This window comes from Crocodylus siamensis, chromosome 7 (assembly GCF_052110815.1).
Source record: "Crocodylus siamensis isolate JL-2025a chromosome 7, ASM5211081v1, whole genome shotgun sequence".
Taxonomy (NCBI): Eukaryota; Metazoa; Chordata; order Crocodylia; family Crocodylidae; genus Crocodylus; species Crocodylus siamensis.
Genome location: NC_143401.1, coordinates 29337060 through 29409148, shown reverse-complemented (window position 1 = coordinate 29409148; position 72089 = coordinate 29337060). Strand labels below are relative to the sequence as shown.

The 72089-nt window shown below is 44.7% G+C and overlaps 1 long non-coding RNA gene across 1 annotated transcript; it reads right to left on the bottom strand.

The window, feature by feature from the left end:
• Positions 1 to 36437: 36437 nt before the first annotated feature.
• LOC149859647 (uncharacterized) lies at positions 36438 to 53449 on the bottom strand. The gene is made up of 3 exons (XR_016443426.1): positions 53350 to 53449; positions 39228 to 39274; positions 36438 to 36835 (listed from the first exon to the last, which is right to left on the bottom strand). It is a non-coding gene; the product is annotated as an uncharacterized LOC149859647 (long non-coding RNA).
• Positions 53450 to 72089: the final 18640 nt, after the last annotated feature.

The window sequence follows — 72089 nt, the reverse complement described above, 5'->3', positions numbered from 1 at the left end:
ATCCTGGGGGCAGGGAGACAGTCTGGTTTTAAGGGGAACTGCCCAGCCAGTCCCCGGGCTCCCTAACTGCCTTTTGAATCTTACACCCCCTTGCTGGGGATCATACTACTACAAATATAGTATCCCTGCTGAGACAATCTTGCATCCTCTTTCTGGGGATAATACTTAGGCTACAAGTATGGTGTTCTTGTTGGGACAAACTCCCTCAAGGGTTCACGCAGAGCCCAACATAGGACACGCAGAAGGTACATGCCCCTTAAACTGCCTATTACCAATAGAAAAAATAACATCAAAGATGCTTTCTAACTTATTTTGTACACCGCCACTAGATTTTAGGCATAAGGAGCTGGTGGCATTGGGAACATTTACAAAAAAAGTAAACATATCTATTTCTTCAAAAAGTGTCAGGTACACCAGAAAAATAATAGTATGCCTTGGAAAAGATCATAAGAATATGCAAAGTAAGGCTAGAAAGGACCTCAGGAGGTCATCTGTTCCAGCTCCCTGTTCAAGACAAGATCATCCATAACTAAACCACTTCATACTAGTGTCTGTTTAAGCCGTTTTTGAAAACTTCAGAGGGTGGAGATGCCATCGTTTCTCTAGGTAGCTTGTTCCACTGCTTGATCACCTCATATATACTCAGAAAATTCCTCCTAATCTCCTAAATTTCCCTTGCTGAAGCTTGAAGCCGTTACGAATAGGCATGTTCCCTGCTGTCATGGAGAAAAGCCCATCTCCGTCTTCCCTGTAATCACCATCCTTAGCCTTCTCTTCTTCAAACTAAATAACCCTAGTTCTTTCAGCCTTTCCTCTTAAATCTTGCTTTCTAGGAACAAAATCATTTCTGTTGCTCTGTGCTGGATTCTTTCCAAACCGTCCACATCCTTCTATAAATCAGAGGCCCAAAACTGGACACAGTACTTCTAGAGAGGCCTCACCAGTACTGAGTAGAGTAGCAGGATCATTTCCCTTAATTTGTCCTTTTCCTTGGCCTTCAGCCTCCAGAAGCATCTCCTGGAGGGCCAGAAGACTGTCCCTGAACTATTGGTCTGCCCAGTCCCTTGCCACCTTGTGTGCTTCCCGTGCATCTCTTGCTTGCTTGTGGATGACATTCTCAATGCAGCAAGCCTGTGAGTCTGCCAGCCACCATAATCAGCCAGCTTAGTAGCCAGGTCTGGTTCTCGGTCCTGCAATGCTAGAACCAGTGCATATGCAGGGCTCTGGCTTACACTGGCAGTGACCCTAAAGGTGCATCCTGGCTGCCAAGTGGTGCCTCTCTCTCACAAGCACCTGCAGGTCCTACAGAGCCAGGAGAAAGGCTTTTTGTGGGATTTTGCAATATTTCTGAGATAACATGCTCAATACCATAGGGCTGTGCACTACCCAGCATCAGATCAAGGTTTGTGCATGCATGGATGTCCATGGACCATGGTAAGTCAGGTGGGCAAGCCATGGCCCAGGGGGCTGCCAGCTAAGCCCCTATACTCACTCACTCTGCAAAAGCAGATGGGCCACTGGATGCATGCCACAAGCAGCCTGCCTCCCCCACCCTCTTCCCAGGCTGGGACAGGACTCACTCATGGAAGCACCTGTTCCCACAACTCCAGGTCCACTCCCCCACCTTCTTCTCCTGCAGGCCAGCCTGTCTCCTGCTTTGCCACCAAGCCCAGGCTTGGGGGGCAAGGGGCTCTCAGCTGACTGGATACGGAGTTGGTGGTGCTCCCAACTTCTCTCCAGAGGGCCTCTCCTGAGAGGCACCCCAGGGACAGACCCCTTTGCACCAACTCTGTACCCAGAGCATGTCCCTGCTGAGAGTGTCTCAGGTGCAGCACAAGGAGCTGTTCGCACAGATGAAGGGTTGCCCAACCCAGTACACCCTGCTGCTGCTCATCATGGTGCCCCAAGTGCCCTTCAAACCTGGCATGGGACCCTGAGTTTTGCCTGTGGAAGGCAAGCCCATACTGCCCCACAACCTCCACCACCAACTGGAGGGCTACCTGTGGCTATGCTACATGTCCCAGCCCCCCCACAGCTGAGGACAACATTGCTGCTGGTATCAATGTGTTCCCCCACACAAGAGGCCTGTGCCCACCTAGCTAAGGAGACATAGGCTGCTCAATAGTTTTACAGTGTCTCCTGCCTCCCTGCATGCAGTGGCGGGAAGGGGATGGTGGGAACCTGGACACAGGGAAGCATGGCTGGGCTGGGTGGGAAGGAGGGGCATAAGCATTGAAGGGGAGGCAGGGCTTGCTAGGTGGGTGTGGGAGGCATGCCTGGCAGCCTGAATCAGTCTCCACTGGCAGTTAGCATGTGTGGCTCCCAGCAGTGTCCTGGGGCTCAGGGGCAGACTGCCTGGCTGCCTGGACAGAGGCACCCTCTGGGGAGAAGTTGGAGCTTCTGAAGACTGGTGGTGCCATGAATGGCTTGTCTTCCTGGGTGGGGTTCCACCTGGAGCTGGAGGGGCAGGTACCGACCCAGGGTCCCAGAGATGCTTAATGAGACCAGGGGTGAAGAGCATGGTGGGACAGGCTCCTGATGGCCCAAGGGACCTACTCTAGTAATGCACCATCATGGGTGCCAGGCCACAGCTGAGGCTTGGGCAGGTCACCCATGCTGGAGTAGACAGCATGGCTCTGGCCAGGGTCCCAGGGCTTGAGGATGTCATCCAACTGTACCTAAAAGGCATGGACTTGTGGGCAAACTCCTGCCAACCACCAGTTGTGGTTTGTAACAGTGACTCACTATGCCAACAAGACCTTGACTTTTATGTGGCACTGGTATTCTGGCTGGTCATGCCTGTGCTCCCACAAGCAGTCTGACAGGCCCTCATAGATGTGCATGTTGGAGTTCTGGCTGAGGACCTCAGTCTCTCCCCACAGTGCCACAAGGCCCATGGTCTCCTCCTGGGATGAGGTGCAGCCCCAGGAGGTGGCATATGGCATCAGGGAAAATGCCAGTGTAGTTCCTTCATCAACTTACTAGGCATCCACGTGACCATCCTAGTGCTGCTGGGCCTGGGCAGGTACATGCAGGACCCAATGCAGAGGTACGGCATGGAACAGGCAGGTGCACAGCAATGCTGTGCTAGGCACCAGTGGTGGGGTCTGGGCAGACTTATGTGGCTTGGGGCCTCTGGTGAGGACATGCAATGGCCCTTGGCCCCAGCATCCCAGCAGACTTTAAAGGGCCAGGGGCTGGGGCAGGCAAAGAGCTGCCCCAGCCCTGGGACCGGAAAAGCTCCCAGCTCAGGGGCTAGCTTGCAGGTAGCCCTATGGTGGTGGGGCTGACCAGGAGCAGAGTTGCTCCTAGTCAGTGTCTACAAGTATGTTACTACACAGTAACTACTTGGGAATTAATTTGCTACTTATGTGTGCAGGTAGAAAATCAACTCCTCAGTAGAGCAATTTACTGTGTAGTAAGCATCTGCACATGTAGATGGTGATGTTTACTGTGCAGTAAAGCATCTTGTGTAAAAGCGCTCCTGAACTCTTTACCCTCAGATTTGCCTCCTAGGGAATCCTGCCATTCTACTTTTCAGAAGTCCAGTGTTCTTATTTTGGTGCTCTCCTTCCTTCCTCCTCTTAAGAACTAGAACCATATCATTTCATGTTGACTGTCACCAAAGTTACCTTCCACCTTCAGATTCTTAACAAATTCCTCTCTATTTGTGAGTAGTAAGTCAAGAAGAACGTTTCCCCCCAGCCAAGTCTGTATCAAAACGTATCTCAACACATTTCAAGAATTTCCTGGACTGCTTGTGCACTGCTGTGTTTCCCTCTCAGCAGATGTCCTGATCATTAAAGTCCCCTACGAGGGCCAGGTCCTGCAATCTGGAAGCTCCATCAGTTGTTTAAAGAAGGCTTCATAAACCTCTTCCTCCTGGCTCAGTGGCCTGTAGCACATACCCTCTACAACTTCTTCCCTGCTGCTCACCTCTCTGACCTTTACCCCCAAATTTTCAACAACAGGCCTACCTTCCACTTTGAACTGCACCTCAAAATGTGCATATTGCCTTTATATATAGGGCAACACCTCCTCCTTTTCCCCCTACCTATTCTTTCTGAACAACCATTCATGACCATACTCCAATGATGTAAACTATTCCACAGCACCTCCATAATCCCAATTACCTCATAATTCTGTGCTTGTACTAGGACCTCCAATTATTCCTGCTTGTTGACCATACCATTAGTATATAAACATTTCATGTATCTGACTGTCTTGTCCTCTTCCTGAGAAAATTGTTAAGGCTTCCATCCTTGCTTCCCCTAAGTTTTTATCTAGCTTTCCTCACTATCTCTGAACTTTTGTCTCCATTCACCAGTGATCCTAATTTAAAACCTTCCTTGTTAGGTAAGCAAGCCTGTATGCAAAGCCACTGTCTTCCTTCTGCTCACCAGGTAGGTCCTATTTTTTCCCCGTTAGTCCATCTTCCCAGAATGCCACTCCGTGGTAGAGAAGCCAAGGCCCTGCTGTCAACACCATCTATATAGCCATGTGTTGATCTCCAGGATGCATCTGCCCCTAGGTCTTTACCTTTGATTACAAGATGTATGGTAAAAGAATGAATAAATATCTTGGAAAAATACCTCTCTCTATAGAAAGAGCTAATTTAAGATCATATTATGAAGTTTGTTTTATGCCAAAACTCTGTATTTACAATCATAAATATTCACACCAAAAATCAATCCTACGAAAGATGAACTGGCCTGCACTCCTATAAAAGTATCATACTACATCATGAATCTCCCAATCAAAGCATCTCAAAAAACGATTTGTAATCACCAACAAATTTTTTTAAAAACCCATAATCTGTGAATCGGAAATTATTTCAGAAATAAGATAAAATTTTTGAACAGATACACAGATCCACATCCACACACACATGCCTGTTTCTGGATGGTTTGCAAACAAAGAGAAGCAAATTTAGTTGAATACATATATATTACTGTTTTTTCAATCATTAAACTAGCTCTAATTTTAGCAAATTGTTTATAGTTTACCCCTTTGACAGCTCTTGACCATGGGATATTTCTCCCTCTTTGGATTCTATCTGTTTGTTCACTTTTCTTATTTTTATTTCCCCTTAAAAATCTTCAAGCAGATTCATGCTGTCTATTGGGCCCTGTATAGATTTATCTTCCTAGCTGAAGGCTGTGCTTCTAAAATAATTTCATTAACTTTTCACTTGTTTAGTTTTGTTCCTTTTATGCTAACTCCCTAATCCCCCATGCATTTTTTTACAAATATTCTGCTGGTTATATTGGCTATCTTACAACAAACTCTTTTGACTGCAATTCATTTGGAGCTTTGCCTGGAAGGGATTAAATATATAAATCTTGAAACTGTTTTCATATTAGTTCATAGTTTGTTTTGTCTTCATAAAGAAGTATGTGCAAGTCCAAGAAAGTTCTTGGATGTTCATTAGCAGTCTACTTAATATCTATGGGTTCTCATAGCTTCTGTAACAGTTATATTCCATTTCTGAGAAAGATCTCCAATGCAACAGCAGGGTGATAGCTACTATGCAGACATGCAGTATTTCTCTCCTTAACATTTAAGATATCTAATGAAAAGAACCCTTCTCAGGCACAAAATAAACTGTAGTTTTATTCTGGAGATATATACCCACCATGTTATTAAGAAATGTGCAACCAGAATTATGCAAGGTCAATCAACGACAAAAACTAGCACCCTGAAGGGTATTTCATATGTACATACAAAATACAAAATTATAGATAACAATTTTCAAAAGTGCTTAAGTTAGCAGGAGCACCTTGTGTTCCTCAGTCACTTAAGGACTTCTGAAAATCCTATATTATTCAGAGGAAGGGAAAAATAGTCTATAAAATGACTTATTTTTCTGCATTGGGACCACTTCAGAATTCCCTTTCCCAACTGCCCAAATCAAAAGGGCAGGATGGTTGTAATGCCATGACATCTTCTGCATCCCCAAATTAAGAATCTCAGTATTTATAATCATACAAGTTGGGCGAGCTATAGATCTGAATCTGTACATTTCAAAATGTTGTTCTAGACAGTAGTGATTCTAAGCCTAAAGCTTAATTTTTATATAAACTTAGTAAATAAAGTCTTACTTTTGAAGCAAATGGGACAAAGCAAAAGTACATGTTGGTTAAGAAAAAATATGAAAGGCTATAGTTTTATCTAACTGGAATAGATGGAAGTTATAGGAAAAGGAACCAAAAACTACCCAGCAGTGCAGGTAGAAGAGCTACCTAGCTTGCTGTACTGAATGTAACATGTATGATTACCTCCACAAGCAGCATGTGACATGTATGCTTGCAGTCAAAGCAGGTCATGGCCCTGACAGAATAATACACAGTCTCTTGCAGCCACAGTGTTTAAACTGAAGCAACTAAGTAGGGTGGCGATTAGTCCTGGACGATCCCGTTTTTAAACCTTTGTCCCCGTTCATTTCTCAATAAGGACTGGACTATGAAAAGTCCCATTTTTCAGTTCATTGGTGGAAATACATGTCCATCACTTGTCCTTGAGATGCTATGGCTGTTGCAATAGCAAAGGTGGTGCACAGCCAGGAGGAGCAGGGTCACCAGCCAGAGAAGGAGGGATGTGACCTTTTTATAGTGGGTCCATCACCCCTCACCGCTGATTGGCCAAGTGGGCCCACCCCCTCACCAAAGGGATGTCCTGTATTCTGAGGATATGTCAGTGGCCACCCTACTACTAAGGCAGACAGAGAGGTTCATATAGATGAGATAACAAAATGCAGTAAGTCTGCTGGCACTTACACAGAAAAAGGTTATAGATTTTTGAAATTGGAAGCCTCGAACTATAAAACTAAAATGTAACATATTAAGCTTCCGTGATTTTAATTTTTCAAAAAGCTGCTTTAGACAGTAGTGAATCAGACCTATATATTCAGCCTAAAGTTGAAATCTTACATAAACTTAGTAAATGAAGTCTTAGCTTTAAAGTAAATGGGACAAAAGTATAGATGGGCTAAGGAAAACATATGTTTATGTATTATCACAATAACTTATAAGTAGCCTACAGAAAAAAAAAGATTGCGCTTTCTGTGAAATGAGTTCATGGCAATATCCTTGCAGGCCTGCATAGCAGATCTTGACTCTGCACTATGCTCTCTGCATCTTTGCAAAATTCCCATTGACGCTAACAGAAGGCTTGAGTATGGGTAAGTAACCAGACTGGACAGACATTTCTCAGACGTTGTAACCTCAACATTTTTTTGTTTATCATGAAGATATTTGTATTATTCCCATGTGTCTTGTACCGTCATACTTCTTTGGTATTTTGGAATTCATTGCAAGAGAGTCTTCATTAAATCATCTCCTCTGGATATTTTACAATACTTTTCTTCCTTGGCAACTTGTTCCCCCTTTATTGAGCAAGTTATTTGTGGCTGAAAAAAGTTCCTCTTTTAATAAAATACAAAACTGATAGCCCTGCAGACTGAAGTCTCTATTCACACCAGCAGTACAACACAGCTGTAGCTTTGAAAGCTCCGCAGCAGCACTTACCCGGTGGGATATTCTTTAGTGAAGAGGTTATGCTTTAGCCCAGTTCAGATTGTTGGCATTTTTGGTCAAACACTTAACAAAATTGACAGTTGTGGGGGTAGTTTTAGCAACGTAACTACCCAGTCCTTGGAAACTTGACTAGTCCCAGTGGAAACTGAGGCACAAAGAGGTTAAGTCACTGAAGAAAATATTTAATGAATAACTCCTTAGGTTTTGTTAAAAATTAACTGGGAAAGGGGTTAGTTAACAATTAATTGAGGACTAGGTACAGACTATATGTAGCTAATGATGAGCAAGTGCTTACTTAGTGAATGCTTATTAAAAGGATTACCTAATCATTAACTAGAGAAATGGTTAATTATAAGGCATAAAGCAGATAGCTTTAAGAAAAGGAATTATTAGGTGAGTTTCTTCAAGAATAGTTAATGGGTAGATTGCTTATGAATGCTTAAGTGTAATTTGCAATTAACCCAAGGTGGTTAATTAGTGAACAAATTAATGCACGATAAATGTTAAATGATAAACTGATTAATTCAGGGTGCTAAGTAATGAATGATGAACTGGTGCATGTAGTTAATAAGTAAACCTCTCAGTGACCTGCAGCTTCTTTATAGCAGAGCAGTTTCATTCAGTACCTCTGTAGCCTGAGTAATTCTTATAGACCATTTATTCTATTTTTAACTTTTTTTTATGTTTTCAAGTTCTGAGACTTCATTTATTACAGCTGTCAAGAATCCATCTGCAGGTTACCCCCAAAGCCCTGAGTTCCTCCTTGCTGTCTTGCTGCTTGTCCCAAGGAACAGACAAAGGTTTGCCCTAGGAATATACTTTATCCCTGCAAGCCTCAGCTCCACTGCCCTTATACCTCACAGCTACAGCAGAGGAATTTCTGCCAACACTAGGTGGATCCTCTTTGGGCTGTGAAAGAAATGTTATGGCCTCCTTTCTATACAGTGGGTAGCATGAAATATCACTCACCCAGAGATCACTCTTGCCACAGGCAATCAGTGAGAAGACAAAGCAACAAAAGGATTTGTTATATAGGAGAAACAAATCATACAAGAAAAAATTACCATAAATCTGCAGCTTTGGAGCAGCTCTCCTACTGATCATGCCAGCCCTAACTGCTGGGGATCTGGACTTCTCCAAACCTGAGAAAGTCTGACCACCCAGTTCATCTCCCAGATATTCTCTAAAATGCCTTCAAGCCTCTTTTATCTCCCTCCTTCCATCAGCAGAGTCCCAACCATTCATGGGTTTATCACAAAGAGATTATTTTTTAATTCCTTGTGTTTGTCTTTGTCATACTTCTTTGGTATTTTGGAATTGATTGCAAGAGAGTCTTCATTAAATCATCTCCTCTGGATACGAGTACCTCTTACTAAACTTCTGTCAGATGCCTTTGCTATTTTGTGCTTGTTTTTCCCATTACAAGCAGTCAATAACTTGGCTGCCCATCCCATGAGAGGCTTCTTCTGTCTAGACTTGTAAGTGGCAATTGTCCTTGTCATAACACAATGGTCAGAGCTATTTAGCAGTTATACCTGCTCTCTTTTTCTAAAATATGCATCCCCATGTTCCTTTGACTAAACCATGTCCAAAATTATAAAGGTATATACACAGTATAACATAATTCATATAGTGTCAGAAGCAACATGAGCTTTTCAGTATTACCCCACATACCATATCAGTACAATAACTACAAAAAAATCAGTATGACATCCTACAGACCCCCTAATATTTGGTGGGACTCATGAGCTGTGATGTATCATTGTCACTCTTCCCGCTGGGGAATGTGCATTTGCTAAACAAAAGCAAATTTAATTGGGAATTTGTGTTGCTATTTCTCTTAACCAAATTAGAAGCTTCCTCTCCTTATGTTCAGCAAACACAATGGGATGTTCAGATATAAAGATTTCTCCTTGCATATGTGCAATTTGTCAGCTAGTTTATGAATATTTACATATTCATGTGCCTGACATCTGTCATAATTGCATATTAATTATTTTGTTTTTAAACAGATAATTGATTTATTACTTTGTCCCCATATACTAGAGCAACTTTCTTGAGGAAAAAATATGCAAAATATGTATGAGAACACATGGGTTTCCTCTTCCCCTTATGCTCTTCTGTTAATGGTCTGAGAAAGTTCAGTAGTGTTTTTGACTCAAAACTGGTCTTTTAGAATTTGATCCAGTTCTTATTAGAGTCATTGACACCACCTGGACTTTCAATCACTTTTTCAGTCAGTGTAACAAACCACTTCTAAAACACCATGGAATGACAAAATCAATCGACTACTGCAAAACCTGCCTTAAAGAATCATGAAGAGATTGGGTGAGAGTGATGGGGAAACATGCTATATGAAAGATAGTGGGAACTAATTCAATACAACTTCCAAGAAGAGATGCTCAGAACCAAAATAAAACCAACATTTAAAAAAATGTTCAGACCTTTTCCTTTTATCATATATCAAAGAAAGCATTCACCAAAAATTTCAACCAGCACTGTTTCTTAGCAGAGGATATTCCACAGGTGACTCTGATGGTACAGAGTTAAATTTCAAGCCATATATAAATCCAAAACCATTGTTGTAAGGATCTGGGGAATCTGTAAGGTTATGAAATTGCTATATCACTGGAAAGCCTCAGTATACATGGAATCAGCCAAATGCTGTTATGGCGGTGTTAGATATCTCCCAGATATTTCTACACTCCATTGTATATTAAGCAATTTGTAAAGAACCACCTGCTGGAGGACTTGGATTTCCTTGATAAGGCTGATCATGAGGTTGCCTGACAAAGGGGACTGGATATTATAAAAGAAGGGCCCATTTTAAGAAGCAAATCTGGGCAGCATAGAGGAAAAAAGGGAAGGCTTTTATACCAGAAGGGTCCCATTTTACTGTAGGATAAGTCTAGGAAGATAAAAATTGTTTGCACAGGACAGAGCAAACCCATGATTTTCCCTGGACCCCTTGGAGGGCTTTGCCCAGACTGCACTATTTAGAAAGTCTTTGATTGGCAGTTCTCATTACAGAACTACTTCCTCTTGGAGGACAATACCCATAATGTCTAACAGCAAACATAAAGCTATTTTAGCATTCCTTGTTGGGATAAATGGAATGCCAGCACTTCCTGAGTAATGGAAGATCCATATTTGGAGGCATCTAGTCAATAGGAGAGCCATGCGTCTGTTAGGCCAAATAGAACTCACCTGGAACAGCATACAAGCTGTATGCTAATTGCCCTCCTAAAGTATAGGAGAGCCACACATCTACATCGGCAAAGCACGTCTCCCTGATATGCACCCAGTAAGTGCACCTTTGATGCTTAGTGACTGAAAGAAACATGGTGGGATTCATCCCACGACTAGGCAGTTAGCATTAGGGGCTATAGGCTTTACAGGCAGAATAGAGAAGGAAGGAAAGGTGGGGGTGTGGTGCTCTGTGTCAAGGAACAATGCACACCCTCTGCCAGCAGAATGGGGTCAGAGGAAGGGCAGGCTGAAGTGCTCTGGGTCAAGATTCAAGGGGGCTGTGGGGAGAGTGATTTGACAGTGGGGGTCTACTACAGACCCCCCAACCAAGGGGAGGAGCTGGACCGAGAATTTTCAGGCCAGCTTGCAGAGACATGTAAGGCAAGGGATGTAGTTGTCATGGGTGATTTTAATTACCGAGACATCTGCTGGGAGGAAGTCAGCTAAAAAGGACCATTCCAGGTGGTTCCTTGCTGAGATACAGGACCTCCACTTAATTCAGGAGGTGCACAGTCCCACGAAAGGAAATGCCCTGTTAGACCTGGTCCTGGCCACAGGCGATGACCTGGTAAGGGGCCTCCAGGTTCTTGACCACCTGGGCGACATTGCTTGCTGGAATTCACCATCCAGCACAGGGTGTCAAGGGCCTGCAGCAAGACAGTAGGAGGGCCAACTTCAACAACTTGAGGAGACTAGTGGGAGAGGCGCTGGGATCCTTGAGGGCAGGGGAACTCAGTATCCGGGATGAGTGGTCGTTCCTTAAGGAAACGATACTCAGGGTCCAAGGGGTGTCCATCCCAACAAGAATAAGGGGGGCAAGAGTGCCCAAAAGCCCCCCTGGCTCTCCAAGGGTGTCCGGGAATGCCTGATTGCCAAAAAGGCAGCATACACCTGGAAGGGGGTGCTATATCTCCTCTGCTCGGGCCTGTAGGGGGCCTGTCAGAAAGCTAAGGTGGACACAGAGCTAGGACTAGCGTCCAAGATCAAGGATAATAAAAAGTCCTTTTTCAAATACATAGGGAGGATGAAGAAGGCACCGGGTGATGTGGGGCCCCTGCAAAATACGCTGGGCAAACTGGTGGTTGCGCCAGAAGAGAAAGCGGACCTCTTTAACCAATTCTTCACCTCTGTTTTCTTGTGCAGGAACTGGGACTTCCCCCCTGTGATGCAAGACGGACTCGAGGGGAATGCCTCTAGACCTCAGGTTGGGGAGGACCGGGTTAGAGAGCTTCTGGAGGGGCTGGATGTGTTCAAATCAGTGGGTCTAGATGCTCTCCACCCCAGGGTGTAGAGGGAGCTAGCTGGGGTTATAGCAGGGCCCTTGACACGGCTTTATGAGCACTCATGGTGCTCAGGCCAGGTGCCAGATGATTGGAAGATAGCTAACGTGGTCCCCATCTTCAAAAAAGGGAAGAGAGAGGACCCGGGCAACTATAGGCCCATCAGTGTTACCTCAATCCTAGAGAAACTCTTTGAGAAGATCCTCAAGGAGCACATCTGTGATGGGCCAGCTTCAGGGATGATGCTGAAGGGCAACCAGCATGGTTTCATTAGGGGCAGGTCATGTCAGACCAACCTGATTGCCTTTTATGATTAGGTCACAAAGGCAATGGATGCAGGTGTTGCCATGGATGTAGTCTTTCTAGTTTTCAGTAAGGCCTTTGACACTGTCTCCCACCCCATCCTCATTAAAAAACTAGGCAACTGTGGCATTGATGCCTAAACAGTCAGATGGATTGCAGATTGGCTGAAGGGTCATACTCAGAGGGTGGTGGTGGACAGGTCATATTCGACCTGGGGGGAAGTGGGCAGCAGAGTCCCCCAGGGCTCTGTCCTTGGGCCTGCACTGTTCAATTTCTTCATCAGCGATTTAGATGATGGGGTGAAAAGCAACCTGTTTAAATTCACTGATGATACCAAAATTTGGGGTGAGGTGAGCATGCTAGTAGGGAGGGAAAGATTGCAGCAAGATCTGGATAGGTTACAGGGGTGGGCTAACAAAAACAAGATGCTCTTCAATACTGACAAGTGCAGGGTGCTGCACTTTGGCAGTAGAAACCAGCAGCACACTTATAAGAGGGGAAACTCCCTTCTTGAGAGCACGGAGGCAGAAAGGGATCTTGGAGTCATTATTGACTCCAGGATGAACATGGGCCAACAATGCGAGGTCAAGGTTGGCAGGGCTAACCGGACCTTGTCATGCATCCACAGGTGCATCTCAAGTAGAGCCAAGGAGGTGATCCTCCCCCTCTATGCGACACTGGTCAGGCCACAGCTGGAGTACTGCATCCAGTTCTGTGCGCCCCACTTCAGGAGGGATGTGGATAACATTGAGAGGGTCCAGAGGAGGGCCACCCGCATGATCCCAGGACAACAGGGCAGACCTTTCAGCAAAAGACTGCAGGACCTAAACCTGTTCAGCCTTCACAAGAGAAGGCTGAGGGGGGACCTGGTGACCGCCTAGAAACTCACTAGGGGGGACCAGAAGGGTTTGGGAGAGACACTGTTTCCCCTAGTGCCCTGTAGCATAACAAGGAATAATGGACACAAGTTATTGGAGAGTAGGTTTAGATTAGACATCTGCAAGAACTATTTCATAGTTAGGGCAGCTAGGAGCTGGAACCAACTTCCAAGGGAAGTGGTGCTGGCTCCTACCCTGGGGGTCTTTAAGAAGAGGCTTGATGCCTAGCTGGCTGGAGTTATTTGAGTCCAGTTTTTCTCCCACCCAGGCGGAGGGTCGGACTTGAAGATCTACAAGGTCCCTTCTGACCCTACTTCTATGATTCTATGAATTGTGTCCTGATCAGCTATCTTGTGTCCTTTTAAGAGCTAAACTGTAAACTCTGGTGTTCCCACAGGATGGGACTTCTGGGAAAGGCTGTGATTAAGTCATGAGGGTTCAGAACTTGTCAGAGAGCTGAAGGTAGTTGCACACAAGATCCAGTTGTATAAAGAAGTAATGGAAAATGGTGCTCAAAAGTGGGGGAGAGAAGGCCTGGAGCAGTGGAGACTGGTGTGGAAAAGGCTGCACCAGCTGCATATTTGAAAAGGAATTGTCTGCAAATATAGGTTAGACAATTTGAAGATCATGAACACTTAAATGTGGTACGGGTGCCCCGAGAGGAGGTGCAGTTCTTCTTTTAAATATTTTCGGGTTTTTTTTCTTTTTCTTTATTTAAGAGAGCTTTATTCTTCTACATGACATTCATTGTTAAAGCTTACTAATTTTTGAGCTCAGGGTTTCAGGTTACTGCTTGTCAGTATCCAAGACTGAGATCAACCCAGAAACAAGACAAGCCAGCAAGGATATTCTGTCAGTTATGCATGGCAGTCATGTCACTAAAATCAACTCTGGTATCTTGCTTTCCATTTTTTAGTGGGCAACTCAGACAGAACCCTTACTTGATTTTGGGCTGGCCCTACTGTGCCTTCATTTCTTGCCTAGGTGTTAGTCATATGATTCTTAATGTACACATCATTTCCCATTTCATGTCATTCACATTTTAAGGGCCTTATTACACAGCAGTTTTGGGCAGCTCCTAACCCTTGGACTGTCCACCCACTAACACCTTAAAGTGGTTTTAAGTACTCATTATGCCACTCAAAATTGTACCGCTCCAGGGTAGGATCATCTCTGCTCCACACTACTCAGCTCCCATTCCATTAAGGTGTGGCCACTCCCCACAGATGTGCCACCCAAGTTGAAATCCTCCAGTATCCCAGGATGTCTCACACCCCCCACCCATAGAGCAAGGATAGAAGCCTGTCCTGGCTCACTAGCCCTCTAGTGGTAACTCAGAGCTACAGCTTCTAGTCCTGGCCCTGCTCACCAGGCCTCTAGTGGCAAGTCATAGATGCATTTCACCAGCCCCAAGGGATGGCCCTGCTCAATACAGTACGGGATGGCCAGAGCGAGGGTGAACTTTTACCCTTCATCAGTGCTGACCATGTGAAGGAACACTTTGCGAGGCTGGGCACCTTCAAGTCAGCTAGCCCATACAGTTTACACCCCAGGGTACTTAAGCAGCTGGCAAGCATCATAGCTCTGCCATTAGCACAGATCTTCAAGAACTCATGGCATTCAGGTGAAGTGCCCAAAGACTGGAAGAAGACCAATGTGGTGCCTATCTTCAAGAAAGGGAGGCAAGTAGATCTGGGGAACTACAAGCCCATCAGCCTGACCTCTATACTGGGCAAGATCTTAGAAAAAAAAATCAAAGAGACCATTCTTGACAAACTGTCTGAAGGCAATTTCCTGAGGGATAGCTAGCATGGGTTTGTTACTAGTAGGTCTTGCCTGACCAATCTCATCTCCTTCTACGACCAGGTGACATCACCTGGACAAGGAAGAAATGACTGTCGTCATATATCTTGACTTTAAAAAAAGCTTTTGATCTGATATCCCATGATTGCCTTATAGAAAAACTGGCCAACTGCAGCCTCAGCTATATCACAGTCCATTGTCTGGGGAATTAGCTTCGAGGTCAGACCCAGAGAGCGGTAGTCAATGGAAGTCTATCATTGTGATGTGCCATGACCAGTGGGGTCCCCCAAGGCTTCGCCCCTGGGCCTATTCTTTTCAACATCTTCATTAATGATGTGGACATTATGTGGTATCAGAAGTGGACTGGCCAAGTTCACTGATGACACCAAAGTTTGGTGTAAAGCGTCCACACTCAAGGACAGGATAGTGACCCAAGCCAACTTTGGCAGGCTTGAAAAATGGCCGGATGATAACCTGATGGCCTTTAACACCAAAAAATGTAAGGTACTCCACCTTGGGTAGAAAAACCCGCAGCATGCTTATAGGCTCGGCAGCTTGCTAGCACCAAGGCTGAAAGGGACTTGGGGGTCATGAGTGACCATAGATGAATATGAGCCACCAATGTGATGTTGCAGTTGGCAAAGTGAGCAAAACTCTGGCTTGCATCCATAGCAAATCCCAGGATGTCATCCTCTCACTGTACATGGTCTTAGTGAGGCCACAGCTGGAGTACTGTATCCAATTCAGGGCTCCACAATTCAAAAAGGATGTAGAGAAGCTTGAGAAAGTCCAGAGGAGAGCCATGTGCATGATCAGAGGGCAGGAAAGCAGGCCTTATGATGAGAGGCTGAAAGCTATGGGACTCTTCAGCCTGGAAAAGCACAGCTCAGGGGAGACCTAGTGGCTGCCTATAGGTATATAAGAGGTATACATCAGGATCTGGGGAAACGTCTGTTCACCAAAGTGCCCCATGGAATGACAAGGTCAAATGGACACAAGCTTCTCCAAGACCATTTCAGGCTGGACATAAGGAAGAACTTCTTTACAGTCTGAGCCCCCAAGGCCTGGAACAGACTTCTACCAGAGGTGGTGCAAGCACCTACTTTGGATTCTTTTAGGAGTGAACTGGACATTTATCTTGCTGGGATCCTGTGACCCCAGCTGACTTCCTGCCCCTACAGCAGGGGGATGGGCTGGATGATCTTCCGATGTCCCTTCCAGCCCTAATGTCTATGAATCTATAAGTACAGGACAGCAGGCCTGTGCGAAGCAGCAAGTATTCCATTTGGATTTGGATTTGGCAAATTCAGAGGGATGAATCACTGTCCCAATTTGATTCAGCTGATTCAATTTGGCCATAGACTAAACAGGCAGCAGTTTGAGGACACTTACCAGCTGGAGGCATCTGTGTCCAATCTGTTGTGGTGAGTGGAAGGGGGAGGGAAGGAGTGTGGGGAGGGAGATCAATGTCCCCACAGTGAGGGAGGGATTGGGGCTGGGACAAAACTGCCCAACTGGGGGTGGGGGGCATATGACTCAGGGAGGGTAGCTCCCACCACTGTGTGCCACCATGTGCCATAGGTCCAGGAGGGCATGGGAGCAAGCATGTGCCCCTGGATCTGTGCAGGGCAGGCTGGGCTGGGCTGCACTCTGGGATGGTAGCCCAAGCTGCCGGCTGCCGGGATGTACTCCATGGGGTGGGTGGAGCTAGGGCTGTGCTCCAGGTGGCTAGCCCCAGCCGCAGCCCATGTACAACTCTGACTCTGCCTGCCCTACAGAGTTATGGAGTGGGCTGCAGCCACCCTAAAATTCCTCATAGCTCCTGCTGCTATCCCCACTCCAATCCAGGTGTATGTGCCTGCTCTCATGCCCTGCTGCTGTTTGCCCAGCCGGGGCAAAACCACAGATTCTCTGGGAGGTGCAGGGAGGCTAGGCGAGCGTGGAGAGGCCATAGCTTCTACTCCCAGTGTCTTACGTCACCTGTTTGGAGTGCAACCTAGACTAGCCTGCCCTGCACAGATCTGTGAGCACGCTTCCACTCCCATGCCCTCCCAGACTGGTGGCATGCGGCGGCACGCAGTGGCAGAAGCCTTCCTCCCCAAGTCATAGATTCACAGATTCTAGAGTCAGAAGGGACCTCAACAGATCAGAGTCTGACCCTCTGCCTAGTCAGGAAAGAGTCCCATCCCCATCCTAAATTCCTTCCTTTCTGTGAGAGCACTGATCTGTCCTCCACCCCTCCTATGCCCCTTCTCTCCCCACTCCGCCCATCACAACAGACTTACCAGTCAGAGGCAGCTGTGCTCAGCATCCTCGAGGACTGCTGCCTGTTTAGTCTATGGCCAAATCTCTGAACCAGCGCCGAATCTTTTTTTAAATTGATTTGGAGGCTTCTGATTTGATTCGGAGCTTTTAATAGGTCTCCCAATTTGATTCAGATTTGGAGATTCAGCTGCCAAATCAGGCTGAATCTCCTCCAAATCAAATTGGCTACCAAAGTTTTGAACAGCCCTAGGGAACAGTGAGAGGAGGTTTCTAGACTAAGGGGGTGACTGCTCCAAACTCTAAACAAACACCAACACCAATCAACATTTGCGCAACTCATAGCATAAGGTGTAACAAGGCTGTAGTTCTGTAGTGGAGAGGGGAAATGCATAGCAGTCAGCCAACAAGAGTGTTTATTGTGTATAAATTACGAGCAACTAATGTATTTCTACAGTTGGCAATTTATACTTGCAAGGTGTAAAACTTCTTTTTATACAAAAATTAAGACAACTTGTTTTGCATTGTGCTATGGTAGCTTGCATTAAATCACATACAACAAAGTGATATGAGCCACTGAAAGTACTTACATGCATCTTGTCCAAATTGAGAGGCATGTTCTGTTCTTATATTGTTGTAAATCAGAAGCAACTCTTTTGCTGTCAACTAAGCAACAGCCATAAAAGTAGCAACACAATAAAAAAGATTTTTTTTTAAACAGGTCCATATATATGCTTGGAGATTTCCTGCTTGCAATGCTTACCATGGTGGTGATACCCGATATCCTTATAATTTTCTTTAATTACCATTACATTATTTACCATAGTCTCTAGACTCTTAACAAAGGAGTTATTACAGTAACCTAGCCCTGTTAAACATTTGCAAATGTGATTTTTTTTATGGTGACTGCTGTACTTGAACTAAACAAATTATATTTATATCTCATAATAGCAACATTTTTCAGGAATCATCTAGCAGTAATGATTTCCTGGTATAATCTTTTCTTTATCTTAAACCCAACTTTATGGTATAGTGTTTCATGAGAAGACAAGCAGAATGTCTCCAGAAACAAAACCAGCAGAACCGATGGGGTAGTTCCAAACTGTTTATTTATGAACCCAAGTGGTACTTGAAATCAGCTGGGAAGAGCTGACTTGCCCAGTCTACAGGCACCTTGGAGATATTTATATTCACCTATAAAAAAGAGAAGGTAGAAAATACAAGAAAAAGAACTAAACAAATAATGGGAAACAACTGAGATGCATATTTTCCCCCCTCCTCCTTTCTGTTCAATATGCAAGGCTCTTCACCCACTTAAGTCCTAAATTGCTGAAGGCCAAATTCCACATCTAGAAAAATAGCTGGAAGGGCAAGAAGTAGGAAGACCAAGAACTTGGATCCGAGGAGTATTATTAGTTGTCTTTTGTACAGTTTACAGCATGCTGTCTACCTATAAAACAAAGTTACAGAAACAGAAGTTAGTAGCTGGGGATTGGACAGAACAAACCAGTTAGGAAAAGAACCTAAAACTCAAAGTGAAAGGAATTAAAATCGGTACTTATTTGCCTTTTACGATTGAGAAGAACTAGTGGTAGTTATGAATCCTATTTTCTTTTCTTTCCCTCTCCACTGGAGTTGAATAATTAACATTTCAGCCTGCAAACACATATCTCTACTTTGCCCGTTAGATACTCTCTTCTACTTGTGGGACATGTGGGGCAATATTCCCATTTGGAAAAGTAAATCCAAATAAAATGTATGTTCTCATTTATGTGCAAACACAAAACACTGTTAAAATGATGTCAGTTAATCTCCACTTGCCAGATGAGGGATCTGTATAGGGGCTGCTGCCCTCATCACCTTTATCTACATAGTGCACATTCCAGTGAGGGACCTAATAACACCAAGAAGACTTCAATGGGCATTTGCCATACTTCTCTGAAAGGCCCCCAAAAGCACACTACTGAGAAACAATTTCAAAATGACCTTTAATTGAAAGAAAAGAGGATGGGAATTCTCTGCAATTAAGTAAAAAAGCAGCAACCAGGATTAACAAGAGCCAACACAAATTTTTAAAAGTGTAATTAGATCCATAAAACCATGGCTATATTTGAAAGTGAAAATTCATTAACACCTTAGACCTAGAATTTCAGTCTAGATACGCACTGAATATTCACACGTAGCTTTTTCCTGCTAACACTCTATGTGCTGAAATCCAGCAATTAAAAGGCACATTATCCACAAACAGCTTATTTCTACACATTCACATCAACTAAGTTAATGGCATAAATGAGGCGCATGCAAATAATGATGCTTACCTAATTCTAAAGGTGTGGACTTTGATAAACACCTGAACAACTGAAGATAGTAATAGTCCCCTACCTAATAGTTTGATATAGCATTATCAACACACACCCCTTTTAAAGTAAATGCAACAATCTATGCAAATGCTCCTGAATATTTTAATGTTCTTATGAATGACTTGTAAGCGATAGGCATTTTAATACATGCAGCACATTTATAGTCTTTGTATCCAATTTTTCCCAAATATTTCATTTTCCAACTGAGGTAGTTTCTGCAGCATATGTACACTTTAGTTCTTCTTTGGCTCTATTTGATTCATTCAATCTCTCAGGAGCCAGTAATTATAGCTCTATATATAACCTTTAACTTTTCAGTGATATGTATAGTTACACCTCTCCTATCCTCTGTGAAATCCTTTAACAGGGTGTTCTGAATTCATTCCTCTTCTGAGGATAATGCATGTTATAGTGTTTCTATTAGGTTGCAGATCAGGGTCTCTGGTGCTAATTCAACATCAGCATTGCTACCAAGGAAACAGTTACACTCTGTATTGACTAATTTTTCTCCTGTGCCTACATTGAACCTGCTCCTCAACCTTTTCTTCACGGAATGCCATCACCATTTAAGTAATACATCATAAGTGCAGTTCACTCTGATGATGTATTACACTAACATATCATTAGTGCAACAGCAGAGCAAGGCGTTTTGATGATGTATTAACGCAATACATCATCAGAATGAGTCACTCTGATGATGTATAACTCAAAAAGATGGTACTATCCAGAGAAATGTGGACATTCAATAAATCAGGGACAACATTAAAGAATAAAATGTAGGACATCTTCTAAGGGAAAACAAAGGTTCAGAAAGCTACAAATGAAAGTTATATATTGTTGTGTATTACCTTTTTCAAAAGTAACATGCAGATTGTTATTTAAAATGTGTGATGTTATTAAAAAGAAAAAAATATCTGATGAATAGTCCAGATTACAATAACAACTTGATTATTTATAATATTTAGCTTCAATTTCCTTTCTTCTCCCATCATAAGATTATCACACGGAATATCTTTTCTAATAACTTATTTAGCCCCAACTAGTATTTTGGAATCAGGAAATAGAGTGCCACAATTTTTTTAAAAGAGTTAATTGAAACCCTTTTGCACTACAGAAGAGGTCTTATTTAGGCCTGGTATAGAGACACATATCCACTTTAAATAAATTTTCTGCCAAACAATTTTTTTCCTCGGCAAAAGCAGGAATGGTAACTTTTAAACAAATACGAGGCTGAGAGTAAAAGATTCTAAAACATGAATAATATTGGTATCGGCACCCTAATTCTAACAGTTACACTTATTCAATCTGCAAACAGAAATACTACATTCAATTTACATGTTCAGTCATGACCTACCAGCACAGCTGTGACCTCAGATACAATAGCTGCTTGAAACAAAACTGCTAGCTACCATTCTTTTTAAATAAAGGCTGGGAATAATTTTGACTGATTAATAAAATGACAATTCTAATCTTCTCACCAAACAGAACAAAACAGCATATTTTAAATAAGTATTAGAATAATTATTTGTTCTAAACTACAAGTCCATCTACATAAACCACACTTTGAAATCACAGAATCATAGAAAAGTAGGGCTGAAAAGGATCTCCAGAGGTCATCTAGTCCAACACCTTGCCTGAGGCAGGATCATTCCTATTCAACCTGTCCCAAGCAAATCCTTGTCTAACCTATTACTAAAACTACACAGGCAACCCTATCACCCTATTACAACTACACAGGCAACACAATCACAATGCACTGCACTTTAGCTTGCAACAGACAGAGTAGAGGGGCAAAGGTAGTCAATGTCCTGTTGCTGTAAGGGTTTTTAAAACACACTCAAAAGATCCAAAGAGAATCTTACCATCCTGCTACAGAGAAAGGTGAAAAAACCATAGGCCATGGCATAAAATTTTTTCCTGACTGCGAATATGGTAACTGATCTGACCGTGAGCAGAGAGGCAAGACCCTCTACTGGGAACCTCCAGGTTTTTGTCCCAGCAGGAGCTCTGGCACACCCCAGCCAAAACCCAATGCTTCTCAGAAAAAAAAAAAAACCACTCACCAGAAAACACTGATGTGTGTAGCAGCTGGAGGAAGCAAAATCCTTCCATATGCGTGCAGTAACCAGCAAAGCTGAGAAGCATGGGAAATACCTATAGTAAAGCATAGGCATAGCTACTCCTAGACTGCCTCTGACCAATACTTATCCAGTCTCTTTTTGAACACTTCCAACGATGGAGATTCCACAATTTACCCAGTTAGAACAATGAGGCACTGGATTGGACTAACAGTGGAGTTCTTACTGACATCAAGCCATTGGTCCACATCCTGCTCTCTAGAGAGAAAAGTTGTTTTCACTTATCTTTATGGTAGCAAATATGTGAAGAGCTATCGTGATCCCTCTTAAGTGCCTTTTCTATAAGCTGAACATGCCTGTTTCCTCCAACCTCTCCTTCCATGACTTGTCTATCAAGCATTTTATCATTTTTGTCTCCTGCCTCTAGACTCTCTTTAACTTCTCAATGTCCTTATTTATGTCCTAGATTCAGTGAATTTAGTTAAGGAGTTAGAGTTGGATTCACTAACCATCCCCAGGAGTCACAGGGTCCAAAAAAAGCAACAAAAATGAGAAAAGTAGAAAAGAAAATACAGCATGCACATCATGGATTTAGTCTTGGGAAACAGTCTAGGATCTCCTTTGGGTTAGCAAAATCCCAAAGGGAATTATCAAATGGATGCAGTTCAGTCCTAAAAACCTCCCTTAATTCAGGACAAGTAGTAAATTTGCATAGTTCCTAGTATCTTCTAGCTTAGGTCTCAGCCTCTGAAGCCTGAAGGAAACTAGGGAGCCTCTCTCTCTCTCTCCCTTCTTCTGAAAAAGATTTCATTCTCTGTTTCCATTCTCCAAGAAACTTCTAATTTCTTTCTCTTCCTCCCCTACTCACCATGGAGGCCTAACCACCAATTCTATCTTCCACCAGTTCAACAAGCCAGAGCTACCAGATATGCCTTGTCTGGGTTAAATAGTTTACCAATGAATAAATGGATTTAACCCCTTTTAAGGCCCACAGGGACCTGGTATTGTGACCACTGTGGTAGGGCTCTTAGGGTGCCTGCTCCTTTAAGAAGGAAAGGCAGCTTGAAAAGCAGCCTGCTAATGAGAGCCTCACTTGACTAGGAGAGCGCTGGGCTTGGGGATGATAAAGGTCTCAGCCCTGAGACAAGCAAACAGTAAGATCTTGGAGGCCACTGAGGAACAATTGACTCAGCAGGATGGCTGCAGTTTCTTAAAGCCAGCAGGGAGAACACAGCCAGCAATCTAGAGGTTTGGGAAGGAACTAAGGGGTGGAGGAGGTTCCTAAGGACCCCGAGAGGGATCCAGAGCCCAGGGAAAGGGGGCTGAGTGTGTGGAACCAGAGAGGTCTGGGAGCCAAGAGAGAGGATCTGAGTGTATTATGAAAAACAGAAATAAAGCATTGATGGAAGAGCAGAGAGTACATCTGCAATATTTTTTAGATCAAAATGGCTGCTTTCTCGCAGGAAGACAGAATCACCAATTTCAGGCAGCACTTTTGCTTTCCAATCTCCATTTTTTTCTTCTTAGTCCAGATGACCTTTAAGAAGCAGCTCACCTGCAGACTGGAAATAGAGCTCATGGTGTAACAAGCCAAGTACAAATGTCATGTGGTAAAACCAAGGCACAGCCATTTGGAAAGGAAGGTCATAAGGTGTCCTTATTATGTGATAAAAAACATTACTTTGATTACTTGGTGTGAGGGAGCAGGGCCTAGGAGTGGCCGTGAACTCCCTAGCGCCCCCCCTACCATCACTACAGGCTGTACTCAGCACCCTCGGTTTCTCGCCCACCACAACTTTGATCTTAAATGGTTAAATGGGAGGCTGCTTTTATTCCCCTAGTGAATGGTATGCATGTTCATGCCCCTACTCCAAATGGGTTGCCTCAGTGCACCCTTCCCTTAAGGGGTACACGTGCCTCCAAACCTCCCCTTTAGCACACCCCAAGCCTCGCAGCTGTTCCATGGGACATTGTGCAGTCCCTCGCCCCTCTGGTGCTCTCTCTCCTTCTCAGGCACCCTGGGCTCCTCGCCCATCTGGCGCCCCTGGGCCGGGCTCCTCTCCACCACCCCGCTCCCAGCACCCCCAGGTCTGTCTCGCCGATGTCTGGCTACTGCCAGCGCCCTTGGGTCCAGCCCAATGCTGCCGCCGCCCTGTCACCGGCACCCTTGGGTCCGGCCCGATGCTGCCGCCGCCCTGTTCTGGGCCTTGCCCCCTCTGGGGCCGATACAATGCTCCTCGCGCTCTCTCTCCACCCCGCTCTGGGAACACCCAAGCTGTTGGGGAGCCCTGCTGAGGCCTCCTCACTCCCCTACAGCCTCACCCAGTCCTCCAGTTAACTGTAACCAAAACTCAAGCCACCCAGCTGTAACCTAAACCACACAGAGTCTCCATGCTCCAAACATAAACTCCAAACCCCTCACCAGGCTCTCAAGCCTACCTCCCTTTAGGGCATTCTTGTCCCCAGCATCATCGCAGCCAGTCAGCATGGTAAGGTTGCAACTCCTAGCTTAGCTTAGCTTAGCTTAGCCCAGCCCAGCCCAGCCCAGCCCAGCCCAGCCCAGCCCAGCCACAGAGCTCCTACTCCTGCAGCAGCCAGAAGGGAACTGCTGCTCAGGCTCCGGCCTAAGCTGTTTATAAAGGCCCGAGCCTGCCCCCTTCTGGCCACCTGACTTGCCTGGTCGCCCTGGCAACCGGCACCTGAGCTGCCCTGGTGATTGGCAGCTCTGCCAATCTCACTCACAGTCACAGGGCACCTACGTGACTCCATGACACTTGGGTATTTGTAAAGTTCTTATTCAAACTAGGCAGGCCAACCCACACCCACAGCCTTTCAGGGTGGGGGAAGCTCTTAACTTTACTTTGGGATAAAATAGTTTCCCAAAACCAAACTTACGTACATAGTGGGTACATCTATACATGCACTTTACTGAGCAGTAGACTCATTAGCTGTGCAGTAAAGTATCACCATCTACATGTACACAGCAATTAGGCTGGTATAGACTAGACTAATGTAGTAGCTGTTGGATAGTCCTGTCAGACACAAGTATTGTGCTTAAATGCATGTGTAGATGGTGACATCCAGATTAGTTTACTCCAGCTCAAATTGCACCGGAGTTTATTCAGTTGCATTAATTGCATGTGTAAATATGCCACTGGTTTGTCCATTTTATAAGCAGCAAGAGAGAAGTAGCAGAATGTATGTATTTAACATTAAGATTGTAACACAAAATGGCATTCAAAACATTATAAGTGAATGTTAGTAATTCCTCTCTCATGCTGTTAGGGTAGATTTATTTTTCCTCTTCACCAGGGATGAGTTAAAGCCAGAGTCTTAGCCATTAATTATCATCTTCCTTCTGAAAAGAGCTCTGAAACTTGAGTGATTCTAGTCACTTTGCACTTGAGTCACTCTATCTGAAGCCTTTTAATTCATTTCAATCTGTACTGAAAAAGTATAGTTAAAATAGTCTTAAAGGTTAAATCGAAACTTGTAAAAAACAATCAGCTATTGAGGGGAGGCAGTGAAAATAAAATGACCACACACAGGGCTTTGCTTTTAACTGAATATCAGCCCATACTGCTTAAATCAGTACACAGCTGTCAGTTCAAGATCATAGAGCCCAAACACAGTGACCCTAAACACACACACACACACACATGCACACACACAAAATCAAAGCTGTAAGTGCTCTATGACTGGAGAATATCACAGAGCAGCCTCAGTCAGATGGGATCCATTATAGAAGCAATGTCTGCCTCCAGGGGGCATATTTTCTCCCCCCGCTGCAGTAGAAAGAAAGAGCAGTTTCTCCCTCTGTGACCCTTTCTGCCTGTTGATAATAATGTGAGTAAATGTCATAGTTTGAAGCAAACTTGAGTTTTGCTGTTTGTGTTTAAAGTCAAGCATACTGATTCAGAGCTCCAGGCCACTCTAATGTTAAACATTGAACAGTATACACTGGGGTTAGAAAACAGTCCACTCCATCAATAAAACACAATCACCCTTAGGGGGCATAAAACATACACAGGGTTCTTAACTGCCTCAGCTGTAGTTAAGATAACAAGAAGATTTTACAGTTCTTAAATATGTGTGTCTTCATATGCTGTTTTAGCCTGAGTAAAAACACATCCTGCATGTGCTTTTAGGAAGAGACTTCAGGAAGAATTATTAACCCCTCCTTCCCTCTACCAAATTTACAATAACATTTGTTTATAAGAACTTAAATATTTTAAAGACTTCTTTAAAAAGTATCAATTTTTTTATGGTGTTTTCACTGGCTAAGAGCCACAAATTCACCTTTCCTATCAACCAACTTTGCCTTTGTGTGGCCAAAGGGAGTAGAAAGATACCAATTTATTGTAACAAGAAACTAGCTGTTGAAAGGTAGCAGCTAGTTTCACCATCTTTTACCCCCTTGATAACAAGTCATCAATGTCCATGTGGAGATGCCACATCAAGTCTACTGCTACAGCAGGGGGAAAAAGAACAAGATGCAAGGTGTTATGTAGCTGTATGGCTAACTTAATTTATAGTCATCGGTTTAAGACATTAGATAAGTTTAAGGTAAGACATGCAATTGGTGACATGACTCTCTCAGAGCTTGAAAGAGGAGCTTTCTCTGTTTGCACCAGAGTTCATTTCTCCTGAGAACAGAATTTACATGCGTCCAGAACTGCAGCACACTGAGCCAGGGCAGAGCAGCCACAGACTGGTAGGGGACCAAGGGGTCAGCCTGCCAACCTGGGGCTGCTCTGCCCTGGCTCAACATGCTACAAAGGGGCTGGCTGGGCATGAGAGTGCTACAGTATGGGGATAGCTGGCAGGTAGCCCACACACTGTAGCACCTCATGCCCCAGGGCAGCTTTGGTAGTACTTGTGCTTTTTGGAGGGAACTCAGTGGCATATGGAACCCCATACAAAGCCTCATAGAGGAGGTCTGAGTGGCCTATTGGGCTCTGAGAAAGTTTTTACTAGTAGATAGTTTCTTCCCTGTGCAGTCTCTTTATAATACGCAGCTTTTCTCCAGCTGGTCTACTTGCCTGCTGCCTTTTTTGGTAGCATTTCTAAAAGCTTATCTCCAAGGCTGCTGCTACATGTTACATATATTTCACAATTAGCTGGTTAATCATGCAATAAATTTAGACTAGCCAACACACACAAAGTAATTGTCATATTATAAAAATGACTATCCATCTATAAAAAGAGCAATCAGCTCTAAAGTTAGTGCTTGAAAAGGTGTAACAACTTAGGTAGTTTCTATCCAGCTTTAATTTGAATATGTAGCAGGACCCCAATTACTGTGGCCTCAGCAAGTTTTTCTTCCTGAGTTGAATGGCTCCATCAAATTCCTGAAAGCCCACTTTATATAGCTACTCATAGATACCAACATCTCATTCCTCTAGAGTCCAGGAAGTTAACTCATTCAGTCCCAGTGTATAAGAGTATACAGAAAATGGGGAAACTAAAGAACACATTATGTTTATAGACATGCTACAAAACATTCCAACATTCTCCACATCTCACCCTCCTGTAGGCTGAAATGTACTGGTTTACTTCAGACAGTGAGAGCTCCAGGCCATAGTTTTCTACCAGTATGTAGCAGCAGGAAGGGTGAACAGTGAGGAGCAAAATAGACTGTTATTATGCTCAATTAGGAATGCAGAATCAGATCCAATGTTATAGCCTTAGAATCTTAAAGCATGTTGCCCTGTGGGGTCAGGCCAACTCTCAGGATCTCAATATTGTGCTGTTAGACAGGAGGGTGTGACACAATTGTACATATACAAACACACAAATCAACTGAATGCATACATACACACACACATATTACCAACTCAGGCACATACACATCCAAACTAGCCTAGGCACATGCATACCTATCACCAATTCAAGTACATACATTATACACCCCAAAAGTTAGACAAAAATCAATTGTCCATACCCACACACTCAGTACACATACACAGATCACTAATTCATATATCATACACACAATGACACACACACACACACACACATATATATATACACATAAACACACACTCACCAGTTCACACACATACAACCCACCTACACATAGGTAAGTTCCTAACTTGAATGGCATGGTAGGTATGTGTGTGCTTGGGGTACCTGGGATATTTGGGGGAAGGTTAAGGTGATAAACAGTTAAAGTGTAGGAAGTGAAAATTGCCAGAACTGAGATTAGAACTGGTGGATTAGAGAGAAGCTGGCTGAGGAACTGAGGCTTGGGGTTACTTAAGGTAGGCTGGGGTTGGAAACTGAGGCAGACAGCTGAGATATTGTGGGGGGGCAGGTAAGTGATGGCAAGAAGGGGACAGCCAGGAAAGAGAGAGACAGGCAGAAACCTGGGAGCTTGGGGCTGGAAACAGGCTGACAGCTTAGAAACTGGGAGTGCAGATAAGTGGTGGCAAGGAGGAAACAGTCAGGAAACAGACAAAAACCCAACTCGGGGTTTCAAAATAATAGGTTTATTAAACAGACAACATACTACACAGCTCCATGAAGTTATTGGTTCACATATACACACACACACAAAAGCACTTACAATGGCAGCAGGAGAAAGAGACTCAGTGGAAGGGTTGGAGTCCAGGTAGGGAAGAGAAGCAGAGTCCAAGTCCTTGGTTGAAGATGGGGTAAGGGGTGATAGCTCCCTATCGAGGCTGGAAAGGGATCCTTGTCCAGTAGGTGTTGTCCAGAGAGGGGTTGCCAGCAGGGCCTCTGGGTGGGTAGGTGGCATGGTCCAGATGGAGAGGGTGTCCCAAAGAGTCAATCTTCACTACCCCTTTTATGGGGCAGACTACCTCTGATTTCCTATGGAGGGCCTGTCCAGGCAATGTCAGTCCTGTTCCAGAGGGCTCCAGATGTTTTTACTGAGCATGTGCAGCCCGGCACAATGGTGGGTTGCCTCATCTTTTGTTTCTTGAATGCTGAGGGTGGTTCCAAGGGCTGGGTCGTTGGTCCAGGTAATGGTGGTGATGGTTTGGTCATTCAGAGGGAGCTATTTTTAGACCTACTGCCATTGTCTCTCAAGCACCCTCATTGATCCCTACTCATTCAGGAACCAAGTTACATAGGAGGGGTAGGTGTGAGTCATGGGTTACACAATTGAACCTGGGGACAGGGTGGAGACTTGACAAATAAAATGGAAACTTGACATGACTGATGCTAACTTACATGTACAGGCCTAAATCATATGGTATGGTACCAGTAAAACAGTAATATAGAACATTAAAAATCAATATAAAAATAATAATTACACAATCTAAAGAAGGAGAAAAAACAAAACAAATACAACTTGCTACCAAAATAAAATGCTGAAGCTTATCCTATGTCTAAGCTCACTTATACTTATCTATAGGGAATAGAGAGGGAAAACAAAAGTCAGAAATGGTTGGGAAAGGGGAGGGAATGCATTTTGAAAGAATAAAAAAGAAAAACTGGAGGTTTTGCTAATAGTGAAGTTGTTGGGGGGGGAGGGGAGGAGAGATTAATTCTCTGCAAGTGATTCCAAGCTCTTCAAACTTCCCCATTATTTCACTATAGTCAATAGGTTTCCATAGCTAGAAATTCACTGTCAAAACAGGGTAGCAGCCCTTAAGTATTGCCAACCCTATTAATTTTACTAATGTCATCTTAAGCTCAGTTGTAATAAATACAACAAAAAAAACCCCTTGCTGTATTTTTTTTTTCTAAAAAAGACTATAGTTTTACAAGATGGAAGTGCAAGAACTAATAAAATATATGGTTTAATTAACTAAACTTATGCTGTAGTGTACATTAAAAGTACGTGATTTACAGAGTGTTATCCTCTTCAGGACAGAATAATGCAAACAGAATAATTAAAAGTTGATGAGAAGTATATTTATTGAGCACACAGGAAGAACAGACATTTAGATTTATGAGACACAAAGTGTACCTTTCATTTACAATATTAACATTTTAAAGTATGAAGCATCAGCTTAATACATCCAAACTGTTCTATGCAGCATACAGATATTTTCAGCGCTGCTAAGCCTAGCACTACTGTCAACAGTAAATTATGTCCCTTGAACATATACTAATGTAACATGATCTATTATGATCTAGAGATTATGTTCATTGAGATGTCTATGGATACTCTAGATCATGCTTGCATGTCTATAAAGACACGAAATAGCTGAAGGGCCCATTATTTATTTGTGACATCAATTTCAGTGCTATTAGTCACAGACTCATTGATGCAAAACGACAATCCTCTGTTTCATTTTAATCAATCTGGTTCAGGAAAATACCAGCTAACAATAGTGTTGGTAAAATCAGAAACATAACGATCTATTTGTTCTTTAGAGGGTCCAGTGGACAACCATATAATGTCTCTCAAGAAGGAACAGTATGCTACTGTCACTGTTGATTTTCAAAACTGGAACTCACACAGTTCCCTGAGTACCCTAAGACGTTTCTGATTTCTGAAAGGGCAAGATTAGATCTCCATACCACTCTGTGTGTCCCATCACCAAACCCAATGAAAGGTTCCTTATTTGGATAATTTGATAAAACCTAGACCACCTAGCTCAGTGGTTCTCAGTTTTTTTAGACTCAGGGCCTACTTCAGGAAATACCAAATCTTAGCTTCCACTTGTTTTTTTACTACAGAATAATAGTTTCATAGTTGGTAGTGTCTGAAGGGACCTGAGCAGATCATCAAGTCCGAACCCCTGCCATGGCAGGAAAGAGTACTGGGGTCAAACGACCCTGGCAAGGTATTCATCCAGCCTCCTCTTAAAGACCTCCAGGGCAGGAGCCAGCACCACTTCTCTTGGAAGTTGGTCCCAGATCCTAGCCACCCTGACAGTGAAGAAGTATCTCCTGATATCTAGTCTGGAAAGGGAATCTACCCTCTGCCAGCTTGTGACCATTATTTCTTGTCACTCCTGGTAGTGCTCGGAGGAACAGGGACTCCCCCAATGCTTGTTGGTCCCTCCTGACTAGAAATAATTGATCATTTCTTCTGTGGCACAGAAATCAAAAAGAACACAACAGGTCAAAATGTTTTTCACACTATGGATACCTTTTTGAAATCTCTGGGTGTATCTTGTGACTCGTGTAGGTATTTGCACACCTAACGCTGGTAATATTGCATGGCACCCTACAGCACTTACAAAAGGATCTCATGGCACAGTGGATGAGAATGACTGGTCTAGCTATTCTAAGGTCAGATCAGCATTAACAGGCTCACATGCAAAACCAAATGATAGTGTAGCATTAGGGTGTTGGGCTTAAATGCACCAAATTAAGGCAATGCAAAATTTCAGGTTGAATCCATGAACAAAACTCTTCCTTCTTAGCCATAAATAAAAAATGGATGCCTTGATTTTTTTTCAGACTTTAAGGGAAAAAAGTCATCTATAGGCTGAGCTGAATGCTGTAAAGTTTTGTCCCCAAAAATGGAAACTTAAGGACAACTGAAATAATTCATTTGCTCCAGTGTAACCTGGTCTCACATGGGAAATATCACAACAATCAAAATATGTTTGGGGAATGCATTCCTTGGGACATCCAGCAGTACAGCACAGGTAAGCAATAAGGGGCCCATTGGGCATCAGAGCTGGGGGAGGGCAACAAAGGCACCAGTCATAGGGATCAAGTGCCTATACCCTAATGCTAGGAGCATGGGAAGCAAGCAAGATGAACTAGCACTCCTGCTTGAAGAAAATACTTATGACCTAGTGGGGTTAACAGAAACCTGGTGGGACTCTACCCATGACTGGGCAGTACACATTGAGGGCCATAAGCTGTACAGGAAGGATAGAGTGGGGAAGAGATGGGGAGTGGTTGTGCTCTATGTCAAGGAGCGTTATACATCAACCCTTATCAAAATGGAATCAGAGGAGGAGAAAGTAGAAGGATTGTGCATTAGGATACATGGAGGTCAAGGAGAAAGGGATTTGGTGGTAGAGGTCTGCTACAGACCCCCACACCAAGAGGAAGAACTAGATTTAGAACTCCTGAGGCAACTCTCAGAAACCATAAAGACTAAGGAGGCAATAGTCATGGGGGACCTAAACTACCCTGACATCTGCTGGGAGATGCAGACAGCAAATTCCCACCATTCACACAGGTTCCTATCCTGTGTACAGGACCTCCACCTGACATAGGAGGTACATGGTCCCACCAGGAGAATGCCGTACTGGACCTGGTCTTGGGAACGGGGGATGACATGGTAGGGGACCTACAGATCAGTGGTCACCTGGGGGACAGTGACCACTAAATAACAGAATTCATCATAAGGCATAGAGCGGGTAAGGTAACTAGTAGGGTGGAAGTGCTAGACTTTAGGAAGGCTGACTTCAGCAAACTCAGGCATTTATCAAAGACGCACTGCAGAGTAAGAGATTTGGTGAGACAGGAGCCCAGGAAGGGTGGCTGTGCCTTAAGGAAACTATCCTTCGGGCACAGAGGGAGACGATCCCGATGCAGGGGGAAAGGAGGAGAGGGGCCAAGAGGCTTCCTTGGCTGACCAGAGAAATCCAGAACAGCTTAAGGGCAAAAAGTGGGGCATATAAGCAGTGGAAACAGGGAGAGATTACTAAAGAGGAGTATACCTCCTCAGCTCGCAGTTGTAGGGAGGCAGTTAGAAAGGCCAAAGCTACCACAGAGCTGAGGATGGCATCCCAAGTTAAGGATAACAAAAAATTATTTTTCAGATACATAGGGAGTAAAAGGAAGGCCCAGGGTGGAATAGGACCACCACTGAATGGGGAAAAGCAATTGGTGACAGACGGAGGACAAGGCTGAATTCCTCAATGAGTTCTTTACCTCAGTCTTCCTAAACAAGGGGCAAGACAAGTCTCACAATGGGATTGTAGAGAGGCAGCAGCTGGGTGCCAGACTACCAAACATTGACCTTGAGATGTTGCAGTGTCACTTGGAAGGACTGGATGTGTTTAAGTCGGCAGGCCTAGATGAACTCCATCCGAGGGTACTAAAGGCACTGGCTGATATCATTGCACAGCCACTGGCAAGAATATTTGAGCACTTATGGTGCATGGGCCAGGTCCTGGAGGACTGGAAAAGGGCCAGTGTGGTCCCTATTTTCAAGAAGGGGAGGAAGGAAGATCCAGGCAACTATAGGCCAATCAGTCTCACCTCCATCCATGGCAAAGTCTTTGAAAAGATTATTAAGGCTCATATATGTGACAGCCCAGCAGGAAAAATTATGCTGAGGGGAAACCAGCATGGGTTTGTAGCAGGTAGATCGTGCCTGACTAATCTGGTCTCTTTTCATGACCAGGTTACAAAACACCTGGACGCAGGAGTAGGGGTTGATATCATTTACTTAGACTTCAGGAAGGCCTTCGATATGGTATCCCACCCCATACTGGCGAACAAGTTAAGAGGCTAAGACTTGGATGATTACATAGTCTGGTGCATTGCAAATTGGCTAGAGGGTCATACCCAGAGAGTGGTAGTGGATGGGTCGGTATTGACCTGGAAGAGAGTGGGCAGTGGGGTCCTACAGGGATCGGTCCTTGGACCGATACTCTTCAATGTCTTCATCAGTGACTTGGATGACGGAGTGAAGTGTACTCTGTCCAAGTTTGCAGCTGATACAAAACAGTGGGGAGAAGTGGACACACCGGAGGGCGGGAAACAACTACAGGCAGACCTGGACAGGTTGGACAAATGGGCAGAAAACAATAGAATGCAATTTAACAAGGAGAAATGCAAAGTGCTGCACCTAGGGAAGAAAAATGTCCAGCACACCTACTGCCTAGGAAATGACCTGCTCGGTAGCATGGAAGCAGAAAGGGATCTTGGAGTCCTAGTGGACTCCAAGATGAACATGAGTCGTCAGTGTGACAAAGTCATCAGAAAAGCTAACTGCACTTTATCATGCATCAATAGAACCAAGGAGGTGATACTTTCCCTCTATCGGATGCTGGTCAGACCACAATTGGAATATTGTATGCAGGTTTGGGCACCACACTTCAAGAAGGATGTGGATAACCTAGAGAGGGTCCAGAGAGGGGCCACTTATATGGTTAAGGGCTTGCAGGCCAAGACCTATGAGGAGAGACTAGGGCACCTGGACCTCTTCAGCTTCCATAAGAGAAGGTTGAGAGGCAACCTTGTAGTTGCCTATAAATTCATCATGGAGGTGCAGAAGGGAATTGGTGAGGCTCTACTCACCAAGGAGCCCTTGGGGGTCACAAGAAATAATGGCCATAAGCTAGCAGACAGCAGATTTAGACTAGACATTAGGAAGAACTTCTTCACAGTTAGAGTGGCCAAAATCTGGAATGGGCTCCCAAAGGAGTAGTTCTCTCCCCTACCCTGGGGGTCTTCAAGAGGAGGTTGGATGGGCATCTGGCTAGGGTCAGCTGAACCCAACACTCTTTCCTGCCTATGCAGGGGGTCAGATTTGATGATCTATAGAGGTCCCTTCCGACCTTAACCTCTATGAATCCATTAATCTATGTTCAGATTCAGCTATAGTAAATTAAATTATTTTTTGCTTTCCCCTTTTTTTTTTCCTTTCCTATGAAATAAATAAAGTTATTTATAACTGGCATGAGAATTTGCCATGAGAACAGCTATGCTAACAAGGAAGCAACAATATAGAAATTCTCTTGTAGTTACTGCCTTGTTTGAATGCAGATACTGTGCATCACAATTATCCTGAGAGATAGATTGCACTTTTGAAACAGCCACCCAGATACCATGTGAAGAACTACTGCAGTACAAAAAGAAAATCCCCATGAACCACACACCATTAGTTATGATATACCATCGTTCCCTGGAACGTTTATGGAAAATCCTCAAACAATTGTAACCCGTACTAGAAGACAACCCAGTTCTTAAAAAGATCTTTCCAGAATCACCCATCCTAGCCTTTAAACAAGACTGAACCTTGCTAACCTCATCACCAGAAGCAAACTTCCCATGGCCCAAACCACACCAAATGGATCCAGACCATGCCAAGGCAAGAACTGTAAAACCTGGCAACACATCTTTACCAGTCCCACAAAAATGACACCCCACAACAGAACCACCACCATTCCTGGATCTTATACCTGCACCTCTAGAAATGTAATATATTTCATCCAGTGCACCTAATGCCCTGATTGAAAATACATAAGAGAAAAGAAACAACTGTGGGCCAGAATAAATGCACACTGAGAATCCATCAAAGACAAAAATATCCAATTATATGTGGGTGCACATTTCTCCCAAGACAATCACTCCCTCTCTGATCTCTCATTTCTAATCCTCAAAGGGGATTTACAAAACACCTTTCATAGACAATCCTACAAACTTCACTTCATAAATCTACTGAATACAAAAAATCATAGACTTAACATAGACATTGGATTTATGACACATTATAACCTGCCTGACACCTAACACACCAGGAAACCTGCCTGTTAACTGACCACTCCTTTACACGTTTCCCTCCCCTTCCCCCCAACTCCCTTCCTATCTGTATCTTTTGTCTTCCAAACTTCCACTCATTTGCATCTTCACTGACTTCTCATTTACTTTAGCTTCTTTCTACCTTGGAGAATTCAGCAGAATCTCCCCTTTCCTGAAGAAGGGTGCTTGTGCCAGAAAACTTGCAAAGAACTTTTTTCCAACTATTTAGTTGGTCTAATAAATGATATCACACATCTACCCAGAGAACCTTGCATATAATTATCAACTGAATTTTAAAGTCTAGAGAAATGTGAACAGAAATAGTGGAAAAAATCTGACTTCTTATAAAATGACTTCATATGACCTCACTATCTTGTGCTCAAAGGAAATCTACCTGATGTCCTTAAATGGTGAACTTGGGAACACAATTTTATAAGCTGGCTGGAAGCTAAGAACCAAAAACTAAACTTTGATATTGGTTTTATGGTACATTGTATTTTACCTGACTCCTGAATTTTTTCCATACATGAAAGGTAAACATGACCCTCCTTTTTGACAGGCCTTGGTCTCCCAGTAATCAGCTTCTTTTTTTCTGCTAATGGTGTCTGCTACCCCTGGGAATTTATCTTACCCCCTGTGATAAAGGATAAATTCTAGCCTGCAGCTCTTACTGGGGACACCTTTTGGCTCAGTGTAGCCAGGCTTTACTGTAATTAATACATGAAAATAGTTCTCAGTTCACATTTCTGACATGACAAGAATCACTGTGTATAAACCATCTACCACTGTATGGCCAACCGCTGCCCTACCTCCTTTATAACACCCAAGCATCATCCTAGGTGACTTTAATAGGCAACACAGTCTATGGGGATATTGACACAATGACCAAAATGGGATTAAACTTCTAGATTGGATGAAGGGAGATAGAGCTACCTTCTACTCAGCCTGCTGGCAACAAGATTATACACCTGATTTATACTTCACAACACAGAAAGCCCAACAATACAGAACTTTTATAAACTGCGAGTTTGTAGACAACTTCCCACGCAGTCAACATGGGCCAATTTTATATACATTTGGAATTCAAATTCTAATCCTCAAATCAACCCCAGAGCCTGGATGGAATTTTAATAAAGCTAACTGGATTTATTTTGCTAAACAAACTGACTTTAATATAAGATGGACAAAACCCATAAGTGAAAATGATGTGAGATTTGTGAGTGTAATAAAAGAAACGACTAAGAGATACATCTCAGAAGGATTTAGAAAAGAATACGTACCAGGGTGGAATGAAGACAGCAAATGTTTTCTTCTTCAGCAGTCCCTCACAGTCAAGAATGATTGTCTTCCATGACCATCTCATCTGAAGATGGCTGACGAGGCCTATCCAGGATCAACAGACTCTACTACAGCTCGAACATGTGCTTCCGTGTGGGGTGGCTGGCACAGGATTCTTGATTTGATCTGTGACCTGCTGTTTCTTCAGCTCCCACTTCACCATCTCCTGTTTTTGTTGTTGTTGTGAGGTTTCAAAGTACTGAGATCTCTGAAGCAGACTCTTTCATTTGGGGCAGTCCTGGGTGATAGCCTCCCCCGAGTTGACATTGATATTGCATGTTTTTAAGTTGGCCTTGAGGATTTCCTTGAAGTGATTTTTGTGCCTTGGCTGAGCTGAGAGATACAAATCTCACCATTAAACCAACGGGCTTTGATCTCCCTAAACATCTTGGTCTTCTTTAAACTATATTAGGACAGGACATGGCATATGTGGATTTGTGTTACATCAACAGGATTAGACTAGTTCTCCAAACTGCTGTTGTAACACCCCTTTTCAAACTTTGAATCATATCACCTCTGAATATCCTCTTCATACATTTAATGAGACTCTATTGGGTTTACAAATTACTACACCAGAGGCAATCCTCTGGCTGAAAAATTTAGACATAACATTGTGAATATGCTTCTCCTTGCTTTGTGATCACTGTACCATCATACACTAAATAATTTAATTGTCTACATGCTCAGTCTATATTTTTGTAACTGTTTTAGAATCATAGAATCATAGAAAATTAGGGCTGGAAGGGACCTCAGGAGATCATCTAGTCCAACCCCCTGCTCAAAGCAAGACTATTCCCAACTAAATCATTCGATCAAAATGCATAGTATTGTTCCAAGTGTGGCTGACTGCGCCTGAGAAGAATAAGTGAAGGTCTGAGAGACCCGAGAGAAGAAAAGGTCCCAAAGTGGACAAAGCAAAGTCTGAGTGAGGACAGAGGGAACTGGAATTGCACAGTAATAACTTTTTGTTTTGAAGCACCCCCTGCTGTGCTGGTTAGGACATTGGCACTCTGATATCCCTGTTCTTTTAAAGAAGAAAACACCCTCTCTCCTTCTCATGAGTTGGCCAAAAAGAAGAAACTCCCAGAGGTTAGGATGCTTTGGATCACTGGGGAAGCCAAGCTGAGAAGAGTCAGGGTCTCAAAGCCAGAGAATTGTCCTTTGTGAAACCATGGCTGCAGGGAGAAGGAGAAGAGATGACTGAGTGGGGATGGAATAGCCTATAACTGCCTGAAGGGTGGTTCCACAGAGGATGGAGCTAGACTGTTCTCAGTGGTGGCAGATGATAGAACAAGAAGGAATGGTCTCAAGTTGCTGCAAGGGAAGTTCAGGTTGGATATTAGGAGAAATTTTCTCACTAGGAGAGTGGTGAAGCACTAGAATTGGTTACCTAGAGAGGTAGCAGATCTCCATCCTTGGAAGCTTTTAAGGCCCAACTCAACAAATCCCTGGCTGGAATGATCTAGTTGGGGATGGTCCAACTTTAAGCAAGCTGTTGAACTAGATGACTTCCTGAGGTCCTTTTCAACCTTAATTTTCTATGATTCTATAACTCTGTGACTGAATAATGCTGCTTTTTGGGGGAGTTCTAAGGTAGAGCTTTCCCCTTCCCCTCTGAAAGGGGTATATTGATCCTTCCTTTTTTCTATGGCGCTCCCTGCTGCACTTTACTGTGCTGTGCTTGGATCCTTGTTATTAGACCTGAAGAAGAATGCCTTGCATTTGAAAGTTTGTCTAATTCTATCCTAACTACATAGTTGGTCCAATAAAAAATATCATCCTAAGAAATCCTTGCCTTTCACACAATTTCTGGAGCATTGCAGCTACAATATCACTCTTACACTTTCATATGAAAACTTCAGACTTGTTTTAAACAATTGAATCTCAACAAGAAGTGGAATGTAAGACTCTACAATTATTTTCATTATTAGAGGTGACTTCTGCATGTGATCTAAAATTTGTGGGAAGATTTGTGACTGCTATATTATATTCCATTTAATCAAAACTCTTTATTATCATTACAATAATAATTATTGTTCTCTTTTTCCAGTTCTCCCTTAGTCACACATTAATATTCGTTATACAAACAAACACCAATATCTCAGAACAATTTTCAAAAGAACAAATGCTAATTGGGCACCAAACACCAAGTTAGGTGCTTAACCAACACTTTAGTTTTGAAAAATGTCCCCCTCCCCATTTACCTTTTATTTAAAGAGGGGATTTTTGCTACTTTAAGGCTACTTGCAGATGTAAAAAAACCCCTCACTTTACGAGAAGCAGCTATTCATTACTTCAACCTGGCTCTGCAGCATCTGCATAGTTCAGACACTTCAGTGGGCCTTTTTGGTGCTTTTAGCTAAAACTCATTCAACCAGCTATTAGCTCAAAGCACCAGAAAAGCCCCACTAAAGTGCCCAATCTATACAGACACTGGACAAGCCAGGTCCAAGTATTGTGTTGCCTCTTTTTGGGCAATGCACTGGGCTCAGCGCAGGAGTGCACCAACTTTAAAGTGAAGCATTGTTTGTGGGGGGGGGGCACTTAATGTCTGCAAGCCTAGTAATGTTAGGATGGTACAGGACAAGATCTAGTCCTTACAAGTTAAACTGGGCAGAAAAAGGGTGGTGGCTTTTTCCCAAGCTCTTGACAAAAAATAAGCATCACAGATGTAAATCACCAAAATGCTAACAGTAAATGGGGTAGTTGTTTAAAAGAATCATACCTGATCATTGATCTCTACAGTACTCCTTGAATTTGGCTCATCATTGGCTAGAGAAATATAAAAAAATATAAAATCCCAAATGTTACCAACTTGAAAAATTAATGAGACCTTGCTTTTAGTAAACCATATAGATCTATGAGTCTCCCTCTTCTCCATGCAGGAGGAATGAAATATTTGCATTTAAATTGTCAACACTAGGCAGCTGAACCAACCCATCCCACAAGTAAGGCAGTTCACACTTCTTATAGCTCTTGTTCTAGTCTGTCTTCACGCTTACACAGACATCTCTACCTCTTATTTTGGGGCTCACAGCCTGAACAGTTAGAATTTAAAGAAAAAATAACCTGGAGTGCTACCTGATGGAGTGCTAGCTGAATCGAAACCCCACCTTGGAGAGTTGTTTAGACAGACAGTTGACTGTGATGAGTTAATTAGGATGATCCTTCCTTGAGCAGGGGAGTTGGAATAGATGACCTCATAAGGTCTCTCCCAGCCCCCTTTTCCTATTAGCCTATGAAGAGCCTCGTGACATAATCACCTGCAATTTTCACATGTTCACATGTTAAAGGAAAAGGATTCTTTTCTATGCCTGTCTGAAATAATCCCACACAAATAGAATGAGGAAATAGAAACTTTTGCATCCATCATTTCACACAGTAGGCAGTAAAATAGGACTAGGAATCATGAGAAAGGGATTCTATTCTGTTACTGCTGTGCCATGTGACCTTGGAAAACTCACTTGAACTCTTCACTATAATTTCTCAATCTGTAAAAATGGAGATGGTATTTATTCCATCTTTAAGTCATCTTAAAATTAACTGATAAGAAAACAACACTATGTCAATTGTAAGTATTAATAAGTATCATTGTAGTCGAAATTTTAAATAATTTCTTTTTATGTCTTAGTTCGGACACAAAATTAAACTAAGAGATATTTTCTGTAAATCCTAGAAATATTCTAGCAATATAAAAGTATTAGAAAGAGGAAATATTCAAAATTAAGTACAGAGTGAATAAGTAAAGTAATATAAGCTTCTATTAATTTTTTGGTTCATTATACTTTTTACCCTTTATTAAATTTCTCTTCAATAATTTAATTTTTGTTTGGAAAAAAATGAGGGAGGATATTAACGGGGCAAAAAGCTGAGCTCCTGATTTTATACCTGGCTAAAGAGTGAATGCTAAGTCTTGGAAATTAATCTTTCCCTCTCTCATGGGGAGGAGTAGTCAACTCAGATACTACAACACACAATTTGATATGCTTGTACTTAATTGGCAGGGTTTTCTCTAGGGAAGTCTGGACTAAGCAATGGAGAGAACAGATTAGCTTTAGTGATGGTACCTTCAGTTCAAGAGTAATTTTTTCAACAGGGAAGTAATAAGATATGTGGAAGTTAATGTAGCATTTAACTGTATTTCAGCTAAACTTTGTGGGAGATGGTTGTGTCTCCTGAAAAAATTGATGGGCATTTTTTGGGGTAATGACCACATGCCCTTCAACCGCAGCTGGGGATTTTTTTTAAGTTTTGGAAGTAGTGTATGTAGATTGCAATTTTTGAGGTTATGATATTTTTCATAAGACAGAAGTTCTTTAAAAGACAATGTGATTTCAACCAATAAATAAATAAATAAATATTATTGGCTGCTATCCTGATTGTAAGTATTGTTGATGCACATTTTTCTACTACAATTATACAGATCATTTTTCAGATTTTAATCATTCTATACATATGTTTGCCCTCCCATGACAATGGAGTTTGGGTGCCTGGCAAACATTAAATGAATTATCTTCAAAACTATGGTATAAGTCATTAAGAGACTTGCCCAGGGTTACAGAGATAATCATGGGAGACTCTAGGACCTGAACTAAGAGCTCCTTAATCATAATCTCTTATATCACTTCTATTCTTCTGACTGAACTATAAGTCTAAGGGATGTGCAGGCATTACACTTAGATCAACCTACCTATGGATGAACTGATTTAAATGCTGATCTGTACAGACATCCAGAGAAGTTAGATTAGGCAAAAAATGGCCAGGCCAAAAGAAACAAATTCACTGAGGAGGTGCAGTAAATTAAACTGGGAATGAGTAGGCTCGACTCAATCTACCAAATGTGTGTACCTGTTTGGAGTACAGCTTTGGGAACACTTGCCCCAGCCCCAGGGCTATACACTTCCAAGCCTCCCAGACATGACCCACATTTTTATCCCTCTGACCTTACCAACCTAGATGGACAACCCTCACCATGGACCCACAAACTCCCCCCCACCACCACCATGGACATGCTAGCTCCCACCCCACATACCACCTGCCCTTCCCCCACATTCTGACTAACTTAAAGCAGGTTCCCATAAAGGCTTCCAGCACCAGCAAATGTGTATACAAGCCACTCCAGATATATAATCATGCAACTTAAAATAAGTCGTGATCATAGAACAGTTATGGCGAACATCTGCACATTAGGGCTGTGAGAAATAGCATTATTTTGTTTCAACTTCTGCTTCACTGTTTCAACAGGACAGGGGTTTATTTCAAGTTTTGTTTCATTTCAAACCACTGTTCTGTTTCGTTCTCCCAAAACTGTTTTGCTGTTTCGAAGTTTTGCCCATAAGCTATAATGGGGAAGCACAAAACTGCCTATAACGTTGTTATTCCATGCCTGATTCAGATTAAACTTGCAGGAATAGTATCCCCTTCTGAGGCCATGATGCCTGCCATGTTTCAAGGAGATAGGTCCAGGAGTTGCTGGGAAACTGCACCTCAAAATCTTGAAAGCAAACTCATGACACGTGTGTGCATTAAGGCACAATGGGGTGAAAACTGCAGGCACAGTAGCCCCTACTGAGGCCATGAAGTCTGCCAGCTTTCAAAGAGATAGGTGCAGGGTTTTTGTGGGAAATTGCACCTCAAGCTGCTGACAAGCAAAACTTGTGACTCTGTGTGTGTGTGTGTGTGTGTGTGTGTGTGTGTGTGTGTCTCTCAAGGCATGCCCTCACTGGCCTGGGACCCCTACATGACAGCCCCACTGAGGACTCCTCCTCCCCTACAGCCTCATCCTGGTCCACCACTTTAAATAACAACATGTAATAACTTAGTAAGCAGCACAGTAGCACCAGCAGCATCTCAGGCAGCCAAACAGTCTCAGTCAATATCAGAGCAGTCCTTCCCCACTCTTCCCTCTCTCTCTCCTTACTTTCTGTTTCCCTTCAGGTGAGCCCAGCTTCAGGTTCAAAACTTGAAACATTTTGAAACTTTCAAACAGTTTCAACTGCCCTTGTTTCGTTTTGAAGCTGTTTCAAAGCCCTTCATTTCATTTTGATTTTACTGTTTCAAGATGGAAACGAGTCAAAACAGCACTGAAACATAACAGCCAGCGAAATGTCACACAGCCCTACTGAACATATCCTAAGAGTTATTAGAATCAAATCTGATAAACAGATGACTACTCTAGATTTCCTGCTCCATTTGTAAAGGTAGATTCAAACACTGTAATTTCTGACATTACTCAGCTAATTAGAGTATGATACTAGTTACTGCCACAGTAGTCCATACCTAACCTAATATGTATGCGTGTACACATATGTTTATAATTACTCTGCGTGTGTGACTTCCTTTGTATTTATCTAACCTTTTTAGCCATCTTCTGCAAGCCAAAATTATCAAAGCTAACATGACCAGCATAACTATTTAACACCTTCTTTGCCTCCATTTTCCTGAGCAGGGACCAGATCAGTCCCCGCACTGGGCCCCCCTCAAAGATTTCATAGATTTCATAGACATTAGGGCTGGAAAGGACCTCAGGAGATCATCGAGTCCAGCCCCCTGCCCAAAGGGCAGGAAGTCAGCTGGGGTCATAGGATCCCAGCAAGGTAAGCATCCAATTTACTCTTGAAGGTGTTCAATGTAGGTGCTTGAACCACCTCCGCTGGCAGACTGTTCCAGACCTTGGGGGCGCGGACAGTAAAGAAATTCTTCCTTATGTCCAGCCTGAAACCGTCTTGCAGGAGTTTGTGACCATTCGACCTCGTCATCCCTTGGGGCGCTCTGGTGAGCAGAAGTTCCCCCAGATCCTGGTGGTCACCCCAATAAACTTATAGGTGGCCATCAGATCACCCCTGAGCCTACGCTTTTCCAGGCTAAAGAGTCCCATGGCTCTCAGCCTGTCATCATAAGATCTGTTTTCCTGACCTCTGATCATGTGCGTGGCTCTCCTCTGGACTCTCTCAAGCTTCTCCACATCCTTTTTGAATTGTGGAGCCCAAAACTGGACGCAGTACTCCAGCTGCGGCCTCACCAAGGCTGAGTACAAGGGGAGAATGACGTCCCGGGATTTGCTCGAGAAGCATCTATGGATGCACGCCAGCGTTTTGGTCGCTTTACTAGCCGCAGCATCGCATTGCAGGCTCATGTTCATCTTGTGGTCAATGATGACCCCCAAGTCTCTTTCTTCTGTAGTGCTAACCAACGTAGCACTGCCGAGCCTATAAGGGTGCTGCAGGTTTTTCCTCCCAAGGTGGAGAACCTTGCATTTATCGGTGTTAAACACCATGAGATTCTCATCTGCCCATTTGCTGAGCTTGTCCAGGTCAGCCTGGATCACCCGCCTATCTTCTGGTGTGGATGCTTTGCCCCAAAGTTTGGTGTCATCGGGGAACTTGGCCAGTCCACTCCTGACTCCAGTGTCCACATCGTTAATGAAGATGTTGAACAGTATGGGTCCAAGGACAGAGCCTTGAGGGACCCCACTGGTCACAGGGCACCATGATGAGTGACTGCCATCAATCACAACACTCTGGGTCCGACCACGAAGCCAATTTCCCAGCCAGCAGATCGTGGTGGAGCCAAGGCCACAACTGGCCAGTTTGGCCAAGAGGTGATCATGGGATACCAGATCAAAAGCTTTTTTGAAGTCAAGATATATGACATCTATCTCTTCTCCCGTGTCCAGGTGATAGGTCACCTGGTCATAGAAGGAAATGAGATTGGTCAAACAAGACCTACCCGCAACAAACCCACGCTGGTTATCCCTTAGGATGTTAGCCTGGGCCAGTCCCTCAAGGATGGCATCCTTAATAAACTTTTCCAAGATCTTCCCCAGGATAGAAGTCAGGCTAATGGGCCTGTAGTTAGCCGGATCCACTCTCCTCCCTTTCTTGAAGATCGGCACCACATTGAAGATCAGGCCCCAGGGAAGGCCAAGGGTCAGGGAGGATCTAGTCAGGGAACTTCTGGAGGGACTGGATGTATTTAAATCAGCTGGTCTGGACGATCTCCACCCCAGAGCACTGAGGGAATTAGTTGAGGTCATTGAGGGACCCCTGGCACGGCTTTATGAGCACTTGTGGTGCTCCGGTGTGGTGCCAGAGGACTGGAAGAGGGCCAATGTGGTTCCCATCTTCAAAAAAGGGAGGAAGGAAGACCCAGGGAACTATAGGCCAGTTAGTCTTATCTCGATCCTGAGTAAACTTTTTGAGAGAATTATTCTGGCACATGTCCATGAGGGGCCAGCAGGGGAGCTTATGCTTAGGGGCAACCAACACGGGTTCTGGGGAACTCCTTTCTTAGAGGCAGGTCCTGTCAGACCAATCTGGTGGCCTTCTACGACCAGGTCACCAAATCCTTAGATGTAGGGGTAGCAGTGGACATAGTCTTTCTGGACTTTCAGAAGGCTTCCAACACTGTCTCTCACCCTGTTTTCATTAAAAAACTGGGGGACTGTGGTGTCAACACCTACACCTACACAGTCAAATGGGTTGCCAACTGGCCGCACCCAGACAGTGGTGGTGGATGGGTCATTTTCAACCTAGAGGGATGTGGGCAGTGGGGTTCCTTAGGCTCAGTCCTCAGGCCCCCACTGTTCAACAGCTTCATCAGTGACTTGGACGAGGGGGTAAAAAGTACCCTATTCAAATTTGCTGATGACACTAAGATGTGGGGGGATGCGGGCACGTTAGAAGGAAGGAATAGGCTACTATCAGACCTAGACAGGTTACAGGGGTGGGCGGATGGGAATAGGATGGGATTCAACACTGACAAATGCAAGGTGATGCACCTGGGGAGGAGGAACCAGCACCATACCTACAGGCTGGGGAAGAACCAGGCACCATCCCTTCTCATGAGTGCAGTGACAGAAAAGGATCTTGGAGTCATCTTTCATGCCAAGGCAGTGTGGGGATGCAGTCAGGAAGACCAACAGCACCTTGTCATGCATCCACAGACGCATCTCAAGCAGGTCCAGAGAGGTGATACTTCCCTCTATGCAGCACAGGTCAGGCTGCAGTTGGAGTACTGCATCCAGCTCTGGGTGCTGCACTTCAAGAGGGATGTGGACAACATGGAGAGGGTCCAGAGGAGGGCCACTCGCATGATCGGGGTCAACAGGGCAGGCCTTATAAGGACAGGCTATGGGACCTGAACTTGTTCACCCTCCAAAAGGGAAGGCTGAGGGGGGATCTAGCGGCCTGTTACAAACTAGTCAGAGGAGACCAGCAGACATTGGGGGAGTCCCTGTTTCCCCAAGCACTACCAGGAGTGACTAGAAATAATGGTCACAAGCTGGCAGAGTGTAAATTCAGATTAGACATCAGGAGGCGCTACTTCACTGTCAGGGCAGCTAGGCTCTGGAACCAACTTCCAAGAGAAGTGGCTGGCTCCTACCCTGGGGGGTCTTTAAGACAAGGCTTGACAATCACCTTGCTGGGGTCATTTGACCCCAGTACTCTTTCCTGCCATGGCAGGGGATAGGACTAGATGAACTACTCAGCTCCCTTCCGACCCTACTAACTATGAAACTATGAAACATCTGTGCAAAAATGGTGAGTTTCAATCTCCATGTGAACTCTGGATAATAATCTGTGATCTATGATGATCTACAAAATGTGAAAACAGAGGTGCTAAGGACTCAAAAAGCATACAAAATAAAGAGGTGATAAATCTCACTGTGCAAAAATGGCTGACCATCTTCAAAAAGCCCTCTCATAAACATATTTGAACAATTCAGAACCAAATATCAACAAACAAACAAATCTGGTAATGATAGGATTAATTAGATTTGCCTTACCTGGGCATACAAATGCAGCTTCTCTCATTAACAAGATGGATAGTTTCATAGTTTCATAATTGGTAGGGTCAGAAGGAACCTAAGCAGATCATCAAGACTGACCCCCTGCCATAGGCAGGAAAAAATGCTGGGGTCAAACGACCCTGGCAAGGTGTCTATCTAGCCTCCTTTTGAAGACCCCCAGGGTAGGAGCGAGCACCACTTCCCTTGGAAGTTGGTTCCATATCCTAGCCACCCTGACTGATGTCTAGCCCGAACTTACTCTCAGTCAACTTATGGCTGTTATTCCTAGTTACTCCTGGTGGTGTTCAGGGGAACAGGGACTCTCCCATTCCCCACTGATTTCCCCTGGTAAGTTTATAGATGGCTACCAGATCCCCCCTCAGCCTTCTCTTGTGGAGACTGAACAGGTTCAGGTCCTGTAGCCTTTTATTATAGGGCCTGTCCTGCTGCCCCCTGACCATGTGAGTGGCCCTCCTCTAGACCCTCTCAATGCTGTCCACATCCCTCCTGAAGTGCGATGCCCAGAACTGGATGCAGTACTCCAACTGTGGCCTCACCAATGTCACATAGAGGGGGAGGATCACCTCCTTGGACCTGCTAATGATGCATCTGTGGATGCATGACAGGGTGCGGTTGGCCTTACTGACTGTGTCCTCACATTGGCAGCCCATGTTCATCTTGGAATCAATAATGACTCCAAGATCCTTTTCTGCCTCTGTGCTGACAAGAAGGGAGTTCCCCAGCCTATAGTTATTTTTCTGGTTCTTTCTCCCTAGGTGCAGTACCTTGCACTAGTCAGTATTGAATCCCAAACTATTGTCATCCGCCCACCCCTGTAACCTGTCCAGATCTAGCTGTATCCTGTCTCTCCCTTCTAGCACGCCCACACTATGAAAGGCAGCAAGAGGGCACAGCAGCCCCCCGGCTCTCCAGGGATCTAGCAGACCTTCTGAGGCTAAAAAGAAAGGCCTACAGAGGATGGAGGATGGGATTCACTTCCAAGGAGGATTATTCTGCACTGGTCTGGTCCTGCAGGGAGCAAACCAGGAAAGCCAAGGCTGCAACAAACTCCAATTAGCTTCAAGTATCAAGGAGAATAAGTCCTTTTTCAGATATGTGGGGAGCCGGAGGAAAAGCAAGGGCAATGTTGGACCCCTGCTAAACCAGATGGGACAACTGACAAATGACACCCAGGAAAAAGCCAACCTATTAAATGGGTACTTTGCATCAGCCTTTCATCAGTCCCATGGGACACCCATGCTCACTGTGGGACAGGGAGATCTGGGTGAGGGAGATCCCCTGCCCTCCATCAATGTTGACCTCATACAGGAACACCTTGAGAAGCTGGATACCTTCAAGTCAGCTGGCTCTGACAATCTACAGTCCAGGGTACTTTAGAAGCTGGCAAGCATCATAGTCCAGCCCCTGGAATGGATCTTTGAGAATTCCTGGCACTCTGGTGTAGTGCCTGAAGACTGAAGAAGGCCAATGTGGTGCCGATCTTCAAGAAAGGGAGGAGAGTGGATTTCATAGATTTCATAGACATTAGGGCTGGAAGGGACCTCGGGAGATCATAGAGTCCAGCCCCCTGCCCAAAGAGGATCCCGCTAACTATAGGCCTATCAGCCTGACTTCTATCCCAGGAAAGGTCTTACAAAAGTTTATTAAAGAGGCCGTCCTTAATGGCTGATGCCAACATCCTGAGGGATATCCAGCATGGGTTTGTTGTGGGTAGGTCTTGCTTGACCAATCTCATTTCCTTTTATGACCAGGTGACCTATCACCTGGACAAGGGAAAAGAGATTGATGTCATATATCTTTGGCTCCCCCACAATCTGCTGGCTGGGAAATTGGCTCCATGGTTGGACCCAGAGGGTGGTAATTGATGGAAGGCAATTGTCATGGTGTCCTGCGACCAGTGGTGTCCCCCAAGGCTCTGTCCTTGGACCCATATTGTTCAACATCTTCATTAATGATGTGGACATTGGAGTCAGAAGCGGACTGGCCAAGTTTGCCAATAAGACCAAATTTTGGGTCAAAGCATCCACACCTGAAAATGGGAGGGTGATCCAGGCTGACCTGGACAGGCACAGCAAATGGGTGGACAAGAACCATTGGTGTTTAACAACGAAAAATGCAAGGTTATCCACCTTGGGAGGAAAAACCTGCAGCATCCTTATAGGCTTGGCAGTGCTACACTGGCTAGCACTATGGAAGAAAGAGACTTGGGGGTCATCATTGACCACAAGATGAACATGAGCCATGTGATGCTGCAGCTAGTAAAGTGAGCAAAACACTGGCTTGCATCCATAGATGTTTCTCAAGCAAATCCTGGGACGTCATTCTCCCCTTGTACTCGGCCTTGGTGAGGCCGCAGCTAGAGTACTGTGTCCAGTATTGGGCTCTACAATTCAAAAAGGATGTGGAGAAGCTTGAGAGAGTCCAGAGAAGAGCCATGCACATGATCAGAGGTCAGGAAAACAGACCTTATGACGACGGGCTGAGACCATCCAGCGTAAGGTGGCAAAGGGCTGCAGCAAGGCAACAGCCCTAGACTTTAGGAGGGCTGACTTCAACAAGCTAAGGAGGATCGTTGGGGAAGCGCTGAGGACCCAGAGGGGAAGGGAGCCAGATGTCCAAGGTGAGTGGTTGCTCCTTAAGGAGACGATCCTCCATGCCCAAAGGGAGGTAATCCCAACAAGGGTCAAAGGGAGCAGGAGGGCACATAAACCCCCATGGCTCACTAGGAGCATCCGGGAATGTCTCCTTGCTAAAAGGGAGGCATACACCCAATGGAGGGATGGGGTCATCACCAAGAAGGACTATGTTACAGTCGCCCAAGGATGTAGGGGGGCAGTCAGGAAGGCCAAGGCAGAGATGGAGATAGGACTAGCTTCCCGGATTAAGGACAATAAGAAGTCCTTCTTCAAATACATAGGGGGTAAAAAGAGGGTCCCGGGTAATGTGGGGTCCCTGCAGGACACGATGGGCAACTTAGTCGTCACGCCAGATGACAAAGCTAACATATTTAACGATTTCTTTGCCTCTGTCTTCCTAAGTAGGGACCAGTTCAGCCACCTCCCTGCTGGGCCCCCCTCGGGCCCTGGGAGAGACACGCCTGGGCCAGGGGTTAGCGAGGAGTTAGTTAGGGTACTTCTGGAGAGGCTGGACGTGTTCAAGTCCGCTGGTCCGGACGATCTTCACCCTAGGGTTCTACAGGAACTGGCCGAGGTCATTGCGGGACCCCTGGCGCGGCTCTATGAGCACTCGTGGTGCTCTGGTGAGGTGCCGGAGGACTGGAAGAGGGCCAATGTGGTCCCTATCTTCAAAAAGGGAAAAAAAGAGGACCCGGGAAATTACAGGCCAGTTAGTCTTACCTCAATCCCGGGTAAGCTCTTTGAAAAAATTCTCCTGGCACACATCCAGGAGGGCCTTGCGGGGGAATGCATGCTCAGGGGCAACCAACATGGGTTCATCAGTGGCAGGTCTTGTCAGACCAACCTGGTGGCCTTTTACGATCAGGTCACCAAATCATTAGACGCAGGGGTTGCTGTGGATGTAGTCTTTTTGGACTTCCGGAAGGCTTTCGACACTGTCTCTCACCCTGTCCTCATCAAAAAGCTGGGAGACTGTGGTGTCGATGCCCACACAGTCAAATGGGTTGCTAACTGGTTGGAGGGCCACACCCAGAGGGTGGTAGTGGATGGGTTCTTCTCGACCTGGAAGGACGTGGGCAGTGGGGTTCCGCAGGGCTCGGTCCTCGGGCCCACACTGTTCAACATCTTCATCAGTGACTTGGATGAGGGGGTAGAAAGCACCCTGTTCAAGTTTGCTGATGACACTAAGATGTGGGGGGATGTGGGTGCACTAGAAGGGTGCAATAGGCTACAAGCTGACCTTGACAGGTTGCAACGGTGGGCGGATGAGAATAGGATGGGGTTTAACACTGATAAGTGCAAGGTGTTGCACATGGGGAGGAAGAACCGGCACCACACTTACAGGTTGGGGAACTCCCCTCTTGCCAGCACGGAGACGGAAAAGGATCTTGGAGTCGTCATTGACTCCACGATGAACATGGGCCAGCAGTGTGGGGAGGCAGTCAAGAAGGCCAACCGTACCCTGTCATGCATCCACAGATGCATCTCGAGCAGGTCCAGGGAGGTGATCCTCCCCCTCTATGCGGCACTGGTCAGGCCGCAGCTGGAGTACTGCGTCCAGTTCTGGGCACCACACTTCAAGAGGGACATGGACGATATGGAAAGAGTCCAGAGGAGGGCCACTCGTATGATCAGGGGTCAGCAGGGCAGGCCTTATGAGGAGAGGCTACGGGACCTGAACCTGTTTAGCCTCCACAAGAGAAGGTTAAGGGGGGACCTTGTGGCCTGCTACAAACTGGTCAGGGGGGATCAGCAGGTATTGGGGGAGTCCCTGTTCCCCCGTGTGCTGCCAGGAGTGACCAGGAATAACGGTCACAAGCTGGCGGAGGGTAGGTTTAGATTAGATATTAGGAGGCGCTACTTCACAGTCAGGGCGGCTAGGGCCTGGAACCGGCTTCCAGGGGAAGTGGTGCAGGCTCCTAGCCTGGGGATTTTTAAAAGGAAGTTAGATGAGCACCTTGCCGGGGTCATCTGACCCCGGTGCTCTTTCCTGCCAAGGCAGGGGGTCGGACTAGATGATCTACCTAGGTCCCTTCCGACTCTAGCTACTATGAAACTATGAAACCTATGGGACTCTTTAGCCTGGAAAAGCGCAGGCTCAGGGGTGATCTGATGGCCACCTATAAGTTTATCAGGGGTGACCACCAGTTTCTGGGGGAATGTTTTTTCACCAGAGCGCCCCAAGGGATGGCGAGGTCAAATGAATATAAACTATTACAAGACCATTTCAGGCACCTACATTAAACACCTTCAAGAGAAAATTAGATGCTTATCTTGCTGGGATCCTATGACCCCAGCTGACTTCCTGCCCCTTGGGCAGGGGGCTGGACTCGATGATCTTCCGAGGTCCCTTCCAGCCCTAATGTCTATGAAACCTCTCCCCACATCTCAGTGTCATCCATGAATTTGAACAAGGTACTTTTCACCCCGTCATCCAAGTTGCTGATGAAGATGTTACACAGTGTGGGTCCGGGGAGAGACCTAGCCCTGGGAGACCCCACTGCTCATGTTCCTCCAGGTCAAAACTGACCTATCCACCACCACTCTCTGAGTGTGGCCCTCCAGCCAATTTGCAACCCATCTGACTATGTAGGCATCAGTGCCACAGTCACCTAATTTTTTAATGAGTATGGGGTGAGAGATAGTGTTGAAGGCCTTCCAAAAGTCCAGAAAGACTACATCCACCGTGACAAAATCTAAGGATTTTGTGACCTGGTCATGGAATGCAACCAGGTTGGTCTGACAAGACCTGCCCCTAATGAACCCTTGTTGGTTGCCCCTAAGCATAATCTCCCCTGCTGATCCTTCACAGACGTGTTCCTGGAGAATATTCTCAAAGATCTTCCCCAGGACCAAGGTAAGACTAATGTGCCTATAGTTACCTGGGTCCTCCTTCCTCCCCTTTTTGAAGATGGGAACCACATTGGCCCTTTTCCAGTTCCCCGGCACTTAGCCAGAACAACAGGAGTGCTTGAAAAACCGTGCCAGGGGTCTCGCAATTATCTCTGGCAATTCCCTCAGCACCCTGGGATGGAGATCAACTGGACCTACTGATTTGAACACATCCAGTCCCACCAGAAGTTCCCCAACTAGGTCCTCACTGTCCCTAGGCCTGGAGGTGCCTCTGAGTCCATCTGGAATCCTGGTAGTGGGGATGTCCCGGTCCCTGCTCAGAAAAATGGAGGCAAAAAATTTGTTAAAGAAGTCAGCTTTATCATCTGGTGCAACCACCAGATTGCCAAGCATATCCTACAGGGGCCCTACGTTACCCAGTGCTTTCTTTTTACTCCCTATGTATTTAAATAAGGTCTTCTTGTTATCTTTGATCAGGGTTGCTACTCCTAGTTCTGCCTGTGCCTTAGCCTTCCTAACAGCCCCACTACAGTCCCAAGCAATGGAGATATTGTCCTTCAGCCCCTCCCTTCCATCAGGTGTATGCCTCCTCTTTAGCATTCAGATGCTCCTGAATGCCTTTGGTGAGCCATGGGGACTTCTGAGAACTCTTGCCCCCTTTGACTCACATTTGGACTGTCACCCTTTGGGCTCAGAGGATTGTCTCCTTAAGGAACAACCACTTGTCTTGGACTCCTAACTCCCCTCTCCTCCAGGACCACAGTCTCCCCCCAACTAATCTGCTTAACTCATTGAAATCGGTCCTTCTGAAGTCAAAAGCTGCTGCCTTGCTGCAGGCCTTTGACACCCTGAGCTTGATGGTGAATCAATGATTGCTATTGCCCAGGTGGTCAAGAATCTGCAGTCCCCTCACCAAGTCATGGCATGTTGCCAGGACCAGGTCCAGCAAGCATTTCCCCTGTTGGGACTGTACACCTCCTGGGTTAGATGGAGGTCCTGTATCTCAGCTTGGAACCTATGTGAGCGGTCAGACCTGGCTGACTGCTCCTCCCAGCAGATGTCCGGGTAATTTAGGTCACCCATGACCATGTCCTAACTGCCTCTGCAAGCTGACCTGAGAATTCCCAGTACAGCTCATCACCCTGGTTGGGTGGCTGACAGTAGACACCCACTATTAAGTCCCTTTCCACCTAACCCCCTTGTATTCTAACCCAGAGCACTTCAGTCTGTCCCTCCTCTGACCCTGTACTATTTGTTGAGGACGTGTATTGCTCTTTGATGTAGAGTGCCACACCCCCATCTTCCCTCCCTGTTCTACCCTGCCTGAACAGTCTGTAGCCCTTGATGTTTACTGCTTAATCATGGTTTGAATCCCACCAGGTTTCAGTGAGCTCCACTATGTCTGGTTTTGTGTCAGCTAGCAGGAGGGCAATTTCCTCCTACTTGTTCCCCATACTACAAGCATTAGTGTAAAGGCATTTAAGGCCTCCTATGGGTGCATGCACCTCCCCCCTGATCCCAGGGCTATCCAGACTCCTGTCACTTACCTGGGTACTTCTTGTGTTTGTCACCTGTCTTGGCTGGGAAGTGTCCTCATGTCCTCCTGCGCCCCATCCCCTGGCAAAGCTAGTTTAAAGTACACCGTATGAGATCAGCCAACCTGGAAGACAAGACACATTTGCCTTTAGGGGAGAGATGATCCAACAAATATTGCAATCCTGGTTAGAGTGGATCTATGTCTCCTAACTTTCATAGATTTCTAGGGTCAGTAGGGACCCATTTGTCTGACCCCCTCCTCTGGGTAGGAAAGGGTGCTGGAGTCAACTTACCCCATCCAGGTGCTTCTCTAATTTCCTCTTGAACACCTCCAAGGTAGTGGAAAGTACCACCTCCCTTGGAAGCTCATTCCATGTTTTGGCAACCCTCACCATAAAGAATTTCTTCCTGATGTCCAGTCTAAATCTACTCTTTTTCAGATTATGACTGTTGTTTCTAGTAACCCCGAGGGACACTTGAGTAAACAGAGTATTGCCTATTCCCTGCTGATGCCCCCTCAGGAGTTTTTAGGCACCCACAAGATCACTTCTTAGCATTCTCTTGTGGAGGCTGAAAAGATTCAGGTCCCTCAGTCTATCTTCAAAGGATCATACCTGCTCATGGCCCCCACCCTCCTCTTCATACTGCTACCACTCCTCCCTGCCCACTCCAGCACCACATGCCAGAGCGGACCCCAGGCTCCTGCCACCTCTCCCTTACCTCCCACCAGCTGCCACTTACCTCTTCCCTTGCTGCCACTGCCACGGCTTCTCCCCACACCCATGCTCAGCATTATAGCAAAATGCAGTGAGAACCAAAGTAGGTATTTTAAATGTGTGTTGTAAAGAAACCACGGTAAGCGAGGGTTGCCTGTATTGGTGATTTTTCTCCCCAGGTGCAGCACTTTGCACTTATCTTTGTTAAATTGCATCCTATTCTGATCCACTCACTTCCCCAATTTATCCAAATCCACCTGAATTCACTAGCTACCCTCTAGTGTGTGTACTATACCCCATAGTTTGGTGTCATCTGTGAATTTGGATGGACTGCTTTCTACACCCTCATCCAGATTGCTGATGAAGATATTGAACAGTACTCATCCAAGGACCGAAACTTGGGGGACACTACTGCCCACATTTCTCCAGGTAGAAACCGACCCATCCACCACCACTGTCTGGATGTGTCCCATAAGCCAGTTTTCCACTCACCTGACTGAAAAAGTCTAGCTTATTTGTAAGAATTGGGTGTGACACCGTCTCAAAAGCCTTTTAAAAATCCAAGTAAATAATGTCTACCTCTACTCCTGCATCTAAGCACTTTGTGACCTGGTCATAAAAAGAGACCAGGTTATTCAGGAAGGATCTGCCTGCTATAAACCCGTGCCAGTTGCCCCTTAACATTATATTGTCTTCTTGCCCCCCCACCAAATGTGATCCTTAATGATTTTTTCTAAGGTCTTGCCAAGAATAGAGGAGAGGCTGCCTTGCTATTTATCTTTCCCACCTTATGCTGGCTAGAGAATCCTGTCAACAGGTGGTTGCTATCTCCTAAGTTACCTTGTACCTACAGATCCCCCAACAAGTCCTCCACTGTGGCCAGCAGCAAGTCAAGTAAAGCATTTCCCCTAGTGGGACTGCATACCTCTTGTTTTAGGTGCAGGTCCTGTATACAAGTTAGGAACCTGCATGAATGGGCAGACTTGGCCAACTGCTCCTCCCAGCAGATGTTTGGGTAATTTAAGTCACCCACAACAACCAGGTTCTTTGAGTGTACTGCCCTTGAGAGCTGTCTCGAGAATTCTAGGTCTAACTCATCCTCCTGGTGTGGGGGTCTGTAGTAGGCCCCCACAAACAAGTCCCTTTCACCCTACCCCCTTGTAATCTGAGTCACAGGACTTTGATCTGCCCTTCTTCTGTCCCCATTTTTATTACAGAAGATGTATAATGCTCTTTAACATATAGAGCAATGCCCCCCTCCTTTTTCCCCAATCTATCCTGCATGTACAGCCTGTAGCCCTCAATGCCCACTGCCCAAATGTGGGTACAGTCCCACCAGGTTTCTGTTAGCCCAATCATTTAGGAGTAGCACAGATATTTGTTACACACAGAAACATCATTGTAAAATAAGAACATTTAAAATGCTTTAGCAAGTCATAACCATATGTGTACTCATGCGGGACAGTTAGATAGCTTGCCAGAAAGAGATCTTGATCAGATATCTAATACACTTCCTGCACAGCAGACTTGCTCACATTACAATATGTATCATTTGGTATTCCAGTATGATCAGTAAAATGTGACACTATGGCCCCTGATGGATGTGCAATTAAAGGCAAGATGGGACCTAATGTGTGATTCCCACCAGTGCTGTAGCAATGAAGTTTGGCACCCAGGTCAAACCCTGCAGCAGCAGCCCACCTCATTCCATGCACAGATCCAGAGGCACATACTCCCCCCATGCTTGCCCTGGAGTGCATGCAACACTGGTAGCTGCCCATCCCCCAGTCCCATTCCCCCCTAAATGAGCTGCTCACAGCTCTGTCCTGCAGCCTGCATCAGCTGGGCAGTGTCAATTCATGCCCCTTCACTTTGGCACCTAGGATGGTCACCCTGCTCGCCCCTCCCCTGCTACAATACTGATCCCTACAATTGTGTTCCTTGCCATGCTGCACATGCATGGCATGAGGCATGATTCTGGGATCAAACATCCCTGATTATGGACTTCCCCTGTACCATGGGGAAGCTTCCATGTCTGGGAGCCCAGGTCAGCTGATGGGGCTCCCACCCACAGGAGATTCACTGGAGCCCTTGACTCCAGCTTCACCCCAAAGGCTGGGAGGCCTGATCTGCCTCTGCTTCCAGCTAAGGGACTGTATTGGAGTCAAAGGCTCCCACGTGCCCCTGTGGCTGAAAGTGACAGTTGATCATGATTCCCTGATTCATGAGCCCTTAAGTCAAATGTGCCCTTGAGGTTCAGATGGGGCAATCAGCTGCTCAGCACTCAGCCTTTGGAGCACATGGGAGTCAAAGGTTATCATGTGCTCTGGAGCCTGGAAGCTCCAATCAGCCTGGCCACGTTTTCAATTAATGGTGTGATAGAAACTAGCCATAAAGTTATTACATATTTTTTGTGTAATAACTTTGTGGCTTATTCCTTGTTTTATCACACTACTAATTGTGTTAATGTGTAGCCAGATAACTACTTAAGAAGCAATTAACTGGTTAATCACATCTTAAGTGTAACTTGTGTCAGGGCTACCATCCTAGGTAATGGAACAACAATGTACAGGATGAAAGCTAATAATTAAAGAGACATTTACTTGGGGAATGAGGATGAGAGAAGGGCAGTAGGACCAAATATGTTCTGTTAATTTGAATCATGGACAGCCAATCAAAAATGAAAGCAGGTGGACAGAAGTGGGTTAGATAGTAAACAATCCATATTGTTCTCAAACATGAGGATACAATGCTTCACCAATTACCCAAATGAGATTCAAGTAGTTTGACATTTCTTCTGATATAGATATAATACTTAGCAGCTCACATTTTTTGCTGGCTTTCTACTGCAGCTCAGCACTCAACAAGAACATCCTACAGCACTACTAGTAAGAGGGCAAACATGGAATTGAACCATGCCTAATGATACTGGCAGAGACACAAAATAGTTCTACTCACTGTTAAAATGACTATAACACTTCTGAACATCTCAAATACCCTAATATCCATTACCAACTTACAGTCATCACAAATAAGAGTCTTCAGTCTTTCTAGCTAAATCCTTTAAAATATCTTTTTAATGGATTTTACTTTACATGATATTTAATCCTAGATACTTATAGTGATCCCTCCATCCCTTATGCATGTCCTAAAAATTGTCAGCACTATGAGGCTAAGTACAGACATTCAAGAAGCCTGAGGTGGAATTGATCGAAGTTACATGGTTTTCTGTAAGCAGTGTAGGTTAGATTGGTATGAAACAGAATACAAATCCCCCTTTGGTGAGGATAGGCATGCAGGCTGCCCACACTGGGCAAGGTCAGCAGGTGGAGGCTGCTCCACATAGCTTCCAGTGTGTCCTGTGGGCCCCCTGGGTTGCCAGAGACTGCTGAGTGCAACAGAGGACCAAGGCCACCCAGACTGACTGCCAAGCACAGGTAAACACATCCTTCTCCCCCCTGTTGCATCATCTGTCAGCCACAGGCATTTGTCAGCTGCAGGCAGGTGGCACAGGGGGAGAGAGGGGAAGGGAAGAATTTGTGTCCCTCCACAAACCCTGTCATGAAGCACCCCATGATATATACACAGACCTGACAGTGAGCCCAGGAGAACCTGCATGAGTGGGTGCAGTCCTATGGAACCTTACCTTGGCTTCTGCATACCCACCCAGTGAAGCAAGCAGGTGCAGCCCCACAGAGCCCAACCCAACCATGGCATTGGCCCATCCAACACTGATTGCCTGCAGCTGAAACATGACATGGTGGGGGGACTGTTTGCCCATGCCTGGCAGCCTGATTGGGCTCCCTGGGACTGTGTCCAATCAAGGGAGTATGGGAGTTCCTGGGTGGGTGTCTAGGAGACAGGGTCAAGCTCCACATGTAGGGGTTCTTCTACGTTCAATGTCACGTCTTTGTGTATATTGTGGGCTGCTTTATGATGGGGTTCATGCAGGAATACAGATGCCTTCCTTCCCCTCCATGTTGCCAGCCTGTGGGTGACTACTAGCTGGAAGCAGGAGATAGGGCTGTGGAAAGGATCTGTGCTGGAAAGAGTCTGTGCTCACTTGGCTCTGTGACAGCTTGGGGATGGGGCCCACTGGCCACTTGGTCAGAGCGGCAAGTGCTAACTTATTTCCATGCAAAGGGGAGTTAGCAGGGGGCCACAAAGAAGCCAACAGAAAATGACTTAATTTTAATCGAAAGGGGAATTGGTGCTGAAGTTGGATGCATCTGTCTAACCTAAATTAAACTTGAGTACACATCAATCCAGGTCTATCTTGAATCCAGTGTCACTCTCCTATGAGAAAACATGAATGTACAGATGTCCAGGCTTTTTCTCACAGAGTAAAAATGGCTGCTCCAGGAAAAAAATAGCCTGGGAACAACTAGAGTTAAATCAGTCCTGGGAGCGTTTCCCCTGGGAACATGAATGTCTGTCTGTGAGAGAATGCTGTGGCTTCCCTCAGAAGAGAACATAGTTCTCCCCACTATTTCCCTGCCACTGCCCTCCTCCCAGCCCACCAACCCTGCAAGAGAGTCTCTCTCTCTCACTGGACTCTGTTGTTCCAGTAGAATGCAGAACACAACCCCCTTCACAATCCCTACCTTGTGTTGCAGTGAAATATAGGTTCACCCTTGTCAGTCTGGGTCAGCCAATCTGAGATGTGCTATGCATTGCTGCCATCTGTCAATAGGCAGACTAAGGGAGACTACAAAGCCTGCAGAGCACAAATGTCTGTCAAATGGACTCTGGGTAAGCTTTTTACCAGGAGAAAAAACCTGGGAGAATTCTCCCACCCTATTTTTTGTGTGCATATATGCAACCTTACTGTGCTCCAGAACAATATTCTCAGACACATTGCATTATTTCCCAAACAAGAAGCACTGTATTTTTCAGCCTGTTACCATTGCTAATTAGCCAGCCTTCATCAGTGTGTGGATACAACAATATTGATTTTGGTTTAGGAAATATGCTACCTGGAAAGGCCCAATATGTTTTAAAAGTCTAACACTGCATAGGCTATGTCTGTGTAGAACAGCTTTAAGCTCACTCTCTCTCTCCTTGGGAAGTGTTTGTTGGCACTTAGTTGGGTCAGGACACATTTCATAGAGGCACTCTAAGATTCAGCACAAAGAAGTGTATATATGCCTTTAGAGAACTCTCTTAACAGATGGTAGTATACCAGAACATTTTTTTGCCTCTGATGCTAAGCATGATTTACAGGCCTGAGTTATTATTTATCATTATTCATTTTCTGTCACCAGTGCATTGAAGGTTAATAGAAATGCCAGCATGCTCACTGATTTACTTAGTAAAATATTTGTTCCAAGGTTTAGGTCAGATGATTGGTGTTTGAGAGAGCTTCAGGTTTATGCATTATGAAAAGCAAGTTGACTTGACCTTGAGCCACCAATACTAGCACTATATATTACTTTAGTGGAACGACCTTCAGAGACCTAAGGCACACTAGATGTATTCAACACGTTTTCTTTTTCCATAGTGATGACGTTGTATACATTTCAGACAAACTTAAGAAATGTAATACGATACTTGGTTTTCATCTAATGAACTTGAGCAGGATGACATGCTAAGCTAAAACCACCACCTCAGCGGTGACAGACTATCTCTGAATCCCAGAATCTCAGACCAAGGCTCAGCAAGTATTAGACTAGCTGACACACTTGTCATAAACAACTTCCTCTTAACCAAGTCACTTAGTAAACAGAGGGGCCTACTTCTGTTTCTCACCTGCACTGGTGGAACTCAGAAGTAATTCTAATGAACAGTAATACATTGCTTGAAAGGGGAATAAGGCCCATAATGCACTTCTTGAAATACATGTTTATGGGCCTTATTAGTTTGACCCTGAGGGCTAGTTATTGTCAGGTCAGGATTAAAAACTGCTACTGCTATAACCATAAGTGGTACAACCTGTGCTGGTCAACTCTGAATGTTGGGCAATGGTTAAGTAACCTGGCAACCTCAGGAAGTGCCAACAGCATCAGGCAGATGAGCACCTAAGGTGGAAACCTTCATGGAGAAAATGTCATCAAAAGGTGGATGAGTCACTTAGTGACTTTGCCAATGGCATCCACATAGGGCAGATTGGGCTCCTCTGCTGTGGCTGGCAGCCAATCTAGAAGTGGAGCCCCAAAAGGCAGGCAGATGGAAGCTCTCCTCTGAACTGGCAACTCCTGAAGCACAGTTGGTTCCAAATGTATCAACTTCTATCCTTCCTTTGAAACAAACCAGTGTAGCTGAGAGGGAGACGCTGATGCTTGGGCAAAACAGCTTCTCCATATCAACCACCCAGGCTATTGCAGCCACATCATATGGAGAAGACATTCCATACTTGCTGGCAACACAGACACAACATGGAAGGTGGCAGTTACAGGTTTCAAAACCTCATTTAATTGGCATAGAGGAGGGTGCTACAGGTTGCCTTTGACAGCAGGAGGTATTCCACTGGTCATCTACGACCTGCCTAAATACTGGGCAGCCCACAGACAGTTAGGTGTTGACCCACCACAGTCTGTCTGCCTCATTGGGTGCATGAGGCTAGGCCAAAACCCAAAAAGCAGATGGAAACCTTGCACCTGGCAAAAACAAGAAACAAGCATTTTCTGGCTTGGAAGTTGGAATGTCAGGACTATGTTTCTTGGCCTGACAGACAATGATGACCTACAGTATACAAGCAGCATATGGAAGTCAATTTTGATTGACTATGAGCTGTACAAACTCAGTATTGACATTGCAGCATTCCAGGAAACAAGACTTGCAGATGCTGGTTCTATCCAAGAGGCCAATTACATTTGGAAATGTAAAAGCACCAAAAAAAAATCATGTGCACGGCATTTGTTTCACTGTGAGCAAAAAGGTGGTAAAGCTTATAAAAACAACCATTGGGAAGTTGGGGTGCATCATCTCACTTAGATTTCAGACAACCATTGGCTTTGCGAACATCATCAGTCATTATGTGCCATCAGTCAACTCCAGCTCTGAAGAGAAGGATAAATTTTATGGCACTCTGCACTAAGTTGTCAAAGAAATACCATCAGCTGAGAGACTATTCTTCTTCAGACACCTCAATACAAGAGTCAGAGAAGACAACTCGTGGCCAGATTGCCTAGGACATTTTTGCATCAGTAAGATGAATGAAAACAGTCAACAACTTCTTAAATTCTGCACTCAAAACCAACTGTGCATTACCAACTCATATTTTTCTGGAAAAGATAACCACAAAGTGCCATAGCAACATCTATGATGAGGCCACTGGCACCAAGTAGATCTTGTTGTTGTCAGGAGGAAAGATTTATGTTTAGTGCAGAAGACATGCACATTCCACAGTGCCAGTTGTGACACAGACCACTCCCTGATCATTAGCAAAGTGAAGATTACAGCCAAGAAACTACACAGAGAAAAACCTAGAAGCAAGCCCAAGATCAATACCACCAATACCAAGATGCAGAGGAAGTGCCAAGAGTTTGCAAAGGCTTTCGAACTGAGCATGTTTGGGAAGTCATTATCAGAGAAGGCAGGTTAACTTAGGGAAGTTTTAAGAACTGCAATCTACAAAACAGCTAAAGTTACATTTGGGGAAAAGAGACTATCCAATAAGGACAGGTTCAAATAAAATCCAGAAAAACTATTACCTCTCATCAACATCAAGAACACAGCCTATCTGGAACCCAACACAAAGCCAACAGAGGGCACCAAAGCAAGATTTGGACAGGCAAAAAATGAGGTACAGAATGCAACCAGACACTGTGCAAATCAGTACTGGATTAAGCTTTGTGATGAAATACAAACAGCCACAGACATAGGAAACCTAAACGTCATGTATGATGGCCTGAAGAAAGCTCTAGAGCCTACTGTCAACAAGGTTGCCCCTCTCAAGTCATGCAGTGGTGAAGTTCTTACAGATAGAAACAAGCAGATGTCCTGTTGGGTTGAACACTACTCAGAACTATACTCACAAGAAAGAAACATAACCAGTGAATCACTTGACCAAATACAAACTCTACAGTACGTGCCAAAGTTAGATGTGGAGCCCACTACAGAAGAACCAAGCAAGGCCATTGATTCATTATCAAGTGGCAAGGTTCTTGGAAATGATGGCATCCCAGTGGAAAATTTCAAGTGTGGGAAAGAAAGCCTACTACCATATCTTTATCAACTGCTACTGAAATTCTGGTGAAAGGGTGAGGTACCACAAGATATGTGTGACACAAACACTGTGACTCTATAAAAATAAAGGAGACACGGGTGACTGAAACAACTACAGAGGCATCTCGCTGTTAAGCACAGAAGGAAAAGCTTTCACAAGGGTCATCTTGGTGCACCTACAACAACTGTTGAGTAGTATCTACCCTGAATTTCAGTGTGGATTCAGGGCTAGAAGAGCAACCAGAAACATGATATTCTCCCTGTGTCAACTTCAAGAAAAGTGCAGAGAGCAAAACCAACCGTGTACCTCCATGGATCTAACCAAAGCATTTGACACCATCACTAGAGCAGGCCTATTCACAGTACTAGAAAAGACAGGATCCCCATCAAGCCTGTTAAGTCTTACACATTCCTTCCACAACAATATGAAAGCAACAGTTCAGTTTGATGATTTCACTTTGGACAGCTTCAAGGTGAAAAGCAGAGTGAAGCAAGGATTTGTTCTTGCCCCACACTCTTTGGAACCTTCTTCTTGGTACTTCTGAATTGCGTGTTTAAAGATATGGAAGGTGAAGTGCATCTCCACACCACATTGGTTGGAAAACTCTTCAACCTGTCATGAGTTAAGGCAAAGACAAAAGCTAGAAAGGTGTTTATCAGGAAGCCTCTGTTCACTGATGATGCTGCCCTTATAGCCTACAACAAAGACTAACTACAAGAACTCATGGATCACCTCTCAAGAGCTTGCCAGGCATTTACTTTCACCATCAGCATAAAGAAAACAGGGCAGGGAGTGCCACAAGACCCATGAATCATCCTTAATGAGAACCAGCTAGCAGTAGTCCAAAAGTTAAGTTACCTAGGTTCTACAGAGACCACCAGCCTCTCACTGGATGAAGAACTTGGTGTTCGCATCAGAAAGGCTGCCACCATCTTAGGCAGACTAACTAAAAGAGCATGGAACAACTCAAAGCTTACCATCAAGACCAAAATGCTAGTATACAAGGTTTGCCTACTCAGCACTCTCATGTATAGTGGGGAAACATGGCCAGCTTATATACATCAAGAGAAAAGGGTTAAATAGCTTCCACCTGCACTGTTTACACAGCGTAGTCAATGTCAAAAGGCAAGATAAAATTACAAGTGTAGAGGTTCCTGAAAGGGCAAATTTGCCAAGTGTGATAGCCCTACTCAAACAGAAAATTGTGCTGGCTAGGCCACCTGAGCAGATCGGAAGATAGATGCATACCCAAGTACATGCTACATAGGGAACTATTGGAGAAAACAAGAACAACAAGATGCCCCAAGCTTCACTACAAAGACACATAGAAGCAAGATATGAAGGTATTTGGAATTTATCCTGACCAATGGCAAAGCTTGGCAAATGACTGTAACAGATGGCATCATCTTCCCCACCAGGGCATCGAAGTCCACAACAGAAATTGGCTCCAACAGCTTGAAGAAAAAAGATCCTGTAGGATGCAAACAGCTCCAGAACCTCCCAACCATGACATGTACATTTGTAACCACTGCCACAGAATGTGCAAATCTCAGATTGGACTATTCAGTCACATGAAACATTGCAAACCATCTACGTCACAGGTTGCAATATCCATCTGTCTCCTGTAGATGAAAGGATGCCAAAGCAAAGAGGGATAGTATTTAAAGGGATGTGTATTTACTAACCAGTTGGATTTATATTTGGAGTAATGTACAACTCAGCCAGAGTCAGAGTGCATAATCTAGCCACTTCCTTTATGTCTCAGTAGAATTTGTTGAGAAAAATTATTTATCTTTACACTTGCTTAGTTCACATTAAAGCCTTGTGCTGTTTCTGTTTTTCCTCATGCAGCACATATAAACATATTTTTATTCAGTTTATATAACAATGCAATGGCCACTGAAATCAAAATAATATGTGGTATAAGGTAACTGATTAATTTTAATATTTGCCAAAACTGATATGAAATTGTTACCAAATACAAAGGAACATATTCTGCTGTGTAGAATTACTCCATGTCCCTGAGTGGAGTTACTCTAGATTTACATCAGTGAAAGTAAGATCAAAATTTAGCACAAAATATTTTTTTCCAGATCCTCTTTAATTCTTCCCTGGTACTAATCCAGATGATCTTATTCCTTGCTCTGCTAAAAAGAGTTAAACACAAACCCCTTTACTTTCAAACCCTATTAGGGTAAAGCCACGTTCTTTTTCACTTTCTTTTCCCTTCCTCGCAAATCTGCGACATACGAGATAACTGAGATTTATATACGCAGATTTGGCAGCCTTTTCATATTTACTTATACTGAGAGATAAATCAATCTGGGGCAGTTTCTCCAAAAATAAGTTATTTGTTATCTGACTAAGTATGTGTTAGTGTATCAGACATAGAAAAGGTATTTCTATTATAATTGTATTTCTTGGGCATGATTTACAGTAGCAGATGATGTTATTTTTCATTCCTGATTAGGTAATATATTCTCTTACTCTTTTATACATTTCAACTAGGTTAGATGCAGTTTTTTGTGGTTAACTTTTTAACTACAGGAGAACACAACATTATACATGGCTATACATGACCAGCAAGGCTGCTCTGACACGCTGGATTTCCAGCGTGTCAGAGTAGACTTCATTAATCAATTGCTGCACTCCAGCAGCCTCCTGAGTCTTGTGTATCAGCTTCCCCATGCTTAGAAATAGTGGCAGGGTGCTTGAATTAATGTTCAAGTGCCCTCCCCACCATTTTGTAGTGTGGGGACGCCGATACACAAGACATGGCAGCGCTTTAATTACAACAGCTCTTGAAGCCACTCTAATTAAAGAGCCCCCTCCACCCCACACCCCTGGAGCATGTGTAAAAGTGCCATACAGGTGAAACTCTGTTGCTTGAAGGAGGAACTGAAGAATCACATCCTATTATCAATGTAATAGGAACAATTAATTTCATTTGGGGCCTGCCTAGAGAAAAGGTGCTTTTAGGGAAAGCCATGAGTGAAATAGCAATTTACCACTGAATGGGAATATCTGGAAGAGTAAAATGAGGCCTTAAGCCTAGATAAAATCAACAAAGGACTCTGGGAAGAAAGTGCAGAAAGAATCCCATGAATAACCATAAATAGGGAGACTGTTAGGGGGTGCTGCAGATCAGGTACAAGATGCCATACAAAATGCATACATAGATATATTTTTTTCAGACATAATGTCATGATGAAGGGGAGTTTGGGTTTTGCGGCCCTGCACCTCTGGCCACTAACAGAGAAAGCTTGTGACCTGGATACTCATGCAACTGTGTCTGTCTTGGGGGACAGGGAGGTGAAATTTACTGCAGGCCTGGCTGCTAGGCCCTGCCAGGCCATAAGAACTGCCAGCTGTGTCCGTCTTAGGGCACAGAGGGGGAAAGCACTACTTACTGCTGGCCTATCAGGGCCTGCTGCAGCCATGAAACCTGCTAGCTGTCAAAGAGATAGGTTCCAGGGGGGGAGGGGTTCTGGGGCCCTGCAGCTCTGGCTGCTAACAGGCAAAACTCGTGATGTGGGTGGGTGACACTTTGTGTGTGTTAAGGTGCTCTCTCACTGGTGCTAGGCGTCTACACAACATGGTAGTGTGCCCCAGTAAGGTCTCTTCCTCCCCTACAACCTCAGGTCTGGTCCACCACTTTACATGACAACAGGTAAAATAACTTAGTGACTGACTGAGCACTAGCAGTAGCACCAGCAGTATCTTAGGTAGCCAAACTGTCAGAGAGCGTTTATTTCCTCCCAAGTAGAAGCTGCTTCTTCTCTAGCATGTCTGTTAAGGTGTGCTCTCACTGAATAACTCTGTGTGTGTGTGTGTGTGTGTGTGTGTGTGTGTGTACACACATATACTTGTGTTCAAGTGCACTCTTCTTGGCACTGGGGCCTCTGCACAACATGGCACTATGCCCCAGTGAGGCCTCCTCCTCCCCTACAGCCTCAGCACCAGTCCACCACTTTACATGACAACTTAGCTGGCTCAACACCAGTAGCATCAGCAGCAAAGGTACCCAAATGGAACTGTCACGGAGCCTTTCTTTTTATAAAGGAATTGACAGCAAGAAGTTAAGATGTGTTGGATACGATGTTACTCATGGTGCGTGATGACTTATCTTGTGTATTTATGTCTTTATGTTTATTATGAAAAAAAAGTACTTAAAATACATATCTTAGGAAGCTTTAGAGTTGAAAAACCCTGTCAGGCTGAAGAAGTACCTGCTGTTGGTCCTGGATGAAAGCAATAGTAAAGAAGCCAGAGGCTGGCCTGGCACACAATGCAGGCAAGAAAGCCAGTCAGTGAAAATGGAAATGGAGGCGTCAGGGAGTGAGGGACAGGATGGGGGTGGGGGGCGGGGGGGGATGTAGCAGCACAGGTAAAAGTGAGTGAGTGGAAGGGGGTTTTGGAGCAAGTGGGGGACTTCCCTTTCAGCACGCTTGCACTGGTGCCAGACTGAGCAGCAAGAAGGGCAGAGGGGTGCTGCCTCCTTAGATGCAGCAGCATTGCCGTAGTGAAAAAGTGTTTCACATCCATGCCCTGGCTGATGTGCCTTTGGCAATGCTGGCAGATGGCAAACCTGGGATCATCTGCCAGCTCAAAATGTTCCCACACTATGTTACTTGCCTGCTTCTGGGTTGAGGGTGAAAATCCTGCCTATCCCACTCCTCAGCAGGCTGAGGCACAACAGCAGGAGGAACTGCCTCAGCTGAGCCACTTGCCTCCACAACCTCAACCTCCTCTGAGGTGCTGCTTTCTGGAGTAGACCTCAGTCTAAGGAAATTTAAGGTGTGTGGAGCACAAACTCTGATTCCCCGTTAGTCCCCAGAATTGCTTGAGCCAGCGTGCTCCGCACCTCTGGTTCCAGCTCCAGTTCCTCCTCTGGCAGTGGGAGGCTCACACAGAGATGACATTGGGATGGAGGAGACAGTGATTCTGCTGCTGGTGCTTACTTCTGGACTGAGGAGAGATGGTGCAGGTGGAGGGACATCAGGTGCAGACACTGCTCCCACCTCCTTGCTTCCACTGGCAGCAGAACTGTCATGGCTGCTGGGGAACAGAATACGTCTATGTTGCTGGGGCAGGGACTTACAGCTGTAGCTCTCCCCCTACCCCCTCTCCCTCCCCTGCCAAAAGACCTGGCACCTGCCTTTCCAGCATGCTTCATATTAATCTTTCCTATGCTAAAAAAGGTGTGTGTGTCACTCCTTTTGTGTTGTGTGTTTTATTCCCTCTGTGTTGCATGCATGCACTGCTCTTCTTTGATTGTTTGATTCAGTAATGGTAAGTATTAAGAACTATGTAAAACATGTGTGCTGTCTGTCTATCTGTCTTCTTTTCTGCTGTGATGTATTTATTTAGTATGAATTATGAATGTGAAGTGTGACACTGTTCTGTGTTTTATTTCCTCAGTGCTGAGTGCATGCACTGGGCTCTTCTTTGATTATTACTAACTATATATGGTGTCTTCTTCTGTGATATTCTGTTAATGTGAATGTGTGACTACTACTGTACTTCTTGTTCTTCTTCTGTGTTGTAATGTGTACCTAAAATGATGCATTTCCCTCTTCTAAGACCCTGAGTTCTGTGTTAGTCTCAATCTGAATCTGCCTTCTGTGTTGTTTTCAGGCTCTATGTAAACTAACTATAATAATATTAATAACTAATAACAACTATATATAATCTGACTCTCTTCTTCTCCTATGAATATCTGATTTTTCTTCTTGTATGTGTGTATATTATAAATATGTATGTGTGTGTGTGTCCAATCTGTGTGCCTCCCTGCACAGTGGTAGATCATGCTGGCAGGGAAAACACAGAACTTTCTTTTTTCAAAGTTTGCAAAAAAAAAGACAGCAAATATAAACTGAAAGAAATGAATTGGATAGTATTAAGAGATGCTAAGGTAAGCTAAGCTAAATCCTACCCAATCCTTTCTAACAACAAAAAGAAGCAGGCAAGTAGCAACTCCTGACTATAAAGCAAGCCAGGCAGCACACAGTACCTTTCTCATGCTGTTCCTCAGACAGAACGAGCTTACAAAAGGCACAGCAAGCCTGCACACACAGGCTTGTATGCTGTTTCTATGTCTCCCCCCCGCAGACACTGTCATTTGAAAGGCAGTCAGAGAGAAATCTTGCTCACTGACCACCTAGACAAGTCAGTCTTCCCCCCACACACACACACACACCTGCTCACCCTCCTTTTTCTAAGTTTCTGTTTCCCCATACAGACAGCCCTCCGAACCTCCAAATCACCAAATCTTTTCTGAATCAATTCGGAAGCTCCAAATCGATTCAGAAAGCCTAAAGCAGCCAGTGATTTGATTTGAACATACTGATTCAGCGTCCCAATTGTCTGAATCTTCCGAATCTGGATCATGGTCTGAAGCTTTGCACAGCCCTACTAATCATGTCATAGTTGCATGACTGTGTGAGGACTTCCAATTATTCCTGCTTGTTTCCAGGGCTCTTGCCTTCATGTACTAACAACTGAGGTAACTAACTGATTGTCCTACTTTCTTAGGAAGAATGAGGAGGCCTCCCCTGCTGCCCCTTCCTGCTTGTGCTTCCTCCAGGTCACCAGCTTCCTCACTTACCTCAGGACTTTGGTCTCCATCTCCTGGTGAACCTAGCACCTGATACATTTCCCATAGAAGCCAGAGGAAGGGTCATCACTGACTTCAGTAGGAGCTAAAATAAAAACGGAGATGCGGGGATGAGGACGCATTTAAAAAGGCACAATGTTTTTTAAGGATTCATCTGTAATCCCACTATATAAGAATGAAGTGTAAAACATACCCATTATTCTCAACTTGGTCTCCTCTTTATTCATCCCACATCAATCAAATGAAGTAGAATTCCTGACCAGATCTTTTTCCATTTCTATATGTAATTTTAATAGCTCTACTTTCACTTGCTGTGCTGGACAGGGGCAGATATAGAGGGGGGTGCAGTGGAATAGTAACATTCTTCATTCAGATCAAACCATGGAAGCAGCAGCAAGGTACTTCCTCTCCCTTCCCGCCCAGCAGCCTCTCACACCACCCTCCCCACCATTCCCACTTCTCTTGCTGTCCCCAGATGCCCCACGGGCAAGGACACTCCAAAGCCTCCTGCCCATTCCTGCCAGGCTGCACGGTGAACCAGCCTTAGACCATGGACCAGTGGCAGTGATGGTGGCAGCAGCAGGTGGGTTCCTTCCCTCTCCCCAATTTCTGCCAGCCAGAGAGCAGGTGCAGGGAGTAAGAGCCCACCCATTGCCACTAGTGAAACTGTCTCTGGCTGAGTCCAGCTCCCCACACAGCTGAGATGGAACAGAACAGGAGTGACTCTTGAGTTTCCCTCCCAAGGAACAACAGGTAAGAGAGGGGGGAGTGGGAAAAAAAATGCTGCTGAGCAGAGAGGGAATGGGACGGGGAGCTGAGCGGAGGGAGATTCTTACCTGATTCAAGTACTTAAAAAATCCCTGGCTGCAGCTCCCGCAGCTTGGTCTGCCCACCCTGATGGGGCCTGGAGAGAAACTGGGAGTGGGGATGCTCTTACTCCCACTTCATAAAATCCTGTATCCATCCATGGTGCTGCTCCTGTCTCAGGTATACCACATTCTGCTCCAAGCGACTGCTACAAAAATAACCTATATGGAAACATGTATCATTTCAACATGAACAACCTTCATAGTTGTATGTCTGTATGTGTAAAAAATATGTATACATTAAGGGGATGTGAAATGGGCCATATTCGATTTGGCCCAAATCAGGGACAGTGATTTGATTCATTGATTCAGATCACTGTCCTGATTCAATTCAGCCAAATCCAAATCCAAATCTGAAAATTCGTAGAATCAGTGATTCACACATAGACACAGCTTTAAATGTTCTTTCTACATACCTTGAGGTACCAGGTGTGGTTCATGAATGCTGCAACAGTGGGGCGGATGGAGCATCCCACAGGAGCATGGGGGGGAGGGCTGCATGCTCATTGGCAAACCCAGAACTGGACCAGAACTACTTCTGGTCCACTTCCAGGTATGCCGCTAAGCACGCGGGGGCCCCCTCACACCCTCCTGGCTTGGTGATTGGCTGCAGAGGGACCCCAGGTCCCACCCCCCAAGGCCCAGGAGGGCCCCCCCCCCACATGCTCCCCAGCAGACCAGAAGTGCTTCTGGTCCACTTAAAGGTTTGCTGCCAAGCACGCTGGGGAGCCCCCCATGCGCCTGTGGAATGCTTCATCAGTCCCACCATCTCAGCGTTCATAAGCTGCCTGGTACCTTGAGTTATATAGAAAAAATATTTAAAACTGTGTCTGTATCCAAATCTTCTAATCTTTCTGAATCTCTCAGAATTGATTCGGAGGGCTCTGATTCGATTTGGAGAAATTAATGGGTCTCCAGATTTGATTTAGATTCAGAGATTTGGCCACTGAATCAGGCCAAGTCAAATCGGCAACTGAAGCTTTTCATAGCCCTGGTACACATATGTATGCATCTATGTGTGTGTATACATACACACACACCTATATATATACCTACACAAGCACACACACAAATGTGTATATATGAGGGTGAATTCCAGCGTATAAGCCAGGACCTGAATTTTCAGGTTGCAGCATCAGTGCTTTACAGAATACTTAATGCAACACGCAACAGTATGAAACATGCACAACAAAACAAAAAGATAAACCTCCATTTAACCACCACAGTGCCTGTGGGTGATGAGCATTTTTAGATTCTTCATGTTGCCAATAAGAATGATTATTTTCAGGCGACTGCTGGTTAGGGGATTGCAAAAGTTATGTAAATTATGCATTCAAGTTGTTTTGCAGTTACCTCTCTCAATTCCTAAATAAACCATTTTGTAAGATGATTATTTTTTCTCCAGGTGTATTTTTATAAATAGTAATTTATTGCTGTTTCTTTTAAAAATGAAATAAGAAGACTTTTCTTTTGCCAGGAGTGTCTTCACACTTAAAAGTACAGGTGATAGTAAAATAGGTCTGTCTTAGAGAACATTCATTGTAGTTAGATGATTCGTCATTTTCTTGCCAATTGCAGTTTAATGATGGTTGTTGTTATTACAGGATGAATGTTTACTTACAATTATCACACAGTGCTATGTGTGGTATTGTAGCTAGAATTCAAAAATCTGAATTACCAGGGCAATCAGATGACATTATGTGCCAACTGGGGATAAATGAAGGACTTTGAACATAAACCCTTTTGCATTATTTGATTTGGCTTGATTACATTTCATAAAGTGTTTTTGACCAATAAATAGAACTTCCTTTGAATTAAGGCCAGTAGGAATTTTGTGGCTACATTAACAAATAAATTACACTGGGTATTTAACAAACACCTACACCCTTTTTCTGATTAACTGATCAATGTTACAATGTAGCTGACATAGTTTCATAGTAGCTAGGGTCAGGAGGGACCTGAACAGATCATCTAGCCTGACCCCCTGCCAAAGGCAGGAATGAATGGTGGGTTCACAAGATCCCAGACAGGTGATCATCTAACCTCTTTCTGAATTTACCCAAGGTAGGGGTGAGGACCACTTCCCTAGGAAGCTGTTTCCAGATTCTGGCCACCCTAACTGTAAAATATTGCCTCCTGATTTCTAACCTAAACCTATTCTCCATCAGCTTATTACCATTATTTCTCATCACCCCAGGTGGTGCTGGGAAGAATAGGGCTCTTCCTATTTGCTGATGATCTCCCCTGATGAGTTAGCCACTAGATCCCTCCCCTCAGCCTCCTCTTGCCAAGGTTGAACTCAGGTCCCTCAGTCTCTCCTCATACGGCCTGTCCTGCTGCCCTCTCACCAAATGGGTGGCCCTCCTCTGAACTCTCTCCAGGCTGG